This window comes from Lolium rigidum, chromosome 4, assembly GCF_022539505.1.
Source record: "Lolium rigidum isolate FL_2022 chromosome 4, APGP_CSIRO_Lrig_0.1, whole genome shotgun sequence".
Classification (NCBI taxonomy): domain Eukaryota; kingdom Viridiplantae; phylum Streptophyta; class Magnoliopsida; order Poales; family Poaceae; genus Lolium; species Lolium rigidum.
Window position 1 is genome coordinate 173,427,772 of NC_061511.1, and position 72,089 is coordinate 173,499,860.

The following is a 72,089-nucleotide window of genomic DNA, read 5'->3' on the forward strand; positions in this document are numbered from 1 at the left end:
AGTACGAGGATCTGACTGACGAGCTCAAGAAGAAGCATGACGAGATCAAGGCAGTCCTCGAAGCCGACCTCATCGGCTCTTTCCACAGAACCCGCTCCCACGACATCAGGTGGAAGGGGTTCTCACTGAGGCGCGCTCGATGGAGTGGACATGTCCTCCCCGTCGAAGAACGCACCAGGTCGCTGCGTCGAGGAGATCAACTTCATGGTGGCTCATTCACCGCACCGCCACTCCGAGAGCACGGTGAACACTTTGGAGCGTGTCGCTCGCGCGTGATCCAGGAAATCATGAGCCATCGGTATTCTCCGTCGGGACCAGCTGTGGGGACTTACCAAGGAGAGATGCCACTCCAGTCCCGTCCACCGCTGCCGTTCGCGTTGGCAGCACCAGAAGTGCCGAACTCATCGGCCTACGTCGTCTACAAGATTGGTGGTGACCCTAGTGACTACCAATTCCTACATGAGGCGCCCAAGGAGATCCCGCACGGATACACGTGCGCATACGTGCCAGACTGCGATGACTCGGGCACCCTCGAACCAGGCTGCAACAGCGGGGACTTCGGAACAGCGAGGAGGAACGTCGGGGACGGATCTTGAGAAGCGGACGTGGCTAGCTAAATACGCCACTCCGACAAACCTCCGAGCTCAGCTCCTGCGGTTGGCTCGGAGCCGGAAAAGCAAGCATGGCTGGCTAAGTATGCCACCCGGCGAATCATCGGGGTTCGACACCTTCGGCCATCACCGCGGATCAGATTTGTACAATTCTGAAAAATCAGTTCGGCATGATGCCGAAAAGGAGGACAATCGGCTATACCAAGCCGTACCCCAATGAGTACGAATTGATCCCGCTACCACCCAAATATCGGCTCCCTGACTTCACAAAGTTCAGCGGATCAGATGGTTCCAGCTCCATCGAGCATGTGAGCCGATATTTGGCACGGCTGGGCACGATCTCGGCATCGGACGAGCTGCGTGTGAGGTTCTTCGCACGAGTCCCTCACAGGATCGGCTTTCGGGTGGTACACATCGCTGCCACCGAACTCAATCCGGACTTGGAAGCAGTTGGAAGAGCAGTTCCACATACAGTATCACTCAGAGGCTTCCGAGGCTGGTATTGCCGATCTAGCACAAGTACGACAGAAGCGCGGGGAAACGGTGTCAGAATACATCCAGCGCTTCAGGACCATTAGGAACCGATGCTATTCGGTTCACGTAAGTGAAAAGAAGCGATCGAGTTGGCGGTGGTGGGTCTCTCATCATCGATCAAGGATGTGGCCTCCCAAGCGAGACTACCCTTCATTGGCGCACATGGTGCGTAAGCTGTCGACATATGAACAAGCGCCACCCGGATGTTTACCGGGACAAATTCAAGCGTGCGGTGGTCCCGGTTGAGGCGGACGAGGATGAAGGTGCTGCGGGAGATCAAGAGGTAGCGATGGGCTGAATGGACTCGGGCGGCAAGCCCCGTGTCCTGCAAGTGGGTTAAGCCACAAGGCCCTCCAAAAGGGTTCGACTTCGACGTGACCAAAGCTGAGCAGATTTTCGACCTCTTACTCAAGGAGAAGCAGCTAAAGGTACCCGAAGGCCACAAGATCCCCACGGTGCAGGAGCTGAACGGAAAGCCATACTGCAAGTGGCATAACACGTTCACCCACGCCACTAACGACTGCAGGGTGTGGCGTCAGCAGATCCAAATGGCGATAGAAAAAGGGCGGCTAATTTTCAACCAGTACGCCATGAAGGTCGACACACACCCCTTCCCCGCCGTTAACATGGTGGAGTATACTTACCATGGAGGGTGCCGGCCAGATTTCTCGTGCAATATCAACATGTTGGGACCCGGGCACCACTGCGGTAAGGACGGAGATGTGGGCAGCTGCTCTCATAGCAAAGACACGGAGGAAGCCGCTCCACGCGATCGGCTCCGCCACGACGGCAAGCGCTACATCACAGAGGGAGAAGTGAGGAACGTAAGATATCAGCGACCTCTCTCGGATCACCTCCTCAACAAGTATGTGGGTCAATACGACCAACGCCGGCGATACAACGACGATGATGAAAAAGATCGTCTGGCTAGGGACGACAGGAGACGTCGCCGACATGATCGCGACGAGGAGCGATATGAGCGCCACGCCAAGGAAAAGTCGAGAGAGCAAGACGACGTGGATAGGCACTGGGACTGCCCCTTCTTCAGACACTGCTGGGATGCAGGAATGAGCCGATTGCCTACAATCGGCAACTGCCCAGAAGGTAAACAAAAGAAGAAGGATGCAGCTGACGTGTCCGTGTTCGAGCGTCTAGGGCCTCTCCCGCCTCGGAACAAGCATGCTGAGTCCGCTCGGGTGGAAGATCTCGAGGAACTAGAGGACGATGATGAAGAAGAAGACAAGTATCATCGGCCAAGGTGGTGCCCTGATGGGCTCAGCCGTTCCCAAAAGCGAAGGGTTCAGCGTCTACGTGGGTTGGAGGAAGCTGAAAGGTTATACCTGCACACGTTGAGGAACGCACGGCCGGATCTGGCCGCTAAAATCCAGCGAACCCTGGACGAAGAAGGTCGGCCACAAAGAAAAGAGTGGCGCCCCAGGCAAAAGAAAGCCGATGATGAGACATCGGCTGGCACAAACATGGTCTTCATCCTTCCAACGGAGTTTAGCGCTCCAGGATTAGACGAAGCACCTGTGGCACAACTTGACTGCGGCCCACGGCCGGTCATCTTCGAGAAGCCACGAGAAAGAAGCTACAGACATCTGAAGGCCCTGTACTTGCGAGGTTACATCAATAGGCAGCCTGTCAACAAGATGTTGGTGGACACCGGAGCGGCAGTTAACTTTATGCCATACTCCATGCTACGTCGGTTGGGACGCTCCAGCTCGGATCTGATCAAGACCAACGTGACACTGAGCGATTTCAACGGCCAAGCATCTGACGCACAAGGTGTTCTGAATGTGGATCTGACCGTAGGAAGGAAAAGCTGTCCCTACGACGTTCTTTATTGTCGACAGCAAGAGCTCCTATGCTGTCCTACTAGGGAGAGATTGGATCCACGCCAACTGTTGCATTCCATCCACGATGCACCAATGCCTAATACAATGGGATGGAGATGAAGTAGAAGTCGTCCACGCAGATGATTCAGCCGAGATTTCAACGGCTGGCATGAACGTTTGGGAGACATCAGGCCAAGAGCCACTCTCAGGCATCAATTTGGACGACTGCGAGCGCATCGACGTGACAAAGGACGGGGTGAGGCTGGTTTTATCCACCGGCCTGACCGTGTAACAAAAGCAACATCGATGAACGAACGTGGCGATGCCGATCCAGGTGATCGGCCCCAAGGATTTATGGAGGAACATTGCAAAACCTTCATCGAGCAAGCAACATGGAGGCCGATTCCAGCAATCGGCCAAAATTATCCTCACCATATATTCTGCCTGGGTTCAGCATTTGATCCAACAGGGAATACCTGAAGAGCCGATACCCTCAATTACTTGAAAGAATCGGCTCGGGGGGCACCTAGGTGGATAAAACACGAGGATAAGAAGTGGAAGTGTCTTTCAAATGCCCAGCAGCACAAGATATTCTTTGATGATGGGTATTGAAGTATGGGGGCCGATACATAAATCGGCCGTAAAAAATTGAATTTTTTTTAAGCACAGCCGATGCGCAGACATCGACTTAAGGATAGAAAGCCGATGCATGGCCATCGACTCAAGAGGTGCAGCTGTTATGAGCGAGGCTCAATGGAGCGAGGAAGTGGGTCACGAAGAGAGACTCTACTCGGAAGAACTCCTCAATGGAATGGTTTGGTGGCTCGGATCCTCTCTTCAAGAACCTCCGGATTCTTTTGCAAGTGACCCTGACCAATGCCAAGAGCAGCATGGACGTGCAGATCAGGTTAAGGATGGGTTGCATCAAATCCGCCAAAGGAAAGGAGCCGATCTGACCAGCAAGGCGCAAGAAATGGACTGAAGAAGCTCGGGGGGCAGCTCACCCTGAAGGTTCTCTGCTCTGGGGAGCCGATTCTGTTGAAATCGGCTGGCTCTGCATCACGACTTGGAAGCCGATGGTGGCACATTTGGTTGGCCCACTGCTGTTCTCGCCTTGATGGAGGCTCGGGGGGCAACTGACTGCGTAGATATTCTGTTCTTAAGAAGCCGATTGAGATCTCATCGGCTGGCCCTCCATCATAATCTTCTTCAAGGGGATTGGGCAGGTTTGAAGAGTATCACTGAATATCTGAATATCCAGAGGTATTGGCTTCGACGTCAAGTCGTTTCAGCAGCGGTTCTGGGGCTCTCTTAAAGGCGTTGGTCTACCTCATTGTCCACCAGAGCTCAAAGTCATTGATCGAAAAGGTGAAGGATAGTTCATGAGGGCTTGATGCGCTGATATCGGCTTATTGAGCTTTGACCAAGATTGCAATCACCCCGTGGTCAAAGAGATGAAGGGCGGATTATGAGAGACCGATGCGTTGCCATCGGCTCATTGAGAATCGGCTTAAAAGAAATCGGCAAAATCAAATTGGGGAAATTTCTTCATTAATGAACAGGATTTCTTATAAAGAAAGAGCCGATTGCTCAAAGAAGGAAGATCAAAAGAAGGGCCTGTTGACCAATCTACTACTACTAGGCCTACACTAGTAGATCCTAGTCTACGGGCCATCGCTGCCCTCGTCGTCATCCTCGGAGCTCTCATCGGCACTACTGCCGATGGGCTCCTCGTCGCTGCTCCCGTAGCCCTCTACGGGAGCTTCATCCTCCTCTTCATCGTCGCCGCTGCGTCGTCGTCCCACCACATGCGGAGGCGTTTCGCCGGCGGGTAGCCCTCGAGGGAGTCGTCGTCATCGTCCTCCTCTTCCTCTTCTTCGGAGGAGGGGCAGCCGTCCCAGGGGAACGAGTCATCCTCGCTTTCCGATTCCAGTTCCCCATCGGCGAGGAATTGGAGATCTTCATCTCCGCTGGTCAAGGACTGGTCGTCCTCGGACCAGATGGAGGAGGCGTGGTCCTCCTGGTCCCATTCTTCTGGTGCGCGGATGTCCTCCGGCGTCTCGCGGGAGGAGGAAGACCCGTAGGAAAGACCGGAAGAGGAGGAGGAGGAAGAAGACATGGTGGCACAGGAGGGTTTTTTGGGTGCTAATGCGCGGAGGATGAAGGAGAAGCAAACTGTTTGGAACAGGTAAATAAAAGGGGATATGGTAGAGATTCAATGCCACAGCAGTTTCCGAGGAAGTGGTGCCCAACAGAAAAATTTCGCAGGCCACGCGGAGAAGTGGAAGAGGCAAGGCATCGTAATGAAGGATACTCGCGGCAGTTACTGCTCGCCACGACATGACCCGACGAAAGAAAGCGTAATGATTTTGGAAATGTCATTTCCAAAACCAGGGGGGCATGTGTTATCACCAGAATTTGACCGGATCAGAGGTGGGCTGCGATTGGAGATGGGCTTGAAGAATATACATAGAAGAAATACATGAATCGGCCTTGTGTACCAAGTTTGGGCTAATTGCCCATGTATACTGTACCATAGTAGGATACGTGTCGGTTAGAAGTTAGAGTTTAACCCGTGCACGGTTAGGTGCACGCTCGAATTAGAAAGTCCCCCGGACTATAAATATGTATCTAGGGTTTATGGAATAAACAACAACCAACGTTCACCACAAATCAATCTCGGCGCATCGCCAACTCCTTCGTCTCGAGGGTTTCTCCTGGTAAGCACCATGCTGCCTAGATCGCATCTTGCGATCTAGGCAGCACAAGCTTATTACGTTGTTCATGCGTTGCTCGTGTCGAAGCCTTTTTGATGGCGAGCAACGTAGTTATCTTAGATGTGTTAGGGTTAGCATTGTTCTTCGTATCATATGCTATCGTAGTGCAACCCTTATACATCTAGCCACCCTTACACCTATCTTAGGTGTAGGGCGGCACCCCGCTTGATCATTGTTTAGTAGATCCGATCCGTTACGGTTGCTCCTTGTTCTTCAAGGATTAGTTTAATATCTGCAATAGTTATGCCTTACAAAGGGTTGGAGGATCCAGCGGCGTGTAGGGTGTAGTTTGCTAGCCCTAGACAGGGATGTTCCGGGATCAACCTCGTGTTGGTTTTTAGGCCCTGTCTAGGATCGGCTTACGATCACCGTACGCGAGCGCGAGGCCCAATCGTGAGTAGGATGATCCGATTATGCGGTGAAAACCCTAAATCGTCGTAGATCGCTTCAGCTTCATCTTGATCAAGCAGGACCATCATATATTCGTACACCTTGTACGAATCATGGGTGGATCGGCTCTTTGAGCCGATTCACAGGATAACCTGAGAGCCGATCGAGGCTCGTATTTAATGTTTACGTGTATGCCATGCGAGAAACTAAGCGAGGCATCATCCAACACCTTCCTGACCAGGTATAGGTCAGGTGGCACGCCCTTGCGACAGCATCGGACGTGTGCGCAGAAGGCTTTACGGGCCGTCGCTCGGAGGGACCAGGGCCAGCCGCAGCCCTGAGTTGTTCCCGGCTCTACTGTGTTGCCCGTCGCTGCCCGCCGGTGGGTTTCTGACCGCAACACCCACGCCTCCGCCTGGGCGTCCTCCTGGGCCTTCCTGGCCACCTCCTCCAGCGCGGAGGCGCGCAGCATCTCGGCGAGGTGCGGCCATTTGGCCAGCTCGTCGAGATCGCTCTGCTCGCGGGACGCCGCGAGCGCCGCCTCGCAGCTCGGGTCGTCCTCCTCCGCCCGGGCCTGGGGCTGCTGCGGGGGCTGGGGCTGCTCGCCGATGTAGAGGCCGCCGGGGCGGCGGCCAGCCCGCCTTGCAGGTGTGCGCGGCTGCGCGCGAGGCCGCGAACGTCGCGGAGGTGAAGCACGTGTGCCGGCGCGCATCGTGCTCCACCTCGAACCACAAGTCCCAGTTGGGACTTGCGTCGCCGTAGGCGGGGTCCTCCTGGAGGTCCGCCGGCAGCTGCGCGCGGCGCCTCCGGATCTCCGCGAGGCGGGCGCGGCCGGAGCCCGGGATGGGCGGCACCAGAACCCGATCTGGGCTCAGGTGCCAGCCGTGGGGGAGGTGCACGTCCCCCCACGGCATTGGGACGCCGGCGTCCCAGAACATCTGCGCCACCGCTACGGTGACGTAAATCCGGTCGCGTCTGGGCGTCGCCGGCGGTCCCTTGGCGAACGGCGTCGGCGCGACTGGCCGGCTGCTGCCGGCCTCGTGGTCATTGGCGGACGGCTCGAACTCGCGCTTCGGGGCCATAGCGGCGCGGAAGCTTCGAGCTCGCGCGTGCGGCTGGAGTGGAGAGTGGGGACTGGATAGGGACAGTCCCCCTCCCCAGTCCACATTTAATAGGACTGGGGCACCGACAGGTGGGCCAGCCACGCGGACCAGATGGACACGCGAGGACGGCGCGTGCCATCCGCGGCCACGCAAACCCGGCCCAGATTTGGGCCGGGTTTGCGTCGTTCCGGACGCCGCGGCCGTCCACTTTTGCGGTGCGTCCCCGCGTTGGGCCGGGATTTTGTCCGGCTAGATCCATCCGGACGCGCGGGCGCGGGATGGGTCGCCCCGTTGGAGATGCCCTTAGGATGCAGCTTAGAAACATCTCCACCCACCAATGCCTATGCTCACGCATGCAAGGAATCCAACGTGCCTCCCAGGAATCAGGGCATGGATCTCTGCGGAGAAGTGAGAGTTGCTGCTCTTTCGGCAATTGATGTAGGTTTGAAAGCATGTTGTGCAACGGGTTCTTCTTTTTGTGCACATGTCACATTATGGTTATATTTTGACACAAAATTCTGCAGGTGCACAACACATAACATAACCAATATCCACGATTTATGTCACATTTTTTTTGAAAATTAAAAAATTTGACATCTAATAATGTGGTTCAGGGCAACTACTTTAGTAATATTCGCTCCTGTTCTTAGAGCATCTCTACTCCCAGGCCGAAATTCGGCGCTACTTAGCATCGGATGGATGTAATTTTTGGACTGGGGAGCAATAGATTTCCAGCCGTGGTGCTTCCCAAGTGGTGCCTGCTAGGATGCCTGGAAGGTGTTCGACCACACCCGGCCTCGACCATGCCAGCTCCGCCGCGCGCACGAGGCCACGCCAGCTCCGCCTGCTGTCCATGCACGCCACGGCCACCGTGCCGGCCACTCGAGCCCGCGCCATCCATGCTCACCTCGAGCCCACGCCGGCCAGAACGTTCGGCCCTTGACATCAAGCGCGCGGTGGAGGAAGAGCTGGGCGACGGAGGAAGAGTTGGGTGGCGGAGGAAGAGCTGGGCGGAGGCAGAGCTGGGCGGCAGGGCGTTCTCGAGCTGGGAGGAAGCAGAGCTAGGTGGTGGCGTTCTTGAGCTGGGCGAGGGCGTAGCTGGGAAGAGCTGAGCCGCGAGGCATGCCGGCCGGTGGTGCGAGGGCGGAGGGACGAGCGGCCGAACTGCGGTCGTCCGCGCGGCACGTTCGCAGGCAGTAGGCAGGTGGGCATGGGGTGGGAAGCGAAGACGGAGGAGAAGAGGCAAGTGGGTGGGTGGGCCAGATGTTTTAATTAACCTTTCCTCCGCTGACACGCGGGCCAGGAGGCATGATTTGCTTCATCCGAACTCCCCCAAGCCAGCCCCGGGGATCTGGGGGGCTGGTGTGACCACCAGACGAAATATAGGACAAATCCGGCGTTGAAGGCCTTGTTGGAATTTTTTGTTAATCCAGATCAAAAAACTGTCCCAGGGAGGGCCCATTGGGATGCTAGTGGAGATGCTCTTAGTCACTCAGAACTCGGATGGCTGGGCCTAACTTTTTTCCCTGTGGGGGGAACGGAGAAGCCAGCGTTGCTACCCCCGTAACGCTAATTTTTTTTTAATTCTTTATGGTCTAGAATTTTTTTTAATTCTTTATGGTCTAGAAATTTTGGGCCAGTTTTTCCTAAAATGAACATGAAAACAAAACGGGGGAGCGAAATAACGGAAAACCAAGCGCTAATTTTTTAATTCTTTATGGTCTAGAAATTTTGGGCCAGTTTTTCCTAAAATACAACAAACCAAACGGGGCTTAGATTACCTTGCTACCTCCGTAGGGCAATAGCTGAGTCCATACAAGGAAAAATGGTACATAGCTAGCTAGAACAGATTTGTGTACGTGTATGGTCGAGTGTATAAAAAATAAAGAAAATGGAAATAGAAAAGAGATACATATATTTCGAAACGCAGTTCACTAAAATTTCCGCAGAAGGCTGAAATATCATACTCTTTGAATATTGATGAGAAAAACTACTACAAATGCCTGATTGTCTATTTCTTAAGTTTAAGCATACGATCCATAAAATTAGATCTTGGTACAATGATAATTAATTAAGAAGGCTTACATATTACCACATCAATTTACGCACCATAGAAATTTTCAACATGATCTATTATACTATGTAATCACTATAAGACCGGAAACAAGGCATATACTAGAAATTCATATGAAGCACACGACTCCCAATATGACAAATCCTCTATCTAGACATAACTAACACATATCCCTAAGTACCATAAACAATATACCATCTCAATTGTAACTAAGAAGATTAGAAACATGCTAGAATGATTATGCATCCTCGTAATATTTCCCGTGTCTTTTCTATGATGTACTGAAGTTTTCAATAAAATCAAACATTGTGTATAAACCATGATTGAAGTGGAGATAGCATGCAAAGATTTTAAAAAAGTATAAAAAAATTACTATAGCAAAATAGTTGATATTATAGAAAGCTTGCTTTCACACTTCTCTAACTTTGGTTGCCAACATATAGATATATTGATGGATCTGCTGAAAAATTAACAGTACTACTAAAATAGTGTTAGTTTTTTTGTATTTTAGTTTAATTATCATGTTACAATACAAAATTATGTCCAAAGTTCTCACATTTTGAAACTCCACAAGTAATTGTGAGGAAGGAACACAAACCAAGGTAGCAATTGTAATTGTTTAATTTAGCCTAACTATTAAGTATGATGAATTATTTTCATTAAAGTTTATGAAGAAAATTTATCAATGAAATTACCTCACATACTTATCTTACCTCATATATTCTATTGTTGATCAAATATTACTTACAAACAACATGTGAGTGTTTTGAAAGATGACACAATATTTATTAGCCCACAAATTTAGGTTGGCTAAAGTTCCTGCTCGCATATGTGATACTTTATTTACCCAAATATTTTTATAGTGCTAGAACCATATTATTTCATATCATAAAATGTGGTATCCATAAAAGCATAAATTTATTACTGAGGCATTTTCAACCCTTTAAAAATAATGCCCTCGCATTTGCGAGGGCCAACATGCTAGTTACTAGTTTACAACAGTACAGATATCTGTAAAGAATCTGCTCAATGCCTAGACCATAACTAACTAGTAGTAATATTTCAGAGGACTAGGCTATTCATACTTCACACTAACAAAAATAGTCGGCGGCGTTTTGGCTCTCAGGACCAGATGGTCATATTATCTGTACCATGGAATTCGTAGTTGAGATCTGTGTGTGTCAGACGTTGGCAGTTGTTTCTGTCGCACAGAAAATGCAGTACCGTGGCACTGTTTGTACAATCCTTGCATACGTAGCGGATTTAATGCGACAGTTGTATCTTCCGTCCACGCATCTGACGATGATTTTCGTGTGCCGGTAGTACAGGAATAGAAAAAAGGTACAGGAAAATGCTCTTCCGCTTGCACTGTTGGTCCAGGATTTTCTCTCGCGTGAGTTCTTGTTGTTTCTTCGGAAGCCCAGGTATCAGTCTGTTTTCATAGTGAGTGTACATTGTTCATATTGTTAGCCAAATGCTCAATTGATTTTAAAGAACTATCAATATTTTCTAAGTTTAAAGGACAATCAATTTGTGTTTTGATAAAAATAAAGGAGGGCTCAAACACAAACTAAAATAAAAAAAAAGGAAAGGGATAGATGTGGATACTCAATAGAATATGTTTTACCGTCTATTATTTTTTTTTGGAAATAAATGATTACATTTTTTCTCGCATTTTTGTGTTCCACTAAATTCATTGGCGAAGCTCTTTTACTTATTAATTCTCTAACGAATCAAATGATATTTCTATTCTAATTTCTGCCCTTGTCCATGTGAATCAAAGTTTTTTTACTTCCATCGTATGCAGTATGCAGGTGGAACTATTACCAGGTGTACAATTTTAATTCTAGATTGAATATTTTTACAAGTCGACCATGCTATTTTCAAAATATAGAAAATACATGTTTTGTGACATATAATGTGATATACTGTTATGTAACTAGCCCGTGCGATAACTAGCCATGGTTAATTTGTGCTATGTATATGTGTTAGCTGGTAGCATCTGGAAGCTAAGGTAGCGGCTACGACTGTTAGAGCAACTCTAACAGAGACTGAAAAACAAGCCGAAATCGAAAAATTCCGGCGACAATGCGGGTTCAGGCCGAAAGAGACCCAGAATAGAGCCCGAACTCGCGGTCTGGCCAGAAAAACGAGTTCGGGGGCCCGAGAAACTCGGCGGCTGCCCCGTGGAGGGAAGTTCGGTTTCCAAAACCTACTCCCCTCCGCCGCTAGCACTCGCTCCGTCATCGCCAACCTCCTCTCCGGCGAGCAATTCCGCCACTGCTCCGCCGCTGCTGCCACCACCCCTCCCTATGCAATGGCGCGTGCAAGACGGAGCGGTAGGGGAGGGGGCCGAATCGGCGGCGGGAAGTCGGCACCGCGTTCGCTGGGTGTGTCGTCGGAGGCGGACCGCGCGAGGCGGGTGCGCTACGATGGAGCTTGGAAGCAGACGACACACAAGTGGCCGCGTGCGTTTGCGCGCCGGGCAGCGCGCGAGGAGGCGCGCGAAGGAGAAGCCGAGGCGCCCCCCGCGGGCTCATGCAGCCCAATGCTGCCGGCGCTTCGGCCGCGCAGTGATGGCAATGATGACGACGGCGCAGACGGGCCGCCTCTCACCTGCGGGAGCTCGGCGGAGGCCATGGCGGAGGGCCGCGAGTTCCAGTTGCTAGACACGATGGCCGATGATGAGTTTGCGTGGCTCGGCGTCCTCGTGTCAGAGGTGGACCGACCGGTGCTTCCGCTGCTGCCCCGGTACGGCACCGACATCATGTCGTAGCGCCTCACGGAAGATGAGGCCCCCCAACAGGCGCTGCAGAACTCGACGCCGTACCCGCCACCGCATCCACCTCCGTCGTTCAACCCGTGGGCTGCTCCACCTCCACCTCCGTCGTTCAGCACCGGTGTACGCTCCGCCGGCTGCCAACTGGCCGTGGCCAATGCCAGATTTCATCGTGATCAACAACGAGGATGAGCAGTAGGTTAGGGTAGCAGGCGGTACATGCGCTTTTTAATTTAATTTTTTTACTTTCCTGCATTCACTATTTAAATTATGTTTCTCTTCAAACAGTGCAAAAAACGAAAAAATTTGCGTCGTGCGATGGGGGCACTTCCGGGGCAAACGAACGTGCAATTGAATTCGACCATTTGTGTCGACGCAAATAAATGCACGCGTCCACTTTCGAGTGTCCATTTTGCGTCGTCCTGTTGGACATGTCTTAAGAAAAATAGCTTGAAGAACTACCTCAGTCTGGTTCATGAGTGTACACGTGATGAAAAGGAACCAACACCTATCCACCAATTTGAATTTCTAGGCGGCACTTAACAAAAGCCAAAAAGCCTAAATGTGTTATCATCTACAGGTCTACCCCATCTACAACGCAATATCAAAACATAATGCAAGCGGCGAGGCGAAACTCGTATGTCCACCTAGTGAGTTGTACCTCTGTATAAAAAGACAGTCAATGGGGAGGGGGGAGGCAATGTGCAGCATAGACAGTTCGTAAACTTCATCACTTTCCAAAAAACCTAAGATGGCTTCCAACGCCAGCAGCAACACCATTGCTTTGACAGTCTTGTGTGGCGATCGATTTGGACTGGTTTGTGGGGACAGGAGAGGTACTACAACTTAACCGAGCTCGTATGGTTGTTAACTATATTTTTGCATTTTACCTCAGATATAGAAGTTTTTTGTTTTGTTTAGCAAAAAGTTACATGAGGGTGAAGGTCTTGTACACGGTACAAGAAAAGTGCGCACTTCATGGTCTGTTTAGGCTCAAACGATCGACTGGAACAAGACAGGTGCTGAGCATGTGGGACCGTGCACTGTTCAATGAGGGACTATATGCGTGAATACACACTAGAATACGCGGGACCAGCAGGGATCACGAGAAAGCTTGATGGTGGAGATAATATGATCATCTGGACCTCAGACCCAAAACAGATTTCCGTACCAAAACATCTTATATTTTAGAACAAAGAAAGTAGTTAACACTCAGTAATACATTGAAACTCTGCACTAGAAGTTGCTTTCACAAAGTACCCAAACATTAGTGCAGTACCATCAAGAATAATAGCAAGGAGACACAAACACACAGATATGTCACTAATTAGTAGGAATCGGATACTAATTAGTAGATGTATCCGAGATAAAGTTCTACTGGCTCTACCTATGTTTAAATGACACTTTGACTAGTGCACACACATTAAGGTGGTTATGCTTGGGATAAAATGTGATCAAATTGATCTCGAATTATGTACAACCTAGGAAGAGAAAGCGCAGCGTGTCCTTAGTTGGATGTAGTGTTGATAAGGAGCATGCATCACTATTGTTAAGTAATACTGGTGAGAAGTTACAGTTCTACATAGTAGTGGGGATCAATCAGCAAGTAACACTAATATTTAATTACATCCGATTACATAATTCATGGGGTAGCCTAATATTCATAAGTTCACTTCAGGTTGAAACATATTGTACATGATAATCCTAGACAACATGGAAACACCAGTTGCTTGCTCCGTCTAATATGATATGAGTTGTTTTGTGGTACCCCAAGTGAATAGCAGCCCTTCATTTCCGTCCACATCCATCCTAAGGGCTACAACAATTCATATTTATGCCAAACAACTAACAAGTATAATTCATCCCGACTCAGCTGAAGAGACTCAATCACCGCCTCTAAGAAAAACCCTAGCCGCCTCCACTTGAGCCTCCTTCATAGATCCGTTCCCCCTCCTCTGGCCGGCTTATTCAGTGTCAGGAGAAGCGAGGAACCCGATCTATGCGTGGAATTTTCAATAAAACTAGTGTTTTCAATAGTTTATGTTAGGGTTTTGGTAGCCATCTTCTTGTTGGTTTTTCCTCAATGGAGATGTCATCGTCTGCAATAAGTGATCTTCGGCCTTTTATTCGACGACGAGATCTCCTTCCCGGCGCCAATGGTGATGTTGGAAGATTAGAATTCTCTAGGTATGGATCTTCATATTTTGCTTCGACTGATAGATTTTGGATTTCTCATGGTTGCTGCAAGGAGGATTATCCTCGTAGGTTTTATCTCGGCTGCTACGTCCTCGACAATGATGATTCGTACTCTCGGCTCTTCAGCGACGTTGACAAGAATGGTCGATTACTATTCCCTGACATACTGGTGTTGGTACACTTGATGATGTTGATTGACTACTTTAATGGTTGCGCGCGTGCACGCAACCTTGGCATTGCGGCTCAAATTAAAATTATGAGAGAACCTTCGTTGGTATTTATAGGTCTATGGTTTGTTATCTATCTTTGGCTGCTTTTAGAAAAGTATAAGATTGTGTCTTGAAAGAAGAGAGAGTTTGAATACCTTAAAGATTTGCTAGTCTCTTTTAGATTTTATTTTGTAATTGCTGGAGACAGCTCGTGTATCTCTACCATGTATTATTTGTTAGTACTATAAACATATGTGGTATTGATTGTAAAAAAAAGTAGAATTCATACTGGTCGCAAATTTTGGCAGCTCTTTTAGAAAGGCCGTGAACGGGCCTGGCCCAAGAGCCCAACCGGGTGTCGAAGAAAAATGAGGTTCCCTTGTTCCGCGAGCTGATCTTCTTCGTGGTGTGGTGCCGCCGCCAAGGCGCAGCTGCTGTGCCCCGCCGCCGAGGACCCTTCCACCGGCAGGCTCCTTGGTAAGATACCCACCTACCCGCCGCCACCATCCTCCTACCACAATCCTAAGCTCATCACGCCCGCGGCGCGCTCGCCCAAGGCTCCGCCCGCGATCCAGGACCCCACGCCGCCGTCGACGGTCACGCCCGCGGCAACCTTGGCCTCGCCCCCAGGAGGAGCCACGCTCAGCCGGTTCGGAAGATCTCGGTGTCCAGCGGCGGTACGCTCGCGCTTGCCCTCCTCTGCAACAAGGCCCTGATCCCCATCACCATCGCGCACACGCCGCCCATCGCCAGGCTCCTCACCCGCTGGAAGCTCGTCAAGAGACTCAAGACCTGAGCTGTGAGCCCATTGACTTAGATATTCTCCTACGAGTTCACCATCCCCTAGCTGGAATCACAATTGACCCACTGTACGATTGATTGTTAATTTAGGTGTGAGAGATTATGTGAGTTATACTACTATCGGTAGATTTGCAATAGAATCTAGAAGCTTCTGTCTTGATGTCGTTTTCCAACTGAAATTCACTTCAGATGAACGACCTGACATTATGTTATCAAGCATTTGAATTCTTAACACTTTCTTTTACGGCATTATGATCACAGTCATTCATTTGCATGCATAGTATACATTATCCTTTTGTATTCTCTGAGGAAACCGATCATACTGAATTGTGCCCCACACCTTTTTTGAATAATGCATTTGTGACCTCACGTCTGGTTGTTGTTTGAATAAAGGGGAAGAATTTGTTCTTGAAGTAACCTGGCACCTACTTCTGTCTAGATTTCTACAAGTCCTCGAATATCTTCACATTTACAACATCCAAATTTGTTATCATTGCCTGCCATAGAGTTTCAAGCTCGTGGACAGTTAATGAATTGTCTATCATGCCATGAAGTTCTTCATATAGTCCTTCATTTGCTTGGAAAACAGACCCTCCTTTATCATCAATGCTCTTTTTAACATGGAACGAGCAACATCTGTGGCAGGCATTTGGGAGGATATCTGGTATTGCAGATCCCATGGATCTGCACTGGTCATTTATTATTGATACTGGTGCTTACCACCCATTGCTTCCAGGAACTGCTCGAATGTCCATCTGAATGAATCAGCTGATTCATTAACTATGAAGGCTCAAGCAAACATGTATGTTCTCCCATGAGGTGACACGCCAAAAAATGGTGCAAAATGAAGATCATACCTATTTGTTAAGAATGTAGTGTCAAAACTAGTACAGTCACCACCACCGATATCATAGTACAGTCTTGCCCTAGCATCTGACCAAAACACACTTCTTACTTTATTATCTTTGTCAAAATCAATTGATGAAAAGAAACTTGAATTATCATTTTTCTTTTTGGAGAACCAGTCAAGTACTTCCATCATGTCATTGTTGTCTTAATTATTCTCTGTTTATACTTGTGCTATAGTTACTCTTCTTTTGTTGTATGGTAATTGTGCCATTCTTCCACTAATATATGCCAAAACTGCAACCATATCTCTAGTTGGCATGTTACAAAACTTCATTGTCCTAATCATCTCTTTCTCTCCATCAGACATGTAAATGTGTGACCTGTAGAATCGGCTTTGTGGACACAGTTTGTGGTTGTGCAAAAGGTGTAGTCATGTTATAGTCCACAAACCATTCTTCACACCGACAACCATTTCAACATTGCAGTTTGTCTTTTCTATCACTGTGCTTTGTCTTTGCGCCACAAGTTGATGGCTTTCTATTTTAGTGTTTCTGCCGTATTTGTTGCACTTCATAGTAAATATTATCACTTCTTTGTTTCTTTTTGTGCTTGTAGTACGATAAGATGAAACACAACTGACTGAAAAACCAACCACAAAGGCATACAAGCTGATGAATTTTTGTGCCTCCTCTCTTGTTGCAAATTCCATGCCAAGTTCGGGTTTGAAATCATCGGTGCTTCCATGATCATTTCTTTCTTTGTACTCAGCTGCTAGTTTTTCAAATTTATCTCTATCTTCAGCACTCAAGTTATCTTTTGCCAGAAATTTTTGTTTGTTTTCTTTAGTAATCTCTATGTGCTCTTCTGTAGATGTATCATTGTGGCTGGTATTCTCAACACTAGCAATCTTGGAAGATTCTCCTTGGTAAACACCAAACCTTCTTCTTTCCTCCGAAGTTTGGGCATTTTGGTTTTGGGGTAGGTTAAATCTGTATAAGAATTGAATTTTAATGCAATGTATGCATGCAATAATTTGCCAGGAGATCGTAGCAGTTACTTCTCAATTGAAATAAACCATGGGGGATATTTTCTTGGCACCGGCAGTAATCGAAGCTATGTGAATGGAGCTGTTATTTGGTATGACCATGTTGATAGTCTGACATGGTCACCTTTGATGGTGGAAAACATAGTCGAGGAGATAGGTTATGAGATGTCAGGCAGGATAAAGGTGTATTACTGCACACCAATGTTGTCAGTTAGCAGGAATGGTCTGAGGGAACTTACAACAGAATATGACACTAACCAGATGATCACATTTCAGTCATTTGGGCACAATTTCATATCACTGTATTTGGATCATGATGAAAGTGTCAGGGCCAGGGATTGGGATGATGTGGTGGAATTTCCAGTTGTCGATATGCCAGTTGTTGTTAGCCCAGCAAAACCAAGTGGTACCGAAGACCATCCTCGGTGTGATGTTGATCCTGGAGCACCTGTGCCATTACAGTTGGTGTATGCAGATACAGATGAAGTGATCGATGAAGATTGCATTGGTAGTAGAACAAGACGGAGGAAGAGGAAATGCAGTGTTGTCGACGTTAGTGACGGTGAAGCAGAGGATGATAAAGAGTCGGACTTGGATAAAGATTTAGACTTTGATCCTGACGATATTGTTGACTCTGATGTGGACATCAGTGAAGACGATGACGATTTATTTGAAGACAATGTTGAGGAAGAGGAGCATGGAAAGAAGCAGAAGGCACCTAATTCATGTGTGAAAGGCAAATAAAATATTTGCGAAGAAGAGTATGAGGAAGAGGAGGATCTCTGGGCTCCAGATTCAGATGAAGAAGCGATGCCACATAGAGGGAAAACATTCAGAGAAGTTGATCTGGTGGATCCAAAGTTTCAGGTTGGCCTAATCTTTGGGTCAGTTGAGCTGTTGAGAAAGGCAATTATTGCATATAGTTGCAATAACAGAAAAGAAATTAAAACACCAGTGAATGATAGGCAGAGGTTGAAAGCAGTGTGCTCCGGTTGTTCCTCGTATATGTGGGCATCATATGACACAAGCACTAAATGCTTTAGGATAAAGAAATTCAATGGCAAGCACACTTGTTCTGGCACATTTGTTGAGCATGGTTTCTCATCAAACTTTCTAGCAGAGAAGTATGTGGAAAGTTTCAGAGCAAACCACGATATGAACATGAAGATTTTTTCAAGGGTAGTTCAAAAAGAGTGGAACATGACACCAGGGAGATCCAAGCTACAAAGGGCTAGGAGGCTGGCTCTGAAGATGATCTATGAGGATGAAGAAGCGCATTATAACATGCTGTGGGACTATGCTAATGAAATAAGGAGGAGCAACCTAGGAAGTAGCTTCTTCCTATCACTTGATGAGACGGGAAGGTTCAAGTGGTGCTATATGAGCCTGCAGGCTTGCAAGCTTGGGTATTTGGAAGGTTGCAGGCCCATCATCTTTGTGGATGGTTGCCATATTAAGACTAGGTACAGAGGGCAATTAATGACAGCTGTTGGTGTGGATCCAAAAAATTGCATATATCCAATAGCAATTGCTGCAATTGAAGTTGAGGACACAACAAACTGGACTTGGTTCCTGGAAACACTGAAGGGTGATCTTGGTATCATAAATACTACACCATGGACAATTATATCTGATATGCAGAAGGTAGATTACAAGCCTTGCATATATATCCAGTAGCAGTTGCATATCTTTCTTTTCTGTTCACTAATCTTCTTTCTTTTGTGTCAGGGCCTTATGAATGCTGTGAGGCAAGTTTTCCCTGATGCAGAACACCGGTTCTGTGTTAGGCACATGTGGCAGAACTTTCAGCAACTGTTCAGAGGAGATGTTCTCAAGAATCAACTGTGGAAGATAGCAAGAAGCGGCACAATCACAAGGTTTGAAGCTAACATGGAGGCTATGAAAGTGCTAAATGTAGAAGCTTATGCCTGGCTAGATGAGTTGGATCTCAAGACATGGGTCAGAGCTTTTTCAAAGTGAACTCCCTAAGTGTGATATTCTACTCAACAACAACAATGAAGTGTTTAGTCATGATTATTTATGTCCTAAGCTTTTCATTTTTGTGTTTAACAAGTAAGAACAGTGAAGTGTTTAACAAGCTTTTCATGAACATGTATATTCTGGAAGCTAGAGAGCTACCTATGTTATCCATGTTTCAAAAAATTAAGGGACAGTGCATGGCAAGGAATTACACCAAACAGAAGGAGGAAGCTAAGTGGACATGGACTATATGCCCAAAGATCAGGAAGATAGTAGAGAAGAATGTGGAGTACTCCAAATGTTTCTTTGTTGATGGAGCAGGTGATGGGTTATTTTCAGTTGGAGAAATATGTGGCTCCACAAGTCCAGTTGAGTATGTTATTGATCTGAAGACAAAGACTTGCAGTTGCAACAGGTGGCAACAGTCTGGAATACCATGTCCCATGTGCTATCTTGTGCTAGATTAGAGAAAATGGATCCTCTAAGCCTAGTTGACAAATGTTACTCAATTGAGATGCACAAGAAAGCATATGCCCATGTAGTGTACCCATGCAAAGACAGGTCTGAGTGGGAAAGGATGAATGGTCCCACAATTCTACCTCCATATAGTACCAAAGACATGTTAGCAGGCCAACTAAAAGCAGAAGAAAGGCACCAGGTGAAGTAGACTGTAGGGGTGGAGGCAAAAGGATGACCAAACATGGTGTTATTATGCATTGCAACTGCTATGGAAGGCCAAATCACAACAGAAATGGTTGTTATTGGTTTTAAAATAGTCTCCCACCACATAATGAAGAACAAGCAGCAGCTAGAGCTGTAGCAAGATCTTCATTTCCTACATTTCAGAACAGTGAGTATTTGCATGATGAAGAAGAACATGTCTCTCAAAGGCCAAAAAAATTCAGTATGTTTAATGAGTCCAGGTGTCCTAGGAAGAAATGAAGTCTCAGGTGATAAGCTACCTTGTCCAATACTCTCATTTTGATCAGTTTGTAAGATATGGTACCTTCTCCAGTACTATATCCAGTGTCATTTTGTAAGATATGCTAATGCAAGGTGTAGAACCTTGCCAATATTGTCCAGTACTATCCAGTATCTAGGATGTGTGTCATGTTGTAAGATAATGCAATGCAAGGATTAGAACTCTCATTTTTGTCATATCATTTTAGAATGCCTAAGTTGTCGACAAGTTGAGAGTTGTCGAAGACTAGTCTTCAATAGTCATCGACAAGTCGAGAGTCAATAGTCATCGACAAGTCGAGAGTTGTCGACGACTTGTCTTCCGTAATCATCGACAACTCTCGACTTGTCGAAGACTAGTCCTCAATAGTCATCGAGAGGTCGAGAGTTCTCGACGAATTGTATTCCGTAATCATCGACAACTCTCGACTTTTATCAGTGGAGTACAATGACTAGTCCACCACAGTACCATATATCATTGTACCTTCACAAACACCATTTTCACTTAGAACATAAATCATATTACACCATTTTCAATACAAACACTTACATAACTAACATTGACCATTCCAACTGCAACTACAAGTGCCTCAATGCTCATCAGTACAAACACTTCACATTAACTACCACTTGCAGAAGTACAACACAGTAACTCATCTCCCAAACATTTATCATTTTTTCAGAATTATGAACACACACATGACATATAGTAATGCAAGTCCAATCTTCATAACAACCAACATTTGGTTCAGTGCATCTACCACTGCCTGGATGTCAAGATGGGACTTGGTTAACCATTTATTTTTCGGATTCGAACCTATTTAACCGTTTTGTTTAAAAGGTTAATAAGGTTAACCATTAGCTCAATACGGTTTAAATGGTTAACCATTGGTTATTAAGGTTCAAACCATTTTAAACATTGTGCAACAGTAGAATGGCACAAATCATTGGTAAATGAGAATGCATTATACAAAATGTTTAATACTCATAAACTTCGACTTGCTACCTTGAATAGTCGGTCAAAAAAATCATATCTAACTGGCTAACTTTCATTGCAAGACATGTTACAGTACTATTTTGCCAATTCAACAGACAGCGGACACACGTGCAAGTGCTAACCGAGCTAGCACGCATGTCTCCTAGGCTCTTAGCTTTTGTTGTCACTCGTATGAGTCGGCAAGCGCAGGGTGCGGCGAGCTGGCCGAGCATCAGCCGGCGAGCGCGGGGACGCGGCCAGCTGGTCAAGCAATCGAGCATTAGCGGGTGAGCGCGAGGCACGGCGAGCTGGCCGAGCACCAGCCGGTGAGCAAGGTGGCGCGGCCAGCTGGTCGAGCATTAGCCGGCGAGCGCGGCGAACTGGTCGAGCATCTGCCGGCGAGCGCGGGGGCGGCGAGCTGGCCGAGCATCAGCCGACGAGCGCGAGGACGAGCTGGCCGGCATCAGCGGGCAAGCTGGCGCGGGGCGTGGCGAGCTGGTCGAGTATCATCCGGCGAGCGCGGGGGCGCAGTGCGGACAACGAGCGCGGCGGCGGCGTCGCTTTCGTCCGCCTCGTAGTGACAGGTAACCTTTGGTAAAACAGGATCGAACCTAAATAACCTATAGCTTTTTCAGGTTAACCATCCGGCCCATTGGGCTCTTTTTTAGGTTAGGTTAACCTAACCAATGGATAAACGGGAACCAATTCCCATTCTTACCTGGATGTTCTTCAGCACTTTCTCTTCCTTTGATGCATCTCCAGTTGCTTGTCTGCCGGCCTGCCGCAGATTCGGCTCCTCCCTTCTGTCGTCTGCCCAACTAAATGCATCAACAACAACATCTCCTCTTAGAACATTGTTCTCAACCAAGAATTGAACATATTCTAGTTCCCAATGCCAGAAAATACACCCATTCTGCCCGCGGAGAAAAACAAAAACCAAAATCATATCAATTTTCCAGATATACATACAGTCAGCAAATCAATCGCAAATTTCGATCAAATGGCGAACAAAGAATGCACCATGAGACCTACCCCATGACGGTTGCACTTGTAGTATGTCCACCGGCGGCGTCCCCGACACGCTTCACTTCACCGTCCTGCTACAGTTGGGGCACTTGATCAGTGGAATGCATGGAGCACGGCGGCGGAGCGCGCTGCTGCACGAGCTAGCGGAGTTCATCGCTCCGATGACTCCGCTCCGGCGGCTAGGGTTTCTACGGCAAAGGAAAGGGGATTTTCGATTTTGGAGAGACGATGCGGGTTTAGCTCGGCCCACTCCTTAAGTCATTGATCATTTTGCACTTAACACCCCCCTCTTCCTGCCAATGTTAACTTGCCCATTCGATTTACCCGTGCCACGCCACCTGGACAGATATGGGCTCGCTCGTCCGCGCGGTGATGATCTCTGCTGCTAAGTAACGTCTTTAATCACCGTAATTGCGCAAGATCGATGTACAGTGATCACTTCGAAACTCGCCGACAAATTTAAGGATGCGCCATGCATTTTACTCTTTCTCAACAGTTCTGTCTTCGAACAAAATAATCGTCACCAGTCTACCAAACCCTCAACAACAAAGAAAGAGCAGAAACCAACCGCCGCTATGTCGTCCTCCAACGACGCCCCCGTCAGCCCTCGATCCCAGGTACAGCCCCAAATTTCCCAAATCCCCTCTCGCGATTTTGACTGACGAATTCCCTCTCACTCTTCTTCCCCTGGTGCGTGCGCGCGCGCAGCTCGCTCTGAGCTGCTTCGAGGAGCTCCTCGACCTCGCGGTGGCGGACGTCGCGTCGGAGTGCCACCGCATCGCGCGCCTCGGCCTGGACCGCAGCGTCGACGCCGAGGAGGAGGAGCTCCGCGCCTGGGCCGCGCGCGCCGCCGCCGACCACCCCGGCGCCGAGGACGGAGGCGCCACCCGCGGGACCGGGGGAGGAGGGGGGAACAAGGGCGCGCCCGACGTGTTCGGCCAGACGCACCCCGCCATCGCCGCCGATGTCGTCGACTGCATGAACTGCGGCCGCCCCGTCGTCGCCGGCCGCTTCGCCCCGCACCTCGAGAAGTGCATGGGCAAGGTACAACGCGCCATCTATTTCAGGCATCTGCTGTCTCAAATCTCAAAATTGCGTGTTCCCTTTACTGGATCTCAGTCTCGGTGGTTCCATTTGTGTGGCATCACAAGTGCTGGTTCTTGGCTTCTTGCTTACACCTGCATATGCCGTTTAATTGTTGTGGATAGGCTAGCCGGTATTGTTGATGTGAGTGGAGTGACACCTTCTTGAGGAAGTGTCCTCATGAAGCCTCACTACCTTATATTCAGTTTGGGTCTTCATTTATTACCAGAAGGTTGTTTTGGGCCACTCTGTAGATGTTCAGTTGCACCCTTAAAACTATTGATAAAGTTGGTTTGATCCTAGTACGAGTTAAATAACCTACGGTACTTTTGATGTCTCTAGGTAATTAATTACTTCTATATACAGGTATCTTCATCCGCTAATTTTGTGTGGTGTACTAACTACTAGATGAATAACTATATTTTTTTTTTGCATCATTAAAGCAACTTCAGTGGCACATTAGTTTCACATAAGAAGAAATTAATGCTATATCTCCAACCAGGCACTTCAACTTTAGATTCATTATTAACTAAATAATGTGAAGAATTTATGCACTAATAAAATTGTGGTAGTCTTCAGCACATGATGATTAAAATTTACAATAATTGCCTTTTGCGGATTTCCCACTATGGAAAAATCATTAGTCCCGCTGGATGGAATTTGGCAATGCCTTACTGTCTAGGACTCAAGGCAGAGCTGGTTCCAGAATATTCAATATGTGTTGTAGAGGTAAAATCTAAAACGGTATGATTATGTTTCTCTTACATTGGTATGTATTCAGTTGTTCAGAAGCATCTACCAATTAAGCCTTGTTTGCAAATGCACGTGTGATGTCAACTCGTCCACATCTATTATTCATGTTAGCTTAGGAACTTATTAGGTTTTGCACTCGGTTCGGCTCTTGTGATTGTTCAGAGATTTTGATTCATCAGGAAGTTCATGTACACAATATAATGTTCTTCGCTATAGTTCTGGGGCGTCATCATGTTTTGGTGATGCAAAGCTAATTATTCTGAGATCTTTCATTTTTTGGTGCAAATGTAGAATTATAGATTTTTTACATCATGATGACTAAAACGACCCATGCATATGATAAATTAGTCTCATGCTTAGTGAGTTGTCTCTGAAATCTGCACTCGCTGAATGTCCTGCTGGTCTTCAGGCCATCTAAATTGGCAAATGATGTCAGCTCTGTGGGAGGATGCTGAATTTATGTTTGCACAATGTGAACAAACCTTGATTTGAGTAAAAACTGGAGCTGGGGCATAGGTTTTATGACGCCATGTGAATCTAAAGAAAATACTACTCCGTCCATCCATAAAAGGATGTCGAAGGTTTGTCCAAATTTGGATGTATCTATACACTAAAAGTTGTCTAGATCCATCCGAATTTAGACAAACTTTTGACATCCTTTTATGGACAGAGGTAGTACTAATTTAGAACAGCAGGCTAATTGAATTCGTGATATTGGAAATGCTATGGCTGATTGGATGAAAGAGTTCATGAATCAGTGTTAACTGTAAACTGGTTGTATACTGAGGGGTCCTTTATCTGTTTCTATTCCAACTTGTCCACCGGTGCATGAAAAATGTCATATGGTGATATTTGTGATGTTCTTTACACTAACTGGATGCAAGTGATATGTGTTCTTCTCCTTTTAAATTTCTTCTCTACCTTTGTATTGAATATAATCTGCCTCTTGACCATATCCAGCTCTTGACATTATATAAAAACTTGATTGAAGTGTTGATTATTTTGCGAGAGATTCCTGGATAAGTAGTATTTCTGTCACATTTGCTGGCTATCGTTATGTGTTTTCTACATGTAGTCGCTGGCTGGACTGAATATTTGTTGCATGAAGGGCAAATAAGATTTCCCTTCAGAGAATACAAAGTAGTAATACTCTGCAACATAGTACCACAAAAGGATGTTATTCACCTGGCGCTTTCTGGTCATTTTCTCTTTCAGGGTCGCAAAGCTCGTCCAAAGACCACGAGGAGCAGTACAGCCGGACGAAACAGAAGTAGTAATGGTAACAGAGCTTCTTCCTATTCCCCATACTCTTAACATAGTAGCCACAAACAGCGCGAGCGTTCCGAAAGGTTTAACTGATGGTGGCAGTGGTGCTGCAGGGGAGGAGCACAGTAACCATACATTCCAGGAGTCCTGACAGCAGCGCTATGCTACTGCCATGTTTTCGGTGCTTGAACTCCATATGAAGGCTGGAACACATAGCGTTGTTTAATGTGGTTTGCATGGTACTATCTGTTACATTGAGTCCCCTATATGTATATTAAGGCATAGATTGGATTTTCCGTTTTGCTGTCTAGCTTTCCTCCCAGTAATACAGTTCGATCCAGCAAGTCCTTTGTTCTAGTGTGCTGCCTTGTGCCTGATGTGTGCCATGCCGCTATTTAAAAACTGGACGCCCTTTCCAGCTTACCACATTCTACATCTGCAATCGGCTAATGCGAGAGCTGCTCATGGAGGTCTCATCGGCCAACGGACTGCATCAACACGAGCAGAACTGGCTGCTAAATTTAGATTGTTAGTTAACTAGGCGGAACATGATGATTTTTGCACGGGTCAGAATTTTTATGGTGCACTTAATAAATTGTGGACGCGTATATGATTTAGTAAAGTCTTTCAGAGGGATAATGCAAACTGTTCTTTATCAGAACGTTAGTATTGTGTCTCTCTCAAAAAAAAAAAAAAGCGTTAGTATTGTGTCAGGTAATACGTTGGTTGCTCAAGCTGCATCGTTTGGTCATCAGTAGCCAGTAGGCACAAATGTGTCTTTGTGTGCTCGATGAGTTGCAATTCTAATATGCTCACTGCCAACTAAACCTATTAATCCGAACTGACAGATGCAGCTCTGTCCCGAATTCAAATGTTGAACAATTGTAATTCTTTAGGGCAAGTTTATTAAGTTGCAATTATCTTGCTGACAAGCAGAATCCCTCCATCTGGTTTTGTAAGTCATACTTCTATTTTTAAAAAAAGTCTGGGAAGTAGGTTTTTGGCCTTTAGTTTTTCTTGCAATGAACGAATTTTTCTTTGCCATAGCCAAAGCCAACCACGGTAGACTCACATGTGGGAGTAGCTACTGCAATAGGAAAGTATGAAGGGGAATTTGAAAAGAAGAGGTATATGTTACCAAGTTTACAAATACATGCAGCTTGTGAAATGAACTCATAAAACAACAATTCTATTCGGGTGGCTGTAGTCAACGGTGTATAGTTGAAATATGTTCCTTTTGTTTATCGAGTTGCCGACTCAATTTGGATAATTGGATTTGAAATTATCCTTATAAATTCCATACAATAAATCGAAGTTGTCTGTTTATTGTGAAACCTTTGATTTTGACGACTATTTGGTCGTCCTTTTGGGCGTTTATAGCACAGGCGGATGTTTTCCCGCCTAATCTGACATTTTGGCGCCAATATTTTGCTCACGCACGTCAATCATGGGAGAGAAAGACCCCCTTTCCCCCAATCGCCAATTCGCCATAGCCAACGCCGCACAACCTATATCCTATATTCCTATCTCTACCCTAAAAATCAGAATCCGCCGCCACCGCCATTCTCCTCGCTCCCTTCCTCACAGCAGGTGCCACGCGAGGTAATTGTCCTGCAGTTTTTCTATTCATAGCTGGGTAGGAATGTAGAATCTTGTTCTCGCTCACAAGGTAGATCTTCCCAGTTGTATTCTGCGAGTCTGTCTGGTCTAGCTTCTTGTGCACACCAATGACACTTTCTTTGTTAGCTAAGCTATTACTTCTGCTTAATCAACCACGAATTAGGCCATTACAAAGACGAGTTAGTGGCTCCTTTAACCAAACATTAGTGATACCCACGATTTTCTTCGAAAAAGATCTTAAATAATCTCATTATTGTTATTATTATTGAATTGACACACTAGCTACCTAAACAAGTCTGACATGATGGAAATAGCTAGTCAATATATTTTAACTAATAAATCACAGAAGTTATACTATAAGCAATGTCTTTCCATGGTTTGTAATCCTGGATCTGTGTTGATTAGCTGCAAAAAATTGCTCGTCAAGATTTCTTGTATTCTGTTAGGTTGTTGGATAATGAAGTACTCTTGTGCTGTTCGAAAAAATGTCCTGCTTCATGATCCACGCTTTAGAGATCATTAAAATCATGAAAACAAGTAAAACCTTTATACTGAAGCAACATGCATAATCTTGATATCAGTTCTTGGGGCCTCTGGCTTTTGTCTTGTATTAAATGTGTAAAGTGTTGAATGTGTCTACGCATCACAGGTGTTTGAGGTAAGCAATCTGAGGTGGGGTTGCTATGAATCCAGCTGATGAGGATGCCATGGAGTTTATACGCCTTGATTCTAAAGATTTTGAGGGCTTGACGGCCAAAAAGTTTGCTCGTATGGTTAACGACCGTTTGCTCGTCCGTTCCAATGTAGATTTGCACACATTCCAACTACATTGGGATGAGTTTCCTGGCATACACGTCAGAGGCATGCGGAGATGGATGAAGTATGCAGTGAACCACAATGTTAAAGTGCTTGATGTGATACTTGATGATTATGATAAGACTCATTTACCTCCTTGCATCTTCACCTGCCACTCACTTCAGGAGCTGAATTTACAGTGGGGAGCTCCTGGCAATGATCTCGAACATATTGGACGTGTAATACCAGATGAAATCTACCTCCCGTCTCTCAAAAAGTTGACTCTGCGTGATGTGGAATTTGAGCAGTCATCTTTGAACAAGTTCATTGCTCACAGCCCTTACCTTGAAGACATACATTTGATAGATTCATTATGCTATCTTAACCTCATAGACTCCAAGGTGTTAAAAAGGCTGACCATTGATGGCTCCATTGATATCCCACCATGTTTTACAATATCTGCCCCACATCTGATTAGCTTTGAGTGCATGGGTTATGAACTTAAAAATATTTCTTGGAGAGACCAGCCCACTCTAGAGAGTGCACAGATAGATGCTCGTGGGACTACGTTTGATGGTGGATGTAAGTTTACAGAAATTCTTGTGCATGCCAAGAAGCTTGCCTTATTTGGTTTAGACATAAAGGTATGTTTCCATAGAAATAAGCCAGTTGTTCTATATGTTACTGTTCTAGTTTGTTTTGCTCAAACATCAACCCTGTTAATTCTTAATGAAAACTGGATGGATAGAACTACCATATTTTGTTTGGAAAATAGTTCTGAACAAAAGGATATTTGTAAATGGATGGCAAGCAAGCTTCAGCACCATATGGACTGCTAATTTCCTTACTTGATGCAATTGATATTTTCGAAATACAAAAATATATTTGACCAAGTCTTCGAGGTGATTTGAGACCAGTAGCTGTTAGTTTTTCTTCTTAAAGGTTGTCCGTGTGTTACTGACTGTTGCTTTCCTTTACTTTGTTAAAGTGCAGTCATGTGTCTGAGTCAGAAGTTGTTAGTTTTACTTCTGGAGGTTCTTTGCAAGTTATGCTTGTTGGTGTTCAATGCTAGTGTATTATGATTAGTATGACAGCCTACTATCCATGGGATCAGGATACTACTCCTTATTACTTATAGTACTGCAGATATTGTATGTTGTTCTGAACTTCAGTAAGTAATTGTTGAAGTTGCATAATATGCATGTTTCATGATTTAACTTGTCATATCCATCAGAATAGAGTAGTACACTCAAAAAGGCATTTGGAGTAAATCTGGCTGTCAAAAGGTCTTCTGCTTGATATGGAGATGTGAAACACTTGCTGACTTGCTGTGTGTATGCTTATGGAAAAAAGATATGCATGCTAAGTTCAAGGTGCAGCTATTCTACCAGCATATGGCTCGTTGCTACTTATTAAAAACATGATGGGTATTTTTTTTTCCTGTAGATGGTTCACGTAGCGATTTTGTTCATGTTTAGAAAAACAATCTCAATGGCATACACTATTACCATGCTTGGAAATGCCAAAATATCTTTGTCCTACCGATTAGTTTATAATCGCTAACCCTCTCAATGCAAGGTTATGTTGGAAAAGGAGCTGCCAACATGTTCAGTGTTTCAGAGCCTTGTAACTCTGGAGATTGGCAAATGGTATTTGACTGAGGACTTGTTCGTTGTGCTCCGCTTCCTCCAGCTTTCACCAAGACTAGAAAAGCTCAAGTTGATTCATAAATCGGTATGTCATAAGATGCATGTAGAATTATTGCATTAGCTTAATAAGAGTCACTAAAAGTCACCTTTTTTATATTTATTCCTTGTTTGTCTCTAGGTTCACAAGGCTGGAGAAGGAGCAGAAACAAAGAATCGGCCAGTTGATGGAATGACCTTTCAATGTCCACTCCTTGAAAGTGTCACGATACAATGCTCCGAGGGCGATGAAGGGATCGACAAGCTAGGGAATGTTCTGGTGGCAAACGGGGTCAGCCTGGACAAAATCAGTGTTACCATTCTAGTGACTAACAAGTACAGGAAGGATGAGATACACGTTACTCTCTATGAATATATCAAGAAGAGGGCCCTACAGGAGAAGATAAGTGCTACTGAAGGACAGGTGAAGAAGGCAAGACGCTGAGCATAGTCGAGAAGATGGCAAATGAAAGTCTGGAGTGGGATAATGATTCTGAGAGTGATGTATATGACAGTCCTGACGACTTTTAAGGAGGATTGCATTCACAGATCACAACCATCAACTATGATGATTGTGAGAGCTCTGAAGGGTGCATTACTGTTCTGTGTTGAACTCCATCTTTTTTTTTTTTGAACAAGTTGAACTCCATCTTTAGTGTTTCCTTTTGTTCTGAGACTCATGACTTCTGGATGGGAGAAACAGGTTGCACGTATATATGCTTCAATGATTCAATCCTTTGCAGTTCTACTAGTCTAGCTTATCTTTAAATATAGTTTGAATTGTTTCACATCTTGTCCACAGTTAGTATAATGTGCCAACACCCAGTCATCCCGAGCGATAATTACATTCTGTTTGGCAGTCGGTTGCTGTATTAGTGGTCTGACAGTGAGCATCTCTGGGATAAGTTTCTGCATTGTGTCTTTGTGTGGCTTGGGCTCCACTTAGTTTTAGTGCACCACATGGTTTAAGCCTTTAAGGGACTGCATCTTAGAACTGAAGAGTCTGTGTTGGCTGGGTTTAATGCAATGACGCGGAAACAGTTCCAGACCACCAAGTGCTTCCTGCGGTGTCGTCTGAGGGGTCTTCTCCGACCTCTTCCCCTCCGTCCGCAAGTTCTTCGCAACGCTCAGCGTCGTCATCGCCGAAAGTCTGTCTTCAGCCGCAACTTGTGTGTCCCCCACTAGTCCTCCAACCGGAGGTTAGACGGAGCGAGAGACATGCGGTGGCGGAGGATGGTGCAGGAGATACCGACGAGGATATGATGCAGAAGGCCATGCGTCGCAAAGCGGCGAAGAATCTTGACACCGCTGGTACGAAACAGTCTTCAACCTCTTTTACTGCTTTTTCAGATTCTCATATTTCTTCAAATTTAGGTAGGGTAGATGTTTCTATGGGTCGACAGTCCGATGAGATACCGGTATCCGTCAACGTGTTGAGGCATATGGAGCGTGATCGTTTAACGGTCATGTCCAAAGCTTCCACCGGGCTTGAATCTTCCTTTCTAGAAGAGGATGAAACGGATGACATCTTAGATGGCTAGCTTGTATCCACTCTAGTAGGGAATATTTCGGAGGTTGATTTAGAACAGTCGGACCTAAGTTCATTATATGAGCTAAAAGCGTCTAGACGAAGTTCAAAATCTTCAACTGGAAAAGTATCTCGTAGGTGTTATCACCAGATTTTAACCAAGTCAGAGGTGGGCCGTGATTGAGATGGGCTTAGAGAATATGCGTGGAAAATATTCATGAATCGGCCCTGTATAAGAGTTTGGGCTAGATTGCCCGTGTATCTGTAAATTATAGTAGGTTACGTGTCGGTTAGAATTAAGAGATAGAGTTTAGCTCGTACACGGTTAGGATTATTCCCAAGTTAGAAAGTCTACGGACTATAAATATGTATCTAGGGTTATTGAGGAAGAAGGACGATCACGTTCGCAACAAACCAATCTAGGCGCATCGCCACCCCTTGTTTCGAGGGTTTCTTCCGGGTAAGCGCCATGCTGCCTAGATCGCATCTTGCGATCTAGGCAGTATCAAGTTTATTCGTTGTTCATGCTGAAGCCTTGTTGATGGCGAGCAACGTCGTTATCATAGATATGTTAGGGTTAGCATCGGTATTATCTTGATGTATTCGCTTAGTTATGCTATCCCTAGATATCTAGCTGCCTTTACATCTATTTTAGGTGCTAGGGTAGCACCTCGCTTAGTCTTTATTTAGTAGATTCGATCCGTTATGATCGTTCCTTGTTTTTCAAGGATTAGTTTGATATCTGCATAGTTAGGCCTTGCAAACGAGTTGAATGATCCAGTAGTGCGTAAGGGATAGTTTGCTGATCCTAGAGGGGATGTTCCAGGAATCAACTCTACGTTGGTTTTTAGGCCTTGTCTAGGGCTGGTTTTCTATTATCTTTCGTATCTGTCAGGCTCAACTACGTGTAGGATGTTCCGGTTATGCGGTGAAAACCCTAGATCGTCGTAGATCGTTTTAACTTAGTATTGATTAAGCAGGACCACCATGTTATCGTAGATCCTATACGAATCATGGGTGGATCGGCTCCTTGAGCCGATTCACAGGATAACCTGAGAGCCGATCGAGGCTCGTATTTAATGTTTACATGTATGCCATGCAGGAAACTAGTCGAAGCAATCCATCACCTTCCTGACCAGGTATAGGTCAGGTGGCACGCCCTTGCACCAGCTTGGACGTGTGCCGGAGCATTGAGGGCCTTCGCCCGAGGGACTAGGGCCCACCAGCAGTCCTGGGAGCCTCACGGCTCTACGTGTTGCCCGTCGCTGCTCGCCGGTGGGTTTTGGCAGGCAACACATTCTGGCACGCTGATACGCGTACAGCACGCGACCGTTGGGAACCCCAAGAGGAAGGTGTGATGCGTACAGCGGCAAGTTTTCCCTCAGTATGAAACCAAGGTTTATCGAACAAGTAGGAGCCAAGAAGCACGTTGAAGGTTGATGGCAGCGAGATGTAGTGCGGCGCAACACCATGGATTCCGGTGCCAACGTGGAACCTGCACAACACAACCAAAGTACTTTGCCCCAACGAAACAGTGAGGTTGTCAATCTCACCGGCTTGCTGTAACAAAGGATTAGATGTATAGTGTGGATGATGATTGTTTGCAGAAAACAGTAGAACAAGTATTGCAGTAGATTGTATTCGATTAAAAGAATGGACCGAGGTCCACAGTTCACTAGAGGTGTCTCTCCCATAAGATAAATAGCATGTTGGGTGAACAAGTTACAGTTGGGCAATTGACAAATAGAGAGGGCATGACCATGCACATACATGATATGATGAGTATTGTGAGATTTAATTGGGCATTACGACAAAGTACATAGACCGCTATCCAGCATGCATCTATGCCTAAAAAGTCCACCTTCGAGGTTATCATCCGAACCCCTTCCAGTATTAAGTTGCAAACAACAGACAATTGCATTAAGTATGGTGCGTAATGTAATCAATAACTACATCCTCGGACATAGCATCAATGTTTTATCCCTAGTGGCAACAGCACATCCATAACCTTAGAACTTTCTGTCACTGTCCCAGATTTAATGGAGGCATGAACCCACTATCGAGCATAAATACTCCCTCTTGGAGTTACTAGCAAAAACTTGGCCAGAGCCTCTACTAACAACGGAGAGCATGCAAGATCATAAACAAGATTGATAATCAACATAACATAGTATTCTCTATCCATCGGATCCCAACAAACACAACATATAGCATTACAGATAGATGATCTTGATCATGTTAGGCAGCTCACAAGACCCGACAATGAAGCACATAAGGAGAAGACGACCATCTAGCTACCGCTATGGACCCATAGTCCAGGGGTTAACTACTCACTCATCACTCCGGAGGCGACCATGGCGGTGTAGAGTCCTCCGGGAGATGAATCCCCTCTCCGGCAGAGGTGCCGGAGGCGATCTCCCGAATCCCCGAGATGGGATTGGCGGCGGCGGCGTCTCTGGAAGGTTTTCCGTATCGTGGCTCTCGGTACTGGGGGTTTCGCGATGAAGGCTATTTGTAGGCGGAAGGGCAGAGTCGGGAGAGTCACGAGGGGCCCACACGCTAGGGTCGCGCGGCCATCACCTGGGCCGCGCCGCCCTAGTGTGGCGCCGCCTCGTGGCCCCACTTCGTCTTCTCTTCGGTCTTCTGGAAGCTTCGTGTGAAAATAGGCCCCTGGGCGTTGATTTCGTCCAATTCCGAGAATATTTCCTTACTAGGATTTCTGAAACCAAAAACAACGAAAAACGAACCGGCTCTTCGGCATCTCGTTAATAGGTTAGTGCCGGAAAATGCATAAATATGACATAAAGTATGCATAAAACATGTAGATATCATCAATAATGTGGCATGGAACATAAGAAATTATCGATACGTCGGAGACGTATCAGCATCCCCAAGCTTAGTTCCTGCTCGTCCCGAGCGAGTAAACGATAACAAAGATAATTTCTGGAGTGACATGCCATCATAACCTTGATCATACTATTGTAAGCATATGTAATGAATGCAGCGATCAAAACAATGTAAATGACATGAGTAAACAAATGAATCAGATAGCAAAGACTTTTCATGAATAATACTTCAAGACAAGCATCAATAAGTCTTGCATAAGAGTTAACTCATAAAGCAATAATTCAAAGTAAAGGCACTGAAGCAACACAAAGGAAGATTAAGTTTCAGCGGTTGCTTTCAACTTATAACATGTATATCTCATGGATATTTGTCAATGTAAAGTAATATAATAAGTGCAATATGCAAGTATGTAGGAATCAATGCACAGTTCACACAAGTGTTTGCTTCTTGAGGTGGAGAGAGATAGGTGAACTGACTCAACATAAAAGTAAAAGAAAGGCCCTTCGCAGAGGGAAGCATTGATTGCTATATTTGTGCTAGAGCTTTGGTTTTGAAAACAAGAAATAATTTTGTCAACGGTAGTAATAAAGCATATGTGTTATGTAAATTATATCTTACAAGTTGCAAGCCTCATGCATAGTATACTAATAGTGCCCGCACCTTGTCCTAATTAGCTTGGATTACCGGGATTATCATCGCAATGCACATGTTTTAACCAAGTGTCACAAAGGGGTACCTCTATGCCGCCTGTACAAAGGTCTAAGGAGAAAGCTCGCATTGGATTTCTCGCTTTGATTATTCTCAACTTAGACATCCATACGGGACAACATAGACAACAGATAATGGACTCCTCTTATATGCATAAGCATGTAGCAACAATTAATTTTCTCATATGAGATTGAGGATATTTGTCCAAAACTGAAACTTCCACCATGATTCATGGCTTTAGTTAGCGGCCCAATGTTCTTCTCTAACAATATGCATGCTCTAACCATTAAATAAGTGGTAAATCTCCCTTACTTCAACAAGACGGACATGCATAGCAACTCACATGATATTCAACAAAGAGTAGTTGATGGCGTCCCCAGGAACATGGTTATCGCACAACAAGCAACTTAATAAGAGATAAACTGCATAAGTACATATTCAATACCACAATAGTTTTAAGCTATTTGTCCCATGAGCTATATATTGTAAAGGTAGAGGAATATAAATTTAAAGGTAGAACTCAAGAAATTTACTTTGGAATGACGGAGAAATACCATGTAGTAGGTAGGTATGGTGGACACAAATGGCATAGTGGTTGGCTCAAGGATTCAGATGCATGAGAAGTATTCCCTCTCGATACAAGGCTTAGGCTAGCAAGGTTATTTGAAACAAACACAAGGATGAAGCGGTGCAGCAAAACTCACATAAAAGACATATTGTAAACATTATAAGACTCTTCACCATCTTCCTTGTTGTTCAAACTCAATACTAGAAATTATCTAGACCTTAGAGAGACCAATTATGCAAACCAAATTTTAGCAAGCTCTATGTATTTCTTCATTAATAGGTGCAAAGTATATGATGCAAGAGCTTAAACATGAGCACAATAATTGCCAAGTATCACATTATCCAAGACATTATAGCAATTACTACATGTATCATTTTCCAATTCCAACCATATAACAATTTAACGAAGAAGAAACTTCGCCATGAATACTATGAGTAAAGCCTAAGGACATACTTGTCCATATGCAACAGCGGAGCGTGTCTCTCTCCACACAAAGAATGCTAGGATCCATTTTATTCAAACAAAACAAAAACAAAAACAAACCGACGCTCCAAGCAAAGCACATAAGATGTGATGGAATAAAAATATAGTTTCGGGGAGGAACCTGATAATGTTGTCGATGAAGAAGGGGATGCCTTGGGCATCCCCAAGCTTAGACAGCTTGAGTCTTCTTGATATATGCAGGGGTGAACCACCGGGGCATCCCCAAGCTTAGAGCTTTCACTCTCCTTGATCATATTGTATCATCTCCCTCTCTTGATCCTTGAAAACTTCCTCCACACCAAACTTAAAACAACTCATTAGAAGATTAGTGCACAATCAAAATTTACATGTTCAGAGGTGACATAATCATTCTTAACACTTCTGGACATTGCACAAAGCTACTGAAAGTCAATGGAATCGAAAAATTCATCAAGCATAGCAAAACAGGCAATGCGAAATAAAAGCCAGAATCTGTCAAAACAGAACAGTTCGTAAAGACGAATTTTATTGAGGCACCAGACTTGCTCAAATGAAAATGCTCAAATTGAATGAAAGTTGCGTACATATCTGAGGATCACTCACGTAAATTGGAATAATTTTCTGAGTTACCTAGAGAGAATTAGGCCCAGATTCGTCACAGCAAAGAAATCTGTTTCTGCGCAGTAATCCAAATCTAGTATGAACCTTACTATCAACGACTTTACTTGGCACAACAATGCACAAAACTAAGATAAGGCGAGGTTGCTACAGTAGTAAACAACTTCCAAGACTCAAATATAAAATAAAGGTACTGTAGTAAAAACATGGGTTGTCTCCCATAAGCGCTTTTCTTTAACGCATTTCAGCTAGGCGCAGAAAGTGTGTATCAAGTATTATCAAGAGACGAAGTGTCAACATCATAATTTGTTCTAATAATAGAATCAAAAGGTAAATTCATTCTCTTTCTAGGGAAGTGTTACATACCTTTCTTGAGAGGAAATTGATATTTAATATTACCTTCCTTCATATCAATGATAGCACCAACAGTTCGAAGAAAAGGTCTTCCCAATATAATGGGACAAGATTCATTGCATTCAATATCCAAGACAACAAAATCAACGGGAACAAGGTTATTGTTAACGGTAATGCGAACATTATCAAATCTCCCCAAAGGTTTCTTTGTAGAATGATCAGCAAGATTAACATCCAAATAACAATTTTCAATGGTGGCAAGTCAAGCATATTATAGATTTTCTTAGGCATAACAGAAATACTTGCACCAAGATCACATAAAGCATTACAATCAAAGTCATTGACCTTCATCTTAATGATGGGCTCCCAACCATCCTCGAGCTTCCTAGGAATAGAAGTTTCACGTTCTAGTTTCTCTTCTCTAGCTTTTATGAGAGCATTTGTAATATGTTTCGTGAAAGCCAAGTTTATAGCAGTAGCATTAGGACTTTTAGCAAGTTTTTGTAAGAACTTTATAACTTAGGAGATGTGGCAATCATCAAAATCTAAACCATTATAATCTAAAGAAATGGGATCATCATCCCCAATGTTAGAAAAAAATTCAGCAATTTTATCACAGGCAGTTTCAGGCAGTTTTTCGCGCTTTGCATTAGAAGTGGAAACATTGCTAACACCAATTCTTTTACCATTATTAGTAGGAGGTGCAGAAACATGTGGAGCATTAGCATTGCTAGTGGTGGTAATAGTCCAAACTTTAGCTATATTATCTTCTTTTTCATTTTCTTCTCTTTCCCACCTAGCACGCAATTCGGCCATCAATCTTATATTCTCATTAATTCTAACTTGGATGGCATTTGCTGTAGTAACAATTTTATTATTATGATTTTCATTAGGCATAACTTTTGATTTCAAAAGATCAACATCAGCAACAAGACTATCGACTTTAGAAGCAAGTATATCAATTTTCCCAAGCTTTTCTTCAACAGATTTGTTGAAAGCAGGTTTGTGTACTAATAAATTCTTTAAGCATGGCTTCAAGTCCAGGGGTGTGTTCCTATTATTGTTATAAGAATTCCCATAAGAATTACCATAGCCGTTGCCATTATTATAAGGATATGGCCTATAGTTGTTACTAGAATTGTTCCGGTAAGCATTGTTGTTGAAATTATTATTTTTAATGTAGTTTACATCAACATGTTCTTCTTGAGCAACCAATGAAGCTAACGGAACATTATTAGGATCAATATTTGTCCTATCATTCACAAGCATAGACATAATAGCATCAATCTTATCACTCAAGGAAGAGGTTTCTTCGACAGAATTTACCTTCTTACCTTGTGGAGCTCTTTCCGTGTGCCATTCGGAGTAATTAATCATCATATTATCAAGAAGCTTTGTTGCTTCACCAAGAGTGATGGACATAAAGGTACCTCCAGCAGCTGAATCCAATAGGTTCCGCGAAGAAAAATTCAGTCCTGCATAAAAGGTTTGGATGATCATCCAAGTAGTCGATCCATGGGTTGGGCAATTTTTAACCAAAGATTTCATTCTTTCCCAAGCTTGTGCAACATGCTCATTATCCAATTGTTTAAAATTCATTATACTACTCCTCAAAGATATAATTTTAGCACGGGGATAATATCTACCAATAAAAGCATCTTTGCATTTAGTCCATGAATCAATACTATTCTTAGGCAGAGATAGCAACCAATCTTTAGCTCTTCATCTTAATGAGAAAGGGAACAATTTTAATTTTATAATGTCACCATCTACATCTTTATACTTTTGCATTTCACACAATTCAACAAAATTATTGAGATGGGCAGCAGCATCATCGAACTAACACCGTAAAATTGCTCTCGCATAACAAGATTCGATAAAGCGGGTTTAATTTCAAAGAATTCTGCTGTAGTAGCGAGGTGGAGCAATAGGTGTGCATAAGAAATCATTATTATTTGTGGTTGTGAAGTCACACAACTTAGTATTTTCAGGAGTACCCATTTTAGCAACGAGTAAATAAAGCAAACTAGATAAAGTAAATGCAAGTAACTATTTTTTTTGTGTTTTTGATATAGCAAACAAGATAGCAAATAAAGTAAAACTAGCAACTAATTTTTTTGTATTTTGATTTAGTGCAGCAAACAAAGTAGTAAATAAAGTAATGCAAGACAAAAACAAAGTAAAGAGATTGCGATGTGGAGACTCCCCTTGCAGTGTGTCTTGATCTCCCCGGCAACGGCGCCAGAAAACAGTCTTGATACGCGTACAGCACGCGACCGTTGGGAACCCCAAGAGGAAGGTGTGATGCGTACAGCGGCAAGTTTTCCCTCAGTATGAAACCAAGGTTTATCGAACCGAGTAGGAGCCAAGAAGCACGTTGAAGGTTGATGGCAGCGAGATGTAGTGCGGCGCAACACCGGGGATTCCGGTGCCAACGTGGAACCTGCACAACACAACCAAAGTACTTTGCCCCAACGAAACGAGTGAGGTTGTCAATCTCACCGGCTTGCTGTAACAAAGGATTAGATGTATAGTGTGGATGATGATTGTTTGCAGAAAACATGTAGAACAAGTATTGCGATAGATTGTATTCGATTAAAAGAATGGACCGGGGTCCACAGTTCACTAGAGGTGTCTCTCCCATAAGATAAATAGCATGTTGGGTGAACAAGTTACAGTTGGGCAATTGAAAAATAGAGAGGGCATGACCATGCACATACATGATATGATGAGTATTGTGAGATTTAATTGGGCATTACGACAAAGTACATAGACCGCTATCCGAGCATGCATCTATGCCTAAAAAGTCCACCTTCGAGGTTATCATCCGAACCCCTTCCGGTATTAAGTTGCAAACAACGAGACAATTGCATTAAGTATGGTGCGTAATGTAATCAATAACTACATCCTCGGACATAGCATCAATGTTTTATCCCTAGTGCAACAGCACATCCATAACCTTAGAACTTTCTGTCACTGTCCCAGATTTAATGGAGGCATGAACCCACTATCGAGCATAAATACTCCCTCTTGGAGTTACTAGCAAAAACTTGGCCAGAGCCTCTACTAACAACGGAGAGCATGCAAGATCATAAAAAAGATTGATAATCAACATAACATAGTATTCTCTATCCATCGGATCCCAACAAACACAACATATAGGATTACAGATAGATGATATTGATCATGTTAGGCAGCTCACAAGACCCGACAATGAAGCACATAAGGAGAAGACGACCATCTAGCTACTGCTATGGACCCATAGTCCAGGGGTTAACTACTCACTCATCACTCCGGAGGCGACCATGGCGGTGTAGAGTCCTCCGGGAGATGAATCGCCTCTCCGGCAGGGTGCCGGAGGCGATCTCCTGAATCCCCCGAGATGGGATTGGCGGCAGCGGCGGCGTCTCTGGAAGGTTTTCCGTATCGTGGCTCTCGGTACTGGGGGTTTCACGACGAAGGCTATTTGTAGGCGGAAGGGCAGAGTCGGGAGAGTCACGAGGGGCCCACACGCTAGGGTCGCGTGGCCAGCACCTGGGCCGCGCCGCCCTAGTGTGGCGCCGCCTCGTGGCCCCACTTCGTCTTCTCTTCGGTCTTCTGGAAGCTTCGTGTGAAAATAGGCCCCTGGGCGTTGATTTCGTCCAATTCCGAGAATATTTCCTTACTAGGATTTCTGAAACCAAAAACAGCGAGAAAACGACAATCGGCTCTTCGGCATCTCGTTAATAGGTTAGTGCCGGAAAATGCATAAATATGACATAAAGTATGCATAAAACATGTAGATATCATCAATAATGTGGCATGGAACATAAGAAATTATCGATACGTCGGAGACGTATCACATGCCCGGTGGGACATTCTTCTACATCAACTGCATCGACATCTGCACCAGAGGTGGCGGAAGACCCAGTCACGTACGAAGATCTGACTGAGGAGCATAAGAAGAAGTATAACGAGCTTAAAGCTCTCTTCGAAGCCGACCTCATCGGCTCTTTCGAGAGGACCCGCACACATGACATTAGGTCGAAAGGGTTCTCAGCCGAGGGCGCCCTCGATGAGGTGGATCTGTCTACCGCTTCAGAAGAGTGCACCAGAGCTCTGCGTCAGGAAGTCAATTACATGGTGGCTCATTCGCTACACCGTCATTCTGAGAGCCTGGTAAACGCTTTCGAGCGCGTGGCGGTTCGCGTGGTTCAGGAGATCATGAAGCATCAGTACTCTCCATCAGGACCTACCCTAGGGACTCACCAAGGAGAGATACCGTTCCATACCAGGCTGCAGCTGCCATTCTCGCTTGCAGCTCCAGAGCCGCCGGGTTCACCGGCGTACGTCGTCTACAAGATCGGTGGCGATCCTAGTGATTACCAGTTCTTGTATGAACCACCTAACGAGATCTCGCACGGATACATGTGCACATACGTGCCGGACTGCATTAACTGGGCGCGCACGAACCAGATTGCAGCAGGAGGGATTTCTGGAACAGCAGGAGGGGTTTCTGGATCGGATCCCGAGAAGCAGGCGTGGCTAGCTAAATATGCCACCGCCACGAATCATCAAAGCTCAGCTCCCGCAGCTAACACCGTGGACCAGATCAGTGCAATCTTGAGAGACTAGTTCGGCATGGTGCCAAAGAGGAGGGCAATCGGCTATTCCAAGCCGTACCCCAACGAGTATGATTTGATTCCACTGCCGCCCAAGTATCGGCTCCCTGAGTTCTCAAAATTTAGTGTTGGGCATGATCTCAGCATCAGACCAGTTACGCGTAAGGTTTTTTGCGCAATCTCTCACAGGATCGGCTTTTGGGTGGTACACCTCGCTGCCACTAGATTCAATCCGGACGTGGAAGCAGATGGAAGAGCAGCTCCACATGCAATACCACTCAGAAGCTTCCGAGGCTGGCATTGCCGATCTGGCACAGGTACGACAGAAGCGTGGAGAGACGGTATCGGAATACATTCAGCGCTTCAGGACCGTCAGGAACCGATGTTATTCGGCTCGTTTGAATGAGAAGGAAGCAGTCGATCTGGCAGTGTTGGGTCTCGCGTCACCGATCAAGGACATGGCTTTCCAAGCGGAATACACTTCACTGGCGCATATGGTTCAGAAACTATCATTGTATGAGCAGCGCCACCCAGAATTGTACCAGGACAAATTCAAACGTCCGGTAATCCTGGTTGAGACAGAAGAGGATGAAGACTCCGCATGAGACCAGGAGGTAGCCGTGGCTGAATGGGCTCGGGGGGCAAACCCCGTGTCCTGCAAATGGGTGAAACCGCAAGGTCCTGCAAAAGGGTTTGACTTCGGCGTAAGCAAAGCTGAGCAAATTTTCGATCTCTTACTCAAGGAGAAGCAGCTGAAGCTACCCGAAGGCCATAAAATCCCTACGGCGCAAGAGATGAACGGAAGGCCATACTGCAAGTGGCATCACTCGTTCACCCATACCACCAGCGACTACAAAGTGTTGCGTCAGCAGATCCAAATGGCGATAGAACAAGGCCGTCTGATTTTTAGCCAGTATGCCATGAAAGTGGACACGCAACCGTTTCCTGCCGTCAACATGGTGGAGTGCAATCAACCCGTGAGATGCCAGCCAGATTTCTCGTTCAGTATTAACATGGCAGGGCCTGTATACCACCCTGGTAGGGACAAAGAAGAGAGCACTCGTTCTCGTGGCAAGGAAAAAGAGGAGGCCGACCCACGCGACCGGCCCCGATATGATGACAAACGGTATATCACAGAGGAACAAGTGAGAAATGTGCGGTACCAACGGCCACTCTCCGAGCATCTCCTTAACAAATATGAGCGCCAGTACGACCAACGCCGGCGATACGACGTAGACGACGAAAGAGACCGTCGGTCTAGTGTAGACAACAGAAAAAATCATCGGTATGATAGAGACGACGAAGGATATGAACGCCGCGCTAAGGAAAAGCCAAGAGAGCAGGAGGACATGGATAGACACTGGGATTGTCCTTTCTTTAAGCATTGCTGGGATTCAGGAATGAGCCAATTGCCTACAATCGGCAACTGCCCAGAATGTAGACAGAAGAAGAAGGACACAGGAGACGTGTCAGTATTCAAACGTCTAGGGCCTCTCCCATCTCGGAACAAGCAAACTGAGTCCTCTCGGGTGGAAGATCTCGAGGAGTTAGAAGATGAAGAAGATAGATACCACCGGCCAAGGTGGTGCCCTGATGGACTCAGTCACTCTCAAAAGCGTAGGGTTCAGCGACTACATAGCTTAGAGGAAGCCGAGAGGTTATACCTGCACATGTTGAGGAAAGCGCGGCCCGATCTGGCTGCAAAAATTCAGCAAACTTTGGACGAGGAGGGTCGTCCACAGAAGAAAGAGTGGCGCCCCAAACAAAAGAAAGCCGATGATAAGGCATCGGCTGGCACAAACATGGTGTTCATACTTCCGTCGGAATTTTGTGCTCCAAGAACAGAAGAGGCACCTGTAGCACAGCTTGACTGCGGCCCACGGCCAGTTATCTTTGAAAAGCCGAGAGAAAAGAGCTACAGACATCTGAAGGCCCTGTACTTAAGAGGTTATATCAACGGGCAGCCTGTCAACAAGATGTTGGTTGACACGGGAGCGGCCGTCAATATAATGCCATACTCCATGCTACGTCGTCTGGGACGCTCTAGCGCCGATCTGATCAAAACCAACGTCACATTGAGCGACTTCAACGGCCAAGCCTCAGAAGCGCAAGGCGTTCTGAGCGTGGATTTAACTGTAGGCCGAAAAACCATCCCTACGTTATTCTTCATCGTCGACAGCAAAAGCACCTACGCTGTCCTACTAGGGAGGGATTGGATTCACGCTAACTGCTGCATTCCATCCACAATACACCAATGCTTGATACAGTGGGATGGAGATGAAGTAGAGGTCGTCCATGCAGATGACTCAGCCGAGATCTCAACGGCTGGCATGAACATTTGGGAAGCGGAAGACCAAGAGCCACTCTCTGGAGTCAGTTTGGACGGCTGTGAGCGCATCGAAGTGACAAAAAACAGGGTGAGGCTGGTCTTATCCACCGACCTGACAGTGTAACAAGACCAAAGTCAATGGACGTACGTGGCAAGGCCGATCCCTGCGATCGGCCCCAAAAAATAAAAAGTAATGATCTCGCCTCGACCATGTCACGTAGTCGTGGTAACGGGACTCCTTCCCGTAGTAGAGCACGAACAAGTTGTAAACCTTCATTGAGCAATGCAATCAAAATGGGGGCCGATTCCAGCAATTAGCCCATATTATCCTCGCCATACGTTTTGCCTGTGTTTAACATCGATCTAGCAGGCGACAGAAAGCTAGGGTATGGGTTTATATCGGCTGATGAGTTAGAAGAGGTTGACATTGGTCCTGGGGATAAGCCACGACCAACTTTTATCAGCAAAAAGTTAGATCCGCATCTGAGGAGCCTGATGATAGCTCTGTTGAAAGAATACCCAGATTGCTTTGCATGGGATTACACAGAGATGCCAGGTTAGACAGGAGCATCATTGAGCATCGGCTCCCTCTCAAGAAAGGATTTCGGCCGTTCCAGCAACGTGCATGTCAGATGAAGGCCGATATTCTAGAAGAAGTCAAGAAAGAGATCCAGAAAATGTTGGACGCCGGGTTCATCAGGCCATGCAGGTATGCTGAATGGATGTCTAGTATCGTACCTGTACAGAAAAAGGATGAACGATGGCGTGTCGCCATAGATTTTTGAGATCTCAACAGAGCTACTCCAAAGGATGAGTATCCAATGCCGGTGGCAGAAACATTGATCAATGCAGCTGCTGGTCATAAGGTGTTAAGTTTCATGGATGGCAATGCCGGCTACAACCAAATTTTCATGGCTCCTGTTCAGGTACAATTCCTGGAACAGGATGACTGGAGAGCCGATATCTTCAATTACTTGAAAGATTCGGCTCAGGGGGCACCTAAACGGATAATGTACAAGGCCATGAAATATGTCCTTATGGGAGATGATATGTTCTACAGGATTTTGGAAGGGTTACTTCTCAAATGCATGGGATCAGCCGAGTCGAATCGGCTCTTACACGAAGGCGCCTGTGGAACTCACCAGTCGGCTGCATACATGCTCGAGCAGCTGGACGGTGTTAAATTCCCAGTAGCTGTCAATGGTCAACATCTCAAGAAATATTTCCCAAGCATGTGGGGTGACGGACAGTGAAATATGGGGGCCGATGCATAAAATCGGCCAGTAAAAATTTACAGCCGATGCACAGACATCGACTTCAGACTAAAAAAAGCCGATGCACAGCCATCGACTCTAGAGGTACAAGCTCAATTGAGCAGTTATCAGTTTACATAGAGAGGCTCTACTGTAGGAATGCCTCGAGGGCATGGAGTGCGTCAGCACGGACACGATCCACCTCGGCGATCTCGGCCTCATCATCTTCGTCCTTGTCTGTCACCAGCTGTCTGTTCAGGGCACGTATTTCGGTCAGATCAGTCTTCAGTTCAGCTTTGAGGCCTTCTGCTTCCTCTTGGGAGCGGACAATAAGAGCTTCCTTATCTTGGATAAGCTGTTTGGTTACCCTGACCCTCTCTTCAAGGTCCTCCAGTTCCTTGCGCAGGGTCTCAAGTTCGGTGCTGCTGATAGTGGTGTCAGTTTTGGCGTCCAAGGCAGCCTTTTTCTCATTAAGCCGTTGACACTTGTCTGCAATATCGGCTTTCAACGGAAGCTGGGCGTGGCATAGGTCGATTCTCTGACGAGCCAACTTCACCCTTGACCTGAAGGCTGACAGAGTTACAACTGGCCAGAGTTTCACCTGCAATGTCACCGGGAGATGGGGCTGAATGTCTTCAAGAATGCCCTTCACTTCCTCGGGGTTTTCAACCAATGTCTCAATTGAGGAGGAGAGCAAGGCCTGGAGACGCTGGAGTTGACCATGGGTAGTGCTGGGTCCTGGCTCTTCAGTTGCCCTGGAAGTAGCTGGCTCGATGGATTCAGGGTCGAACGTTAGCAAGCTTGAGAGGTCACAACCCTGACAAACAAACAAGGACAGCGTCAGTATGCAGCAAAAGAGAAGAGTAGAGCCAAGGGAAAGGAGTGTACCTCTCCTAAGACCAGAGGGACAGCCGATGATGAGATGATCGGCTTTTGCGTTTCTGCAGTGGCCTTGGCCAAATTAGCAACTTTGTCAGCTACACTTTTAGAGGTCGCTAGGTCCAGGGTGGCGGATGGCATCAGTACCTCCTCGACTTCCCCACTGGATGTGTCATCAGTCTGCAAAGGAAGGGGTTAGCCAATGCGAGCAGCAAAGGGTTAGCATGAAATATGAGCCGAGGAAAGTATGGAGGGTAATTACGTTTGAAACCTCCTGGGTTGATGAAGAGGCTTGCGGTTCCTTGCGAGCTCTCTTGATGCATCGGCTCTTTGTGCGTAGCCCTGCTTTGATTGGAGCGTGGGAAACAGCAGGTTCAGGAGCTGACCTTTTCTTGGAAGCCGATGGTGGCAAGTCTGGCTGGCTCTGCGTGGTGGTTTTCCCAGAATTGCCCGAGCTCGAGTCCCTTCGACTGGACTGTGTGTCCTCGCTGGAGTTCTCTTCAGTAGAGGCCTGTAAAAGAAATACAAGCATGTTGCAGAAGCCTAGAAGGATAGATGAAATTAGCCAAGGCATGGATCAGCTTACGTGCAAACTTTCTTGAGCGGGAGTAGGGTTTTGGCGCTTCAAGGTCTTCCTGGCAGCTACTTTCCTTACTGCTTTTCTCGCCTTGATTGAGGCTCGGGGGGCAGCTGGCCCAGAAGATGCTTTGCTCTTGGGAGCCGATTTTGGCGAAATCGGCTGGCTCTGCATCACAACCTTCTTCAAGGGTGGTGAGCTCTTGCAGAAGAGAACCACCGGAGCTAGTGGGAGGAATTTGAAGGGGGAGCCGTCAGCTTGCACAGGTTCTGGACCATCTTGTTGCTGCAAGGAAACAGAGCCAGGTTACAAACAATCATTGTGAGCCACTGCAAGAAATTTGTGAGTAGTGGTACCTGTTCTGCAGGGATATCATATTCAGCATCAAGTTGTTTCAGCAACGGTCCTAGAGCTCTCCTGAAGGCATGGGTCTTCCACATTGACCACCAGGTCTCAAAACCATCGGTTGACGAGGTGAAACGGAGGTTGTGAGGGATGGGAATAGCTAGAGCATCAAAGAAGGAGTAACACCTCTGGCCGGTGAGGACATCAGGTAACTCAGCTCTGCTTTCTGTCAAGTGGTGGAGGAAGAAGTGTGGAGACACCTGCCCAAGGCCAAACTGCCGGGCTACTACGACCGGCTGGTAAGACTCATAACCAGGTTTGATGATCCTGTTAGAGGTGCTCATGCCAACTGGGAGGAAGCAAGGTCGGATCATGATGGAATACAAGTGCCGAGTGCTGGGGTCATCGGCAAAGCTGTCCAACCTGAAGGAGACTGGATTTTCAAAATTTCCAGATTCAGTGTAAGGAAAGAACAGGGGATTGTCCAGGCCTTGGAAGAAAATCCCGAACCACTCTGATGCTTCCTTGGGGATCAGTTTGCTGCCTGGAAAGCTATATAGAGCTTGGCCGTAGCTAGTGCATCGGATATGCTTCCCATTAGCATCTGGGAAGGTGCAAGTGGCCAAAGGTGGAGAGTTTGGGATCTGGTTTTGGAAGTACAACTGAGCCCATAGCTGAATAAACCACCAGGGCCCCCCTGTTTTGACTGTCTTTTGGGAGAACAGGTTGACAGACATCAGTTGGAGATACCGATAGACCTCTCCAAGGAACAATTTACCGATGCCAAGTTGGGTGCCTTTGGCAAGTTCATAGGCCAGGGAAAGGTAATTCTTGGTTGGAGCAAGTGAAGGGCCACAGAATATGAAGTGTTCCAACCAAAAGTTCAGGAAGGCCATGTGTTCTTTCTCTGTTACAGGGCCTTTGGTTTTCATGTGGCGTCTAAGGTAGGCACCCCAGTTTGTACACTCTGTTTTGGAGGAGAGTGTGAAAGGAACCTTTGGCAGCATAAAAGCAGAAGGGCTTGGGGATGCAATATCTAGACCGGTGATCATGGCTACATCTAGAAGAGTTGGTGTCATGGGGCCATGGCCAAACATGAAGCAATTCAGAGCATCAGACCAAAAGTAGCCGATGGTTTTCAGAAGGTTTTCATGTTTCTCAAGGGGAGACAGTGATAATGATAAAGCATTGGCTATTCCTATAGTTTCCCAGGTGGCTTGGTGAGTTCTGGATACTCTATTGTACCATGACACCCAATCTTCAGGAGGGTTAGGTCAGGCTCGTAAGCAGTCGGCCCAAGAGGTTAGATCTAAGTTTTGGTTCACAAAGGGAATTCTATTGGGCTCGCATGAAATCAAATGGGCAGGACTCTCGGAAGAACGGGGGCCAAGACAAAGAGAATTTGGGAGAGAAGGATGCGGCAGCAGAATGTCTGATACCTAAAATTAATAACGGAATAAGACATTAATTCAGGTGTTTGCTGTTAATTCTAACACTATGCTCGGATGGCGAGGAGCGGTTGAGGATTACCTTCAGGCAAGAGACCGTAGCGTTGGCGTTGGATGATTCCGCCATTGGATTCGCTGCGGAGTTGAATCTGCGCGATTGAGATCTAAGATTCGCGTGGCCGTGAGTTGGATCTGTTCGAGCGGCGATTTGGGGATCTGAGTTTACTCTCTCAGACGAAGGTTGCAGGTTACCGTTTGAATAGGCAACTGATTTGGCCTTACTCGCGTTTTATGGTAAAGGCCGATGCGCTGCCATCGGCTCTTTGCGCGTTGACTTGCTTTGACAATCGGCAAAATTGATATGAAAGCAAAATCGACATAGAAACGCTTTCTTCATTAATAAAAGGGGTTTCTTACAGAGAAGAGCCGATTGCTCAAGAAAGGAAGAACAAAAGAAGAGCCGATTACTACTACTAGTCCTACGCTAGTAGTCCCTAATCTAGGGGCCGTCGCTGCCCTCGTCGTCGCCGTCGTAGCTACTGTCGGCGCTGCTGCCGGCGAGCTCCTCGTCGCTGCTGCCGTAGCCCTCGGCAGGGGCTTCTTCCTCCTCATCATCGTCGTCGTCGTCCTCCGACCCGGCGCGGAAGTGTTTCGCCGGCGGCTCGTCGGAGGAGGCGTCGTCCTCCTCTTCTTCCTCCTCGTTGTAGGAGGTGAAGCTGGCCCAGGAGTAGAGATCGTCCTCGCTCTCCGCCTCCAATCCCCCGTCGACGAGGAACCGGAGGTCCGCCTCCCCGTCGGTCAGGGATAAGTCATCGTCTGACCCGACGACGGTCAGGGGTGCGTCGTTCACCCTGACGGTGAAGTCCCACTCCTTCTCGTCCCAATGCTCGGGAGCCTCCTTCTCGTACTGCGCCATTTGGTCGTACTCTAGTATCGGCTCGCTGGAGGAGGAGGACTGGAAAGAAAGGCCCGATGAGGCGGAGGAGGAAGAGGAAGACATGGTTGCAGAGGAGAGGGCTTTTTGCCGATGGCTAGTACAGAGCAAGGGGATGAAGAGGCGAACTGCTCGGCGCGGTTAAATAAAAGGGGATATAGTGGAGATTTAATACTACAGCGGTTTCCGAGGAAGTGGTGCCAAAAAACTATCAAATCGTGCAGAGAAGTTGAGAAGACAAGGCATCATGATGAAGGATACTGTGACGGTTCTGCTCTGCCACGACGTGACCCGACGAATAAAAAACAGAGTGGTTTTGGAATTATCATTACCAAAACCAGGGGGGCATGTGTTATCACCAGATTTTAACCAAGTCAGAGGTGGGCCGTGATTGAGATGGGCTTAGAGAATATGCGTGGAAAATATTCATGAATCGGCCTTGTATAAGAGTTTGGCTAGATTGCCCGTGTATCTGTAAATTATAGTAGGTTACGTGTCGGTTAGAATTAAGAGATAGAGTTTAGCTCGTACACGGTTGGGATTATTCCCAAGTTAGAAAGTCTACGGACTATAAATATGTATCTAGGGTTATTGAGGAAGAAGGACGATCACGTTCGCAACAAACCAATCTAGGCGCATCGCCACCCCTTGTTTCGAGGGTTTCTTCCGGGTAAGCGCCATGCTGCCTAGATCGCATCTTGCGATCTAGGCAGTATCAAGTTTATTCGTTGTTCATGCGTTGCTCGTACTGAAGCCTTGTTGATGGCGAGCAACGCTGTTATCATAGATATGTTAGGGTTAGCATCGGTATTATCTTGATGTATTCGCTTAGTTATGCTATCCCTAGATATCTAGCAGCCTTTACATCTATTTTAGGTGCTAGGGCAGCACCTCGCTTAGTCTTTATTTAGTAGATTCGATCCGTTATGATCGTTCCTTGTTTTTCAAGGATTAGTTTGATATCTGCATAGTTAGGCCTTGCAAACGGGTTGAATGATCCAGTAGTGCGTAAGGTATAGTTTGCTGATCCTAGAGGGGATGTTCCGGGAATCAACTCTACGTTGGTTTTTAGGCCTTGTCTAGGGCTGGTTTTCTATTATCTTTCGTATCTGCCAGGCTCAACTACATGTAGGATGTTCCGATTATGCGGTGAAAACCCTAGATCGTCGTAAATCGTTTTAACTTAGTATTGATTAAGCAGGACCACCATGTTATCGTAGATCCTATACGAAGCATGGGTGGATCGGCTCCTTGAGCCGATTCACAGGATAACCTGAGAGCCGATCGAGGCTCGTATTTAATGTTTACATGTATGCCATGCAGGAAACTAGTCGAAGCAATCCATCACCTTCCTGACCAGGTATAGGTCAGGTGGCACGCCCTTGCACCAGCTTGGACGTGTGCCGGAGCATTGCGGGCCGTCGCCCGAGGGACCAGGGCCCACCAGCAGTCCTGGGAGCCTCCCGGCTCTACGTGTTGCACGTCGCTGCTCGCCGGTGGGTTTTGGCAGGCAACAGTAGGAACACTAAGGCTAACAAATCTAAAATAGTTTCTAGATGAATGACATGTTTAGAAATAGCAGAGGTTTTGGTGACTTGGCTACGCATTCTCATATTGCCGATTGTTGTAAAGATTATAATTTAGATTTTATAGCTATTTCCGAGACGGGTAAGAGGAATTATTCACAGATCTTGCTTCATTGGTTATCCGGTGGAATAGACTTTCTGTGGTTCTCCCGCCCTCCTCGGGTAGGTCTGGGGGCATGTTACTTGCCGTTCGGAAAGATACCATGAAGGTCTTTGCTAGTTCGGATGGAGAGTATCACATTAAACTTGACATTCAGAACAAGGCTAATGACTTTATTCGGTCTCTCGTCGCCGTGTATGGTGCAGCTCAGGATAAATTTAAGGCCGATTTTCTCAGGGAGATGGTTAATCTTGCGAAGGATAATCCGTATCCAATCATTATCGGAGGGGATTTTAATTTTCTACGATTCCCTCACGAGAAGAGTAGAGGCCATTTTGATGGTCATTAGCCATTCTTGTTTAATGTTGTCATTGACAGTTTAGACTTGAAAGAGGTTTCAATGACTGGTCGGCAGTTTACGTGTGCCAACAGTTTACCTGTGCCCACATACGAAAAACTAAATCGGGTGTTAATGGACACTGAATGAGAGGATAAATATCCTATGGTGTCTATTCGCGCACTAGAACGTATTGAAAAACTATCGGACTATGCTTCTATCTTTTTAACTACCGGAATGCCTAGACCCAAGTTTGAACTTGGATGGCTACATCGGGAGGGTTTTCAGGATATGGTTAAAAGGGTTTTGGACAGACCGGTTTCGGGGAGTTCACCCATTCTAAAGTGGAATAAAAAGATGTGTGCTATGCACAAACACCTCTCGAGATGGGCTGCCCATGTTGCCGGTATCCTGAAAAAAGAAAATACACAGTTATCATCATCTATTATAGAAAACGTATTCATTCTCTTATACAGGATGAGGGGCTGATTGAGGGCCATGAGCAACTCAAATCTTACATTATGAATTATTACAAGTCTTTTTGGTCCTCCTGAAGAGAACTCTTTCTATCTCGATGAGGCCATAACAGACGACATACCCCAAGTGTCTATGAAAGAAAATGGGCTTCTGACAGCTCCTTACTCGGAGGAAGAGGCGCAGAAAGCCATTTTCCAAATGGAACATAATGAAGCACCGGGTCCCGATGGTTTCCCTGCACATCTTTATCAAACTTTTCGGGAGACTATTAAGGGGGACCTTCTAGAGATGTTTAGTTTTCTTCATGCAGGACAGCTAAAACTATTTCGTCTAAATTTGGTGAAGTAATCTTGTTACCAAAAGTTAATGAGGCAGAGAGGATCCAATAGTTTCGACATATATGCTTATTAAATGTAAGTTTCAAGATTTTCACGAAAGTGGCCACTATTATACTAAATACGGTGGCAGATCATGTGGTTCAGCCTTCGCAAACCGCTTTTATGCAAGGAAGAAATATTCTTGATGGAGTGGCGGTCTTGCATGAGACGGTACATGAAATGCATACTAAGAAGTTACATGGGGTTATTTTAAAATTAAATTTTGAAAAGGGCTATGATAAGGTCAAATGGTCTTTTCTATAGCAGACTCTTAGGATGAAAGATTTTTCTCCTGAGTGACGAGCGTTGATTAATGATTTTGTGTCTGGAGGAAGTGTGGCCATCAGGGTAAATGATGACACAGGACATTACTTCCAGACACGGAAAGGCTTGCGGAAGCGATCCTTTATCGCCAATGCTATTTAATATTGTGGCGGATATGCTAGTTATATTGATCGAACGTGCTAAGTTTGATGGTCAGATTGAAGGTGTAATACCACATCTGGTTGATGGTGTTTTATCAATCCTTCAGTACGCCGACCAATCCTTCAGTACGCCGACGATACGATTCTTTTTAAGGACCATGATCTTGAAAAATCTCACAACCTAAAATTGATTTTGGCGGTCTTCGAGCAACTTTCAGGTCTAAAAATTAATTTCCATAAGAGCGAATTGTTTTGTTTCGGCGATGCCTAGGATGAAGCAACTCTTTACGCGGAGTTGTTTGGTTGTGGACAAGGCCAGTTTCCTATTCATTATTTGGAGAGTCTGATTCATTACCGGAGACTTACAAATGCTGAATGGAAAATAGTTGAGGAAAGACTACAAAAGCGTCTTAGTAGTTGGAAAGATAAATTACTGTCCCTAGGAGGAAAATTGGTACTCATTAATTCAGTATTGATAAACATGGTACTGTATATGATTTCTTTCTTTCTTTTACCAAAAGGAGTCCTACAAAAACTCGATTACTATCGATCGAGATTCTTTTGGCAAGGGGATAGTGAGAAAAAGAAATATCGTCTGGTTAAATGAAGCATAGTTTGTAGACCCAAAAACCAATGGGTCTTGGAGTACATGATCTTCAGGTCAAAAACTCAGCTTTACTAGGTAAATGGTTGTTTAAACTCCTTACTGAGGAGGGGGTTTGGCAAACTATGTTGAGAAGAAAGTATATCGGTTCGAAAGCGTTATCCCAAATGGTCTGGAAACCCGGGGATTCACATTTTAGGGCTAGGTTAGTGGCGTTGAAGAAATTATTCTTTTGACATGGTACTTTCTCCATTAATGATGGAACACAGATACGGTTTTGGAAGGATATTTGGTTAGGCATGCCCCCTATGTGAACAATATTAGTATCATGCTTTGTATATTATTGTTTGTCGTAAAAGTGATACCATTGCTACAGTAATGGCTACCTCACCTCCGGATGTGACTTTCAGACTGGATTTGTATGGTCCACAACTAGTAGCATGGAACTCCTTACTTGTTCGTTTGGAGGATATCCATCTATCGAACGCACCTGACGAATTTCGATGGAATCTACATGCCAATGGAAAATTCTCGGTAGATTCCCTATATAAAGCAATCCTCCAATCAGATACACCAGTTGATAAGAACAAGAAAATTTGGAAGATGAGAATACCGTTAAAAAATAAAAAAAAATTGCATGGTATCTTCGTCGTGGGGTTATTCTCACCAAAGATAATCTTGTTAAGTGGAATTGGCATGAAAGTACTCAGTGTGTTTTCTGTCATCAAGATCAAGACGAGACTATTAAACACTTGTTCTTCCAGTGCCATTTTGCTAGATCTATATAGCCGATCATCCAAGTAGCTTCCAACCTTTCTCCCCCGACTAGTGTTGCCAACGGTCTTTGGCTTGGCTTCATGGTATCGATTTAAGGTTTAGAAAACTTATTAGGATGGGTGCGCTTGCAGTTATCTGGGTGTTATGGCTATGTAGAAATGATAAAATCTTTAATGATAAAAATTGGTCTATCTTACAGGTTATTTACAGATGTACCGGTATTCACCGTTTATGGTCGCCTCTTCAGCGAGTGGAGAACCGCGACCTCTTTACGGAGGTCTATACACGATTGGAGGCTATAGTGAGAGATACTTTTTCGCTACATGGGTGGCCGCATAATCTGCGGATTGGAGCTCCTCCTGTTTCATAGGCGTTTTACATTTTCTCGTTACGACATGTATTTTACTTTTCTTGTTTTTTCATGAACACTTAGAAAACTTTTAAACGGTGTGCATCCTGGTTATGCAGAGGTTAGGTGTAATTATTTGGTTCAAGTAATAAAAGCGCTCGTTATCGAAAAAAGACCACCAAGTGCTCATGCACGAGTCATTAGCACCAACATAAGCTTTATTTCAGTTTGTCATGTCATTAATAGAATGCTACAAGAAAATGGTGAGCCGTGCAACGCACTGTCCACTCCACTACTCAAGGATCTAGGGTAGCAACCATCTTGTCTGTCTTAAGCACTAAACTGTTAGAGCAAACATCAGAGTTCCCGTTTCAGCAAAGAATTAGTCAGAGTTCCAGACTCAAGTTTCTTATAGCCAAATGCGTGAAGTGGAACTTCAGAAAGAAACTCAACCACATTACTGTAGACGCTGAGCATGAAATCAGCAAAACTTGGAGAAGGAAATTTAGTGTGAACTAATCAGCATACAGTACAGAAAGAGGAACTGCATCATTGTTGGCAAAAACTTCATAAATATGGAGCGGTCTACCACAATGAATGATCACCCTTCCCTAAACTGGGTCAGGGCAGGCTTGGTCGGGCTCGGCCGCGCCGCCTCTGGTTGGACTAAAGTGCAGCTTGTGATAAGGGTGGCGGTGACGACACTGCATCTGCTGCAGCATTGCGGAGGGAGCTGCATGGGCCCGATCTGGGCCCGGCGGGACCAATGGCGAGGTGCTCGAGGGTATCGGTGGTGGTGGCCTACGTGCTGCATTGTGGCGGTGGGGATCATGCCCCTGCTACCACATCCGGTCTGCACCCGTCTGACGGTGGAGGAGGTCCTCCAGGTGTCTATGCTACTGCCACCCTCCGGGTCCTTTGTTTGACTGGTGTGCTTCTACTGCTACGTCTGATCGGATAACGCCTATGGCGGTAGAGATAGCTCTCTCGCTTGGTTGTGATACCCTCGTCCCTTGTTTACGGCTGTCTATTCTCGGTCCAGCCGGCCTTGCAGCGTTTGCTATGGTGAGACGATGATGCTGACTGCAAGACCGTGGTGGCGCATGTTGGTGGGCGCAAAGTTCTAGTGGAGTCTTACAGATTGACCGAGGATGTGTTTTTTTGGAGGGGTTGGGAGAAATCCTTGTCGGCTTGTCGGCTCTGACGCAGCGACGCATGCGGGCGCCGCTGCTCCTTCTTGAAGAGCGTCGGGTGTACCCCTTCCCCACTACCCTCCATGTATCAGGAGAAATCCTAGGACCAGTCACGTCGTCATTGTCGTATTCCTTCTTAAAGGTGTTGCTTGGTACACGGCGTCAGTGGCATACGAACATGGTGGGACTTCTCTGAAGGGCGCATCGGTTGCAGGTCACCATCGCTTTTGTCGATCTAGCGTTGTTGGCCTTAGTTTATTTTTATTTCTCTTGTTTCTTTCTCTTGGGCGTATTTGTGTTGTTTGTCCTAGCAGGATTCTCGCAGTTGTATCGTGTGGTTGCTATATTAATATATCGGGAGGAAAGCCTGTTTCAAGGAATTTGTTGAAAGGTGCTGAACATTCCTTGGTGTAACATTCAGAACCAATGATCAAAATGTAATATCCTGCCCTCATAGAATAGTTTGTGTTGCGTCACAACAATACAACACGACTAGGCCTAAAGCAACAGATAGCTTGCAACGATGGCAAGATGTGTATCTACGGTCAATGCCCCACAACGTCCCCACGTCTAATACTTTTTTTTTCCTCTTGGGATCTAACATGTCCTTTAACTCGTCCCCACATCCCCGGCCTATTCATCTCAACTCCCGATTCCATTCTCCCCAAGTCCATCATAACCCTAGCCGCCATGCACCATGAACGAGATCGTTTCAACAAATCAGGCCGTCGAACAGCCATCGATCTCCCATCCTCTCCGGCTACCCCATGCCTCGACCCTCCTAATGTTCTGTTGGTGTCGCTGCTCGACAACCATACTAGGCGGCGGCCACGCGCTGGAGGCGGTGGCGGGGGAGGGATGGGACACAGAGAAGCGGCCGGGCAGCGAAGCAGAGCACCGGGGAAAGGCGGACCAAGCGAAATCCAGGTACGAGTTGTGTTTTCCCCTTTTAGATTGATGTCTCCAAGTTCATCTTCTGCAACCGCGCGGTAGATACAGGCGAAATTTGTCCTGCATGGCAAGTTGTTCAGCCATCAGGCTGCTCTTAGCCTCTCTCACCAGTCTCGTAGATCGCATGTAAGTAACGCACTCTCCCTGTCTCTTGTTTTCGGTCAGATCGGATGCTAGTTTTGATCTGAAAAGATGAAATAATGTGTAACATATCGCAACCACGAATGATTTATCTTGTGACCGCTGGTTGTTACTTGGAGCAATTGTCTTTCAGTGTTGGATAGTGTTTTTCGCTGCAGTTCTAGTATTTTAGTTGGATTTAATAACAGAGTATTACTTGTTTTCATTGGTAGCAGATTAATCATGAAGCCCACTGTTCACAAGGCACTTCTCCGTGCCCCATCACAATAATATCTCGCACTTTGAAACTGAAAACTACCATGCAGTAAGTGTTGTCCATTGGTTAGTTCTGTGGCAACCACTTCTTACCTTTGTACTGGTGATTGCACTCTTTATTCTTCACGGGTTAACATACTCTTCTTTGTATTCAGCTACATGCAGTGGTAACTAGTAAGGTCATATGTTTTCTAATTCGCTGATCAGCCCATCTGCAGAAGTAAAGGGGAGCTTTCCTAATCTCTGTTTTTATTTTGCTGATTTACAATATAACATCAGCACATCACAGTGCGTGCAACTGGTACTTCGCACTTACAAAGGGCAACTTAGTTTTTGATACTGCATGTCCACTCGGATGGTCAGTCTGACAATATATATGACTTGTAGTGAGTGATAATATCTATGTTCAAACTTTAGAACTCTAATGATTTTGTAGAACTTGTTGTGGAGCTGGAGCGGTAGATCTGATCACGGTAGGAGCTTCATTAAACCTGAAATTACATGATTTGCTTTGGAAAACCTACAACTGAAGGAGGACCTTCAAAGATTTTACCTGTGATATCCAATCACTTAAACTGATGCTAATATGTTTCGTAGCTTGATGACTTGAACTTTGTAGGTTGCAGTCATTTGTTAATGAAGAAGAGAAAAAAATAGTCACTTGTTGAACAAGAAGAGCTGGAAACGATGCATCAGCATATTATTGTTTTACAAGATCAGGTATCCACTTTCATGACATGTCGGGTAGGTTCATCCACCGGGTTCATCTATAACTATTTTTAGCCAGATCGAAGCACGTGTAAGATTTCAGGTCAGGCTTTTGTGCTGTAAATCTGTGATTAATTAATCCTATTGCCAGACTAGCATGTGATGGAGGCTAGATAGTTGAGACTTGAGAGGCACTGACATGATTGGGCTAAATCTAGATGCACGCCGAAGTGGTTGTGCAAATGTTTTAAGGCACAATGGGTCTGATTTAAGCAGTCAGACTGTTGTAGCTAGATTAAGCTTAACTATCATAGCCGAACTCAAAAGGAAGTGTATGTCGTGCGACCACCTAGAGATGGCTTAATTGTTTGGTTATGGCGTCCAGACCTGATCAATGTTATAGATGTACTGTACAATTTGTCGAGACAAGATACACATGAAAATAAAATGATTTACGAAAACATGGGTATTTTGAGGACCTAGCGTTAGCATTTTATTGCAACATCCTTTTCGTGACGGAGAGACTATATGATATATTAAAACTAATTTTTTATAGCATACTAAAACTACTTTATTATAAAAACGTGTGTTGCACATACACGCTACCTAGTGATTACAGGTACATAAATTTTGTTATATCTCCTTTTATTAGCTTCACTTGATGTGAATGATATTAATGTCTTTGACATTAATTTAATTCTGATTACATTTTTTCTTAATACTAATCTATTTCTATTCTAGTTTTGTTTCCTGATGATGGGCATGAGCAAACCAATCCTTACCTTTTGTTTTTCTAACAGACATGCACTAAAGTATTCTTGAATAGCCTATCAAACAGAGACAAGGACGTTGCTCTTGCTACAATTGTAAGCTGTGGTCCAAAACATAAACTTGGTGCTGAAATTACAAACCAGGTATGGCTGTACATGTCAATGCCACACTTGTCAAAATTGAAGATTTGGTACCGAAGCAAAATTTTCACTGAAGGAACTAAAATTGCATGGCCATCAACCTTTGTACGTGACTATTTTACCGTCTCGCTACTTGCATCATCTGATGTTTCTTCCACTGTTGTGTTAACAATTTGGCATTTGTCCTTGTAGATTCAAAAGATAAATGGATGATGATATGGGTGACAACAAGTTGAATGGAAGGAGAACAATGTTGTTGTTGTTGTTGGATAATCTACTCTGGATCTCTGCATCTTTAGTTATCTCGTAGGAGGGAATTGATGTTGTAAACATAATTTCTCGTGGATGGCGTTCCTCTTGTAATGCTACTATTTTAATTCAATATATAATATGTTTCTATTATCTATAAATAGTGATATTAAGTTTCTTACTTCACGTATGCCTTGAAAGCACAACATGGACCCAATTCAAATAATTTCGGAATTTCTTTAATATTATGGATGGCATATGTGAGCCACCGCTTTCAGATATTTAATGCAGATATTTAATTGATAAAATTAATATTATGCGCATAATGAATTCAATCGGGTACTACAAGCACCAACATATGTAAGTGTTGTTCACCCTTAGTTCTATATGATGCTGCCTAGCAACGCCCACGTTACCAACGGACCTATATGTGTTGCATTGTATCTTTGCAACACCAAAAAACGCAACACATCATTATCCGTTGGTAGAGGCGCTAGCAACGCCTATATTGGCATTTAGATACAGATATTTACGTTGCAGTAGGAGGGATCTTCTTGTAGAGCATCTCAACCGGTGACCCTAATAGCGCTTCCATATGGTTATTAAGGTCCAAACTAAAAAATACTTCCACTGATGCTTTCATAGGAAATCCACGTCATCACGAGCCTCATATATCTACCGACAACCCCCAAACGAACCCGATAGTTGGGGTGACAATGGGCGCTGGCACCAACTCTACACAACTCCACATCGGATTAGGACAGACAGGGCCACATGTTAGTGTTCAATTCCCACCTCCCCTCCCTCCCTCCTCTCTCTCTCTCTCTCTCTCTCTCTCTCTCTCTCTCTCTCTCTCTCTCTCTCTCTCTCTCTCTCTCTCTCTCTCTCTCTCTCATTTTTCTTACCAACCGCATCACTCATCTTCCTCGCACACATCCCTGCCGTTGTCGCTCCGATCGTCACCGCTTGGTAGTCACACACGCTCCAGCTAGTCGCCTACATGGCGGCACGCTCGATGTATCACACCGCTATCGCCAGCCTGCTGCCCTCGAGGTTGCCTCCTTCCTCGAGGCGGTGTGATTTCGTGTGCGGTCCAACTTCCCCCAACCGGATTTCGGGCGTGGCTCAGCCTTCCCCGATAGAGGACCCTTCCTTGCCGACGGTGGTGACGACTGGCGCGAAGATCTGGACAGCCTGGTCGAGGATGGTGTTCTCGCTGACAATGCCGCGACCGCCGCTAAAGGCAGGGAAGATGGACGTGCTCGCCATCCGTGCCAACGCTGATGTTCTGCAAGTGACACGCTCGCTCTCGGTGGCATGTGGCGGCGGCTACAGGCGGATTCTGTTGGCACATATTAGCCACGGATGACGCTGTCATTCTCTTCTTCTTTTTTTCTCTATTGCGAGTTGATTTGGAGATAACCTATGTGCGCACTTGAAAAAATTTAGCCGACATGTATGGCTGACGACCCTAATACTTTACCAGCATGTGCGCTGACGGCTAGCACACGAGGATCAACGGTAAAGACCCTCCCAGAAATTTGAGGCATGTATCATGTACAGTACAGTGCTCGTCAGTCGTCACTCCGGACATGCATGATAGACGAGGTGACCATCAGTGGTGACCCCTTAAACAGAAAACATCTACTCCCTTCATACCCTAAATGTAAGATGTTTTAGATATCTTTAAAATAGATTAGATACAAACTAAATGAAGTGAATAATCTACACATTAAAAATAGACTAGGTACGAACAAAAGTAGGTGAAGCTATAAAATGACTAAAACATCATGCATTTCTGTAGGTACGGAGGGAGTATATTGTTGTCGGTGGTTAGCTAGTCTACCGTGTTGTTGGAATAAGAGCTGGTTCTCCATTGTGTATCATCCCCTTGTGATCTGCATCTGTCTGCAAATTCCCAACAGAACGTGCATGTGCACAGCATCAAGCGTACGACACCGTATCATAATTCTGCAAAATGGATAAGACGGCTGATCCAAAATCGATCCAGGGCGCGCAGCATCGATTCGATCGATGCACATGCAGGTTACTCTCTTTTCGAAAAATATAACCCATCGAGCAGCCTAAAACTAGAGGAGAACGCTCGATCGATCTCCTTTGCATAGTTGCATGCATGGGATTAACCCAAAAGAGGAAGCAAGTACTCGATGGAATCCAATCCTTCACGTGAGGCATGTGGGAAGCAAGTTACGGCCATGCTTCCTTGCCTGCGTGCAGGCTGCTGATGCTGCTGCCCTGCAGCCTGCAGGCTACGTATCTAGCAACTAGGTTGGCTGAAAAGCTTGCTGCTGTATCGATCCCTTTGTGGACATTTCTCCCTATATGCGTTCAAACCATGTTACTATGCACGTTTGTTTTGTATTATTCCTCCCTACGCTTTGGGAACATGGTACTCCTATATGTTTGGGCGTGTTTGGTAGGTTGTACGTGTTCCTGGAAGACAACATGTATGATTGCCTAGGGCTTGATTCCAACAATGGGATTTCTCGTATTCCTCGTATTCGGCGGGCCAAAGTTTGGTTATTTGAAAACCCAGCTCGTATCGAAATATTGCACAACACGATGTTTAAAGCAGACCAAAATTTAATCTGAGAGGAACGGATGATTCAACCCTTTTTCTAGGGACAGCCCTGCCTAGCGCCGCGTGCTTATTGTTTTATACCCATTGGGAAGCGTGGGAGACGAGGCGTACCCCTTTACTCTGCACTCCACTCCCCTCACTGCCCAACCGGCACTCTCACCTCAATTGGTTTCTCCATGGCCGCTGCTCCCCCTCCCCCCTCCGCCCGACGGCCGCCCCCAACATCAGGAGGATGTCCGCTCAGAAAGTGTGTGGGTGGCGCGTCCGCTCAACGTGCTAGCGGCTGACGGAAGCAACCTCGCAGCCGTACCAGAGGCATTGTCCCCTATATGTTCAAGGCCACGCTCGAAGAGGGTGGCAATGACGGCGACCGCCTCTAACGGATCTGGCCGGGGGATTGTCATCGACGCCGGTTCGTGGACGAGATAGCGTCACGGTGGGCAAGGCACTTGCGTTCGCAGGTCCTACCCTCGCCGATTTGGCTGGGTTTTTTTTCAACCCCTCCAGCAGCCGCAACGAACGGACCCTCGTCTTGTTCCCGAGCTTTGTTCGGTGGCCCAGGTCTCGGAGCGTTCCTCCGCCAACAGAAGCGACCGATTTCTCAAAGGTACGCCCACAATCTTGTATATTTAGGTAGCGGTTACGGTTTGGTCGAAATTGGTAACCTTCGTTGAGTGTGCTATGTCCGGCGGCCGGCGATACGACGTTAGGGCTAAAATGCATGCGCTACTAGGGTAGCTTATCGAGGTGCTGCATGCGCATTGTAGATTTCCCAATTTGCGCAGTGCATTGGTCGGGGTGTGAAATTATTGCACACCCTAATTTGGGAAATTGGGACAAAACTTGCAATGTTCTGGACAATGCTATTGTACATTTGGGTAATGTTGTGACAAGATTGTGCAAGACAATGCCAAAGCTGTTGATCATGCTTTGGATGATGATCAACACATTGAAAGTGCCAAATTTGTTCATCATGGTGTTGATCATGCTCTGGATGATAATCAACACACTGATAGTGCCAAAGTTATTGATGATGGTTTTGGTCATGCTCTGGATGATGATCAGCACATTAATAGTGCCAAAGCTCTTGATCATGCTATGGATCAAGATCAGGACATTGACAGCTTGAAGTCCTTGATCATGCCACTTACACGAACTTGCTCATCTGATTAGGTCGTCAAGCTAGAGTGTGATAGGGTGGGCAAGGGGTGGTTCCCTCCACCCGGCTACCAGGACAATATTGCCATGAACCGTTGGACGAGCGCTCTAAAGCCGGAGGTGTCAAGGCAGGGTGGAGGCTCTATTGATCCCACGTCCCACCGTGGGCTGCCAGCCTAAGCTGGGGCACTTCACCAGGTCGTGATGCCGCGGAGGTATTACGTGCAGCTCAACACGGACGACCTCCACATGCTCGTCATGCCGCCATGATTCCAGGATGCGCTTCGGGAGTGGATCAAGATCCCACTACCACGCAGTGTGCCCTTGTCTGGTGCTGCTTCTGCGGCGAGTGGGTGCAAGTCACCTACCATGGTGGCCAGATGGTCTTCGGCAGGAACTGGGCGCAGACGGTCTACAAGTACAATCTCCATTACGGTGACATCGTCGAGTTCAAGCTCCAAACCTTCGTCTTGAAGATGATAATCTACAAGCCCGACTGCTCCACCTGCCCTGATCATGGCTAGACGGCGGTGACCCTCCTTTTATATGTATGTTTGTTAATTATGTCCATATGTAGTTGTAGTGGTACTTCTGAACCTATGCGTACAAGACAACGACTTAGTGTTTGATCAAGGGTTCTACGGGCTTGTATCGTCCTAGAACATCCTTGCTTTTGATCAGGGCGTGTTTGTCATGTGTTGGTAAACCTCTTAACTTGCCTCTTGATCATCTAGTTCATGATGGAGCTAGACCTTGTGTCTGTTGTACATCTTTCCAGCCTCTTTCATCTCTCAAAGACTCGCATAGTAGAATCATTTTGTACCTTACGAGAGTGGTATTAGTAGTGATCAGTGGCGTACCTCGCAAAAAATCGTTGGAGGGGCGAAGCTATAAAATAACATGAAAATTTTCTTTAAAACGAGAAAAATAAGGTAGACTTTATAGAATTTTCAGAAACTTATATAATTAGATTAATTTATCCACAAACTACGTTTCTAGCAGCAATATATGCGTAAACTACTCCAAAATATCAATATCCAAATGACTACGCAAAAGATTTGATTGAGCATCAGTAGGCATTGGCTGGCCATGATGACATCGCGTAGTCATCAATATCACATCATTTTCATGCATACTTTGAAATATTTGGATGTATCAAATAAGTATTTTGAATCTATTTATTTTTCTGTTTGAACACTCAAATTCGTGTTCGCGGGCCAAATGTGTCGGCCCGCTGGGAGCACCCCCAGACGCAAACGGACACGCCGTAAAAAACGATCATTTTCGTGTCCGTGGGCCAATGCAAACAGACACACGCGACCATTTTAAACGTTCGATTGTGTCGCTCCGTTGAAGATACCTTGAGGAACTGCTCATGGAGAACTCTCTGTCTCGATCGCTCAACAGGCTAACATTTCATATTCTGTCGCTCCATATATAGCTGAGGAACTTCACTAGCTTTCTCCCCATTACTAACAGGAAGCAAAAAGATAACGAAAAAAACGGAACACTACAAGATCGGTTTTCTCTCGACTACATTGACTACACATTGCTTTGTCATCTAGCGTGGCCACACGAGCCCACAATCATGCTTGAGATTTAGCGGATGACCAAAATAAACATTGCATGTGAGGGGCTTCGCTGGAGCCTTGAGGTCTAGACCAGATATAAAGCAAGAAGAGAACTCCCGTGTCTGTCTCGGTCGTTCAACGGGCTAACACTGCATATTCCGTTGATGGGCTGATGGACAGCGGGGCTGGAGTAGTAGGGATACTAGTAAATTTGCAATTTAGCTGGGGGGATGGCCCGGTTTGGTTTCCATGAAGATCCGTCTGTGGTAGTGATGGTTGGTTAATTAATGTTGGTAATCCATAGTATGGTTCTCCCTAGGATCAACAACGTACTTGTGAAGGCATGACGTGTAGGTGTAGTCAGAGCCCCCTCCGATCTTGTTGTCCCATGCCGAAAGTTTCGAATATTCAACCGTGTCTTGCACGTAGGAAGCATGACCGTCGTGGCCACCGTCGGTGGCAACCGAATGGTGGTATTTCAGTGCGTCATTGTGGTAGGCCCTTGTGCCCGGCTTCGTGGACAACGGCGTTGGGCTAGTTGTGGTAAGCCACCGACAGACTAAAACTAAGCTATGTGCAACTAAACAGTTGCGAGCTTGCGTCTCCAATGGGCCAAAAAAGATTTCACGGTCTAACAAACAAAGTCTACAAAGTCACGTTTCAGACGAGGGATGCCCCTCAGGAGCCCGAAAATGGGTCCAACCTACCAAACATGGATTTTGTGTTTTTCTACAGATTTGGTGGAGATTCGTCGATCGGAGTTTTCCTTTCCATGGTCTACTTCTTTTTATGGTTTCAGCTGATTCCTTTTGTCTCTAGAATTGATTGATTTCCTAGAGAAATCTATTTTCTCGCAGCAGTTGCATTTTTAATCTGCAACGATTCACATAAGTGCGCAAAGAATATCTATGTACAGTAATGTGCAATTATTATGTTATCTGTTCTCTTTTTTTTTTTGAGTTTTCAAGGTTTTTTTGATACGTTGCATGAAGGTGGCAACATATGAAAAAACCTTTTTTTTCCTCACAGGAACACCTGCTTTTCTCTCCTTTTGAGGTATCCTAAAGTTATATAAAGAAAAACACACCCCCCCCCCCCCCCATGCAGAACAAAGCTCGGTAATTTAACATAAATTTTATACTAAATTATTATTAAATCATCAACACTATTATAGATCAGAGGAAGTAACAAGAATGAGTGTAGCATACAAATATTTTGTGAATACTTAAATTTTGCACAAAAATATTCTGCCACTGTTTTTTTATCAATGCATGCATGCACAACTGACCAGACTCTCATCAATGCATCCGTGCATGCTCAACTGAACAGACCCGTCATTTTTCTGGTTCCTTGGTCTCAAAGGAAGAAGGCACAGAAGCGTAGCTACGGTGGGAGTATAGAGTATTGCAACAGCTACCTAGCTCCTACGTAGGTAGGTTGGCGGAATACACTGACCACGCTACAGAGCCCGCTTCCGTTCAAGCGTGGCATCATCGTCACGAGACCAGCCAGTGTAGCTAGCTGCGCAGTGAACATCTCTCCGCAACTTGATGCTTGCAGTTAACCCCATGCATGCCACTACAGCAAGCAAGCAACAAACAGCAGTCATTTATAATTTCTCTAGAGTAGCTACCTAGGTTGCAAGTTGTACAACAGTATCACTAGGTAGCTCGTACTCGAGCCAAATTTGCATGTATCTAGAGGAAAACGACTATATACAACATTACAACCATCCCAATATGTTGTGCATAGAGGGCTGTACACATGTTTCTTATTATTCCGTTTCATAAAATAAGGCATATATTTGATCCAGTATCTTACTAAGTTTGATATACAAGAAAACATCAAAAATTATTTTTAATAAATTTACTATGAATAGATTTATGATGGATCTACTGTTGTTGATTTTGTGGAACAAAGGGAAAAAGCTATCAACACCTGAACTCGAATGGGGCCTCACGGAGGTTAAGGGTGTGTTTGGTAGCCCGGCTGACCTCAGATATTCTCATCTCAATCCAGATTTTCTCAGTTTTCTTTGTTTGGTAGGTCGGGTCGGCCCAACTGGGCAGTGCCCACCTCACCCGAAAAAGAGCTCTCAGTCCTGCCCGGTAGAGAAGCTCAAATCGAGCTTCGCACCTGGGCAGGGCTGACCTCGCCCGGAAAACTCCCCACGCGTGCCTCGCTCGACCGAGACCAACAGGGGTCACACGCCCGACCCCTCATTCCCCGCCCTCGAACGCTCTGTATCGACCCGACGCCCTCCTGCGCGCCTCCCGGACGCCCGCCTGCGCGACGCGGCGCCGCTCCCCGACACCCGCCTGCGCGCCTCCCGGACGCGGCGTCGTCTCCCCCACACCTGCGCGCCGCCTCTTGACGCCGGCCTGCGCCGCCGCTCTACTGACGAGCTCAGCCATGAGATGGACGAGCTGAGGCCATGAGCCAGATGAGCTACGGCCTCTCCATTGACGAGCTCCGGCCATGGCCACGTACCACCTCCACCACGGGCCGGCGCCGCCACGGCCACAGCCATAGGCTAGCGCCGGCGCCGCCACGGCCACAGCCACAGGCCAGCGCCGCCACGGCCGGCAGGGATTCGATTGCTTTTGTTTTTTTATGTACAGGGACTCGATCGCTTTTTCGTTTTTCTTTTCAGGGGCTTTTGTGTAAAACTAGTACCTCAGCATGGTTGAAGACATGGCTGAGCACCAAACAGCATCTTGGTCCAGCATGGTTGAACCCACCCGACCCACCAAACACATAGCAAAATCTGTCCCCAACTTGTATAGGGTGAACATATCTCAGCTGAGAAAGACAATCCCAAGTGAACCGACCTACCAAACACACCCTAAGCAGTTGCGGGCAACCAAAACCAGCATGAAGAGGGCCATCTTGGCCAAAGATTTCAGCTCTTCAACAGCCGCTGAGATGATGCTCCAAAATTATGTTCTTGAACTCCGAAGCAACCATAGAACAACAGTAGCCCTGCCCTCTCTATTCCCAATCACCACCTTGGCGCTCGAGGAATAGAGAAATAGTAGAGAAAGCCGACATGCTAGAGCAGCAGAGGCACGCCAGCACCACTTCAGATAAACCGACCCACCATCAAACCCAATGAACCTGCCACGGACTTGGGGAGGCATGAGAAGAAGATAGCAGTTGTGACGAACCAGAATCACCCGCTTATTGAAGAAGACCTCGTCGGAGTCACGACCACCCACCAACTTCCACCTCGGAAGCATGGTGATGAGCAGCACCGACGAACGCCTGCACCGCGGCGGAGTAGCCGAGCGACGAGTCCCCAAAAGAAAGGAGGACAACTTTATTAGGGGAGATGCCATGCTCCATCCATCTCACGAGCCCCAACTCCCGCCACCAGATCAGAGCTGCGAAGAAGACGAGGCAGAGGTGAAAGAACATCTCGCATATTATGTTTTGTGTGTTTGATGTCAATGTATGTGATACACTAATGGTTGTTTAAGTGGTACAGGGATTACATAGATACATTTGTATGTGTGTTGGATGTGGTCGAGTCTGTCAAAAAGCATCGACAGAAAACTCACCGAGCCGGATAATCCGGGCCGGATATTTCCAAAATATCCGGCCCCCAGAATTTCGGCTAAGGACTTGAGGAGATGCAGCTCAGTATAGGGGCCGGACTTTTGCCCGGATATTGTCCCGGTTTTGTACCTGGAGGCCGGATTATCCGGGGGTGCCGGATTATCCGGGCCGGATATTTCAAAAAATATCCGGCCCCCTCGAAAATGGTTAAGGACCTGAAGATTTGCTTCTCTGACTAGGGGCCGGACATTTGCCCGGACATTGTCATGGTTTCGTTCCTGGAGGCCGGATTATCCGGGGGGGCGGATTATCCGGCCCTTACTTAGGGCGGATTATCCGGCCCCCCGAAATGCACAACGGCTGGATTTTGGGGAGGGGTATTTATACCCCTCTTCTTCTTCCTTACCCCTTTGCTCAATCATTGCACAAGAAATCTGCCAAGCTTCACCTCCATTAGAGCCACCTCAAGAAACACAAGATTTGCAAGATCTCCTTCCTCCCCCAACCAAATCTCTTGATCTTTGGAGATTCGAAGGAGAAGCCACCGATCTACATCCTCACCGAAGCGTTTTTCATTTCCCCTCATTTGTTTGAGGGATCTCATGCTAGTGTTCCTATTTGGTTCCCTAGTTGATTTGTTGTTGATGTGTTGTTGTTGATTGTTGTATTGTTACAGATTTGGGAGCCTCCATTTCAGTTGTGGATGTGTGCCCCAAGAACCTTGTAAAGGCCCGGTTTCCGCCTCGAGGAAATCCCTTAGTGGAAGTGGGCTAGGCCTTCGTGGCGTTGCTCACAGGAGATCTGAGTGAAGCCTTCGTGGCTGTTGGTTTGGCTTGCGTAGCAACCACACTCCTCCAAACGTAGACGTACCTTCTTGCAAAGGAAGGGAACTACGGGAATCATCTCCGTGTCATCGCGTGCTCCACTCTCGGTTACCTCTATCCCATTCTATCTCCTATATATTGCGTAGCTATATCTTGCTTAGTTGATAACCTTGTCATATAGGTAAATTCACTTAGTTGCATATCTAGAGAATTTACCTTTGTGTCAAGCCTAAATTGAAAAAGAACTAAAAATTGGGTAGCACCTATTCACCCCCCTCTAGGTGCGGCATACGATCCTTTCAATTGGTATCGCAGCCTCGGCTCTTATTTCGGGCTTAACCGCCTAAGAGTATGCCGAACGAGGAGTCCTCGGAAGGGCCGCCAAGACGGTCTCCATGGAAGACTTCAATTCGTTGAAGTCCTCCATGGAAGCCCAAATGGAAAGCATGAAAAAGATGATTGCCGAGCTTTTCACTCCGGCCCTTCCCAAGGCTCCTAGTGTAGAGGTAAAGGACACGGGTGCGTTAGATGAGGGAGATGCTTCGGTCTTACCCTCATCTACCAAACCCGTGGAAGGTGATAACTTAAACACTATCATATCTCCCATTGCATCTCCTAAGGGAACTAGTGGGGGTGAGAGCTACAATCGAGTACCTCCACCTTTTCTATCTCCCGATATACCGGTTCCCCATCCCCATTTGAACATTCGGGGCGACCCACCTAAGTTTTCTATTGATAATTTCGATACTTGGCAATTTGAGTTCCGCTCTCATGTTTGCAGTGCCTCCAATGAACTTTGGAGAATCATCTTGGAAGGCTTCAAGCCATTCAACCCCGACAAGTTGACTAGAAGAGAAGCGGTTGATAGTCAACTCAACAACACCGCCTTGCACATGATTCAAACTAGTGTGGGGACAAAGGAATTGCATCGTGTTCGGAACTACACCACCGCCAAGGAAGCTTGGGATGGTTTCGCCGCTAGTTGCATTGGAAGTGAGAGCACAAGGAGGAACAAGTATAATGCTCTTAAGAATAAAGCCGAAGGGTTCATGAGGCTACCGGATGAAGATCATGAAGTCATGTATGGAAGACTTCTCACCGTTGCCGATGCCTTCCGGCTTATTGGTGCCACCCACATCAATGACTCTTGGATCAAGGAGAAGTACATTGAATGCATGATGCCATTTGTACCCATTGATGTCAAGACTCTTGTGGGGAGGGAATGCTATTCCTCTCTCACCTCTCAACAAGTCGTGCACGAGATGTAAGCTCTCAAGGTGCTTTAGGAAACCTCTCATGATTCTCGCAATCGAGCTCTTGGGATGACAAAAGGTTCCAACCTTGCCTTGGCGGTCAACTCCGTTGAAGAAGTGATCCCTCAGGAATCTTATAGGGCATCTTGGAGTATGTCCTATCCGAAAGATTTGCAATGCCACTACCATGATCACATGGCCTTCCATGCAAAGTCCTTTTGGGTTGATCCCGCCAAGGCCAAGGAAGACAACATCAAGAGAAACAACAAAAGTGGGTTCACTAGCTTTGGTCCAAAGACAAGATCATGCTACAATTGTGATGACAAGCGCCACTTCATTGCCGAATGCCCCTATGAGAATAGAGAGCTTCATAATGGGAGGCTCATTCCCAAGGACAAGAGCAAAGACACAAAGGGCAAGTATTCAAAAGCCCCCAACAAGAAATTCTACAACAACAAGACCAAGAAGGTCAAGAGGCCCTCAAGAGTTGTGCTAGTAACAAGGCAAGAATATTCATCCGATGAAGTTGAAAGTTCTAGTGGTGATGAAGATGAAGAAAGCTCAAAGGAATTGGCCGCCATCGTCACCACCAACATCCCCTCTTCATCTCTCTTTGAATCTCCCAATGAGAATCCTCATATCAAGAATGCACATTGCTTCATGGCAAGGTCCTCCTTGGACACATCTATTGTGCTATCAACTCAAGAAGAGTATACCTCCGGAGATGATGATGTTGATGATGAAGAAGATGCAACCTCTAATGGATTGGTCGCTCTTGCCTCCCTCTCCACTAACTCTTCATCACCAAGTGAATCCCCCAATGAGGTCATTCATGTGGAGGAAGAAAGTTGCCTCATGGCTAAATCCTCCGAGGTATCATCTCCTATCCCCTCTATGCCTAACATATCTAGTGATCTAGGGGTTGATGATGCTAGTCTAAAAGTGAAACAAGAAATGCTAGATTTTGATGATTTCATTCTCAACCTACAAGGTAACACTAAAAAGCATGTTTCAAATCTCATGGTTCGTATAGCTCAACAAAGTGATATTATTGAGAAAAAGGGTCAAATAGAGAGAGAAGACTCTCTTGAAATCCATGCTCTTAAAAATGCTCTTGAGGAAAGTCAAGAAACTATAGCTTCTCTTGAGGAGAGGCTAGAAACTCTTGAAGAGCCTCAAGATAAAATTAACAAGCTCACAAAAGCTAGAGATCTTGCTAGGGCTAAGACTAAAGTGCTTAAAAAGGAAAAGGCCCAATTTGAGGTTGATCATGAGAAACTTGTGAAGGATCTAGATGAACTAGACAAAGCTCACAAAGCTTTGAAGAGTGAATACACTCTCCTATCCAAGTCTTATGAGCAACTTCAAATTAGGCTTGCTACATATGATGTGCCTAGTTCCTCTACTCCTTCATGTGATCATGCAAATGTTATTGAGGAAAATGCTAGGTTGAAGGATGAACTTGCTAAGGCCTCCTCTCCCCAAAGTAAACTTTCGTTGGATGATCTCTTGAGTAAGCAAAGATCAAACAATGGGAAGGAGGGCCTTGGTTATGGGGCCAAGGCAAAGAAGGCAAACAAGCAAAAGGCCAAGCCCGCACAAGAGAAGAAGAAAGATATCACTAATGGTGAAACCCCTAAGGGCAAAACCATTAATGATGATGATGCGGGAAATGCTAACCCTCACTATGTTTTATTTAAAGATTATTATGGTGATGTTTATGCTAAATATGTTGGCCCATATGATGGTTATGTTGCTTGGTCTATTTGGGTCCCAAAGACCCTTGTTGCTAACAAAAGAGGACCCATTGTGAAATGGGTACCTAAATCCAAGAATTGATCTCATGTAGGACTATGCCGCTGGAGGTTCAAAATGGGTACTTGATAGTGGATGTACAAGTCATATGACCGGCGGCAAGAACCTCGTCAAGGAGTTGAGGCCTAACATAAATGATATCACCGTCTCCTTTGGCGATAATTCTACATCCGAGGTATTGGGTTTTGGCAAGGTTGTGGTTGCACACAACATTACTCTTGTGGATGTCATGCTTGTCAAAACCCTTGGTTACAATTTGCTTTCCGTTTCCGCCCTTGGCAAGATGGGTTTCGCCGTCTTTATTGATAATGATATTGTGGTCCTCTTGTGGAGCAAGACTCTAAAAGTCGCTTTCGTTGGGTATCGCGAACACAACTTGTATGTGGTGGACTTTTCGGGGACCACCACGACAAGTGCGATGTGCCTATTCGGAAAGGCGGACGTGGGTTGGTTGTGGCATCGCCGTCTAGCCCATGTCAACATGAGAACTTTGCAAAGTGTTCACAAGGGGAACCATATTGTGGGACTAATGGAAAATGTGTCTTTTGCCAAAGATCGTGTTTGTAGGGCTTGTGTTGAAGGCAAAATGCATGACTCTCCGCATCCAAGCAAGACTATCATCTCTTCCAAGAGGATCTTGGAGCTCCTTCATGTGGATCTCTTTGGTCCCGTTACTCATGCAAGTCTTGGTGCGAAGAAACATTGCTTGGTGATTGTTGATGATTACTCAAGATACACTTGGGTCTACTTTCTCAAGACGAAAGATGAGACTCAACAAATATTCATTGACTTTGCTACCGAGGTGCAACGCCAACACAACCTCCTCATTATGGCAATAAGAAGTGACAACGGCTCCGAGTTCAAGAACTATACACTCAATGATTTTCTTAGTGATGAGGGGATTCGACATCAATATTCCGCTGCTTACACCCCTCAACAAAATGGTGTTGCGGAGAGGAAGAACCGGACTCTTATGGATATGGCAAGATCTATGATGGCGGAGTATAAATCCCGCTATAACTTTTGGGCGGAAGCCATCTCCACCGCTTGCCACTCCTCTAACCGGC

General features: G+C 45.9%; 2 protein-coding genes across 3 annotated transcripts; both read left to right on the top strand.

Moving 5' to 3' along the window:
- Positions 1-22,690: 22,690 nt before the first annotated feature.
- Positions 22,691-25,607, top strand: LOC124649165 (SAGA-associated factor 11-like). 2 transcript variants are annotated; one of them, XM_047188831.1, is made up of 4 exons: positions 22,691-22,765; positions 22,857-23,192; positions 25,200-25,263; positions 25,353-25,607. In XM_047188831.1, exons 1-4 carry the CDS (start codon positions 22,724-22,726, stop codon positions 25,448-25,450), a joined length of 540 nt encoding a protein of 179 aa, XP_047044787.1. In that variant the 5' UTR covers positions 22,691-22,723; the 3' UTR covers positions 25,451-25,607. The 2 variants fall into 2 exon arrangements, with proteins under 2 accessions (XP_047044787.1, XP_047044788.1); XM_047188832.1 differs by having other exon boundaries at positions 25,364-25,607.
- A 1,946-nt stretch (positions 25,608-27,553) lies between these two features.
- On the top strand, positions 27,554-29,950 carry LOC124647811 (putative F-box/LRR-repeat protein At3g42770). The gene is made up of 3 exons (XM_047187681.1): positions 27,554-28,309; positions 29,244-29,399; positions 29,502-29,950. The coding sequence occupies exons 1-3, from the start codon at positions 27,554-27,556 to the stop codon at positions 29,793-29,795; spliced, it is 1,206 nt and encodes a 401-aa protein (XP_047043637.1). The 3' UTR covers positions 29,796-29,950.
- The last annotated feature ends 42,139 nt before the right edge of the window (positions 29,951-72,089 follow it).

Coding starts and splice junctions, on each gene's coding strand:
- LOC124649165 (XM_047188831.1), top strand. CDS start 22,724: ATGTCGTCCTCCAACGACGCCCCCGTCAGCCCTCGATCCCAG. Junction 22,766..22,856: donor CCGTCAGCCCTCGATCCCAG/GTACAGCCCCAA, acceptor GCGCGCGCGCAG/CTCGCTCTGAGCTGCTTCGA. Junction 25,264..25,352: donor ACGAAACAGAAGTAGTAATG/GTAACAGAGCTT, acceptor TGATGGTGGCAG/TGGTGCTGCAGGGGAGGAGC.
- LOC124647811 (XM_047187681.1), top strand. CDS start 27,554: ATGAATCCAGCTGATGAGGATGCCATGGAGTTTATACGCCTTGATTCT. Junction 28,310..29,243: donor TATTTGGTTTAGACATAAAG/GTATGTTTCCAT, acceptor TCTCAATGCAAG/GTTATGTTGGAAAAGGAGCT. Junction 29,400..29,501: donor TCAAGTTGATTCATAAATCG/GTATGTCATAAG, acceptor TAGGTTCACAAG/GCTGGAGAAGGAGCAGAAAC.